Raw genomic sequence first — 72,089 nt, forward strand, 5'->3', positions numbered from 1 at the left:
TTTTCCTTTTAGAATTTGAGGATTCTAAAAATTTGCAAACAGGCCATAGGCCATTAAAATCGGATGCGGATTTTTGTGCTGAATATTTTGATATATTATACGTTTTTTTCTGACATACTATGCAAAAGTTATAGCCGTTTTACATTTTCCCTACACTTTGCAAAACATGTCCAAATTTAATTTTTTAAATTTTCCTAACTAGTAGATGTAGTAACATAACTACATCTCAAAGGATTTTAATTTATGAAGTTTTTATCATTTTCTTTTGCCTTTTACAAAACTGAAAAGGCGATGGGGGGGGGTAGAGTTTGAAAATGGGACCTTTAGTACCGGTTCGTGCCACGAACCGGTACTAATGCCTCAAACCCCATTAGTACCGGTTCGTGCCACGAACCGGTACTAATGGGCATCGCACCCGTTAGTACCGGTTCGTGGCACCAACCGGGACTAAAGGTCCCATTTGAACCGGGACTAATGCCTTTGCCGCATGAACCGGGACCAAAGCTCACATTAGTCCCGGTTCATGACTGAACCGGGACTAGTGGACTTATCTGTCCCGAATGAAAGCCTTGTTTTCTACTAGTGCTTTCTTCTCCGGCGGAAAAAAGGAAGGGGGGGGGGCACTTGGGGAAACCCCAAGTAGGATTCTGATCCTACTTGGGGCACCCCCTGGCTGCTTCTCCTCCCCTCCCACCTATATATACTAGTCAACAACCCGCGCATCTGTGCGGGCTAGCTACGTTGACGATCAGATTTGAGCTTTCATTATAAAAGTATGCATAATATTTTTACAAATTGCAAAGTGAAAATTTTATGGATAAACATACCAAATATTTGTATGTGGAACATGTAAGAGTTGGCACTATTATGAGCGGGAGAAAACGCTATGTACATATCTTCGATTAATTAAGTTGATTTTATCAACGTCATTAGATAGCATGTACGCGATCTAGGGGTATGAATTATGTAGTGATTTGCACCAAGACAAATATTCTTGTCTTTATTATCGTACAAACTACAAATATCCTAACAGATGTAGCTACAAATCATAGGTTTTGAAGTAGACTGAATATGCTTATTTAATCTAATTACTGAATATCATTCAAAAATATTTACTGGTTCACTGGTTCTAGTCCATATTATGATAAATAAATGTACACCACTGATTCCTAGTATTGGGTAAATATATTTATGACATCTTTACGACCATATATATGAAATGGGCATCTAAAATAAAATCAATATAGGTACTATGCAAGGATCAGTCTTACTATCCGATCAGAAAATAGAAACACGTTACTAAAGCTTGTAGAAATTAATTTTGTAACATGAATCCACAAATAAAAAATATGCAAGGCATGTTATTATTTGTATGTATCGGTTTTCATCGTTTTCCAAAACAGAGCAGGCACCTAATATTTTGGAACTTGGACGTATATGATGATGGCACGTTTTTTAAAAACACGATGGCTCTTTTCTATAACATGAGGGTTATTTATTATTGACTTCATATTTTTATTTTACATTATAAGGCAGTGTCTCTTTTTTTTGAAATTCAGTGTCTCTCTTTCTGTACGTGTTGGTTCTGGATTTCTGTAATCTTTTTCCTTTTATTTCAAGAAAGGGGGAGCACACATGTTTTTTTTGAACTTGCACACATGGATGTGTGTGATGGTGGAATTTTTTAAATCATGATAGCTCTTTTCTTGTAGCGACATGACACTTTTTTTACTTGATGATTTCTTTTATATTATAAGGCAGGTTTTCCTTTTCCTGTACGTGATATTTGGGAGCTTGGACGTGTTTGATGATGGACTTTTTGAGAACCACGATGGCCCTTTCCTTGTAGTATGAGGACTCTTCTTTTACGTGATCTTCTATTTTTTAGGATTGTGATCTTCATTTTTATTATAAAGCTATGGTGTCTCTCTTTTTTGTACGTGCTGGTTCAATTCTTTACGTACACTTTTTTTTATATTAAGTCGGGACTTCTAATAGATCTTGACCATTAAATTTTAAATCTAATGGTTGAATTAATCTTGATGATGTGGATTAACGTAAAGGCTCAAAAGGTGCCTCCAATTAGTAAATATACTAGTCAACTCGTGCGTCCGCACGGCCTAGCTAATTTATATGTATTACATATTGAAATAAGGGAAAGGTCTAAAATAAACCTTGAACCTATAGACGAAAGCTAAATCAAACTCTGAACTTTGAATCCCGAAAATCAGCACACCGAATTATTTGATCCCGGTCTATTTTAAACCTTGAGTGTGTTCTAAGGGGATTGTCCACGTGGCAGGCAAGGCTGCGGCCGGACGCGACCGGGCCGGCCCACCAGACGCGAAGCACGTTTTTCTTTAGTGTAACGCACATCTAAAAATACCCCCAAAAAAAAATAGACACACGTGCAACCGAACTTGAGATCTGATGGTTTTCATCTCAGGCCGCTAGCCACTCTAACCAACAGCTCTTGGTGATTATAGATAAGCGCAAAACTTTCTAACAACTTACCACCATGTCGAGATTTGAAGTTTATTTTGATTTTTTTTTGAAGCATTACCCTGAAAGTTGTCAACAATTTTAACATACACATATTCTTACAGGCAAAAAGTAAAATAAAAGTCCAAACATTTTTTTTGCAAAAAATTGAACAATTATTGTAATTACTCAATAAGTGTTTGCACATAAAAAAAATCTTTGGAGATATAAAAGATGGTTCACGTTTCCAAATTTTGGTTGTGTTTTTCAAAAAGGTTCATAATTCCAAAATATCCATAAAATGTTCGGAGTTCAAAATTGATGATAATTTTCAAGAAAATGTTTCGAAAAGAACAGAAAATTTTCAAATCTGGATGTTGCTTTACGTGGTTATAAATAATTCCGCGCTTCTAGCTCAACAGCAGGAGCCACCTATTAGAGTGGTTATCAAGACTAGTTAATCAACGCCATGTAACAAGTACGATTCCCAGCCATCTCTCTATTTTTTGTATTTTTATTTTTATTAAGTTGTGTGTCACATGCGTGGTGGGCCGGCCCAGTAGCGTCTAGCGCAACCAACTATCCCGGGTTCGATCAATCCTTGTTTGGCAGCAGGCTTAAGGTTTAAAATAGACCGGGATCAGAGAATTCGGTGTGCTAATTTCAGGGATTCAAAGTTCAGGGTTTGATTTAGCTTTCGTCTACAAGTTCAAGGTTTATTTTAGACTTTTTCCTTGAAATAAATATGTGACGACCTATGTTATGTGTGTAATGATAGACTATTTTAAGTTTATGACCGAGGACATGTAATAGCTTGTAGTGTTAAAATGAAAAGGAATAACATTTCTCCAAAGAGTTTACAAAAATACAATTCACATGTCTTTATGTTTTTCATGATCTTAAAGGAGGATGTGCTTCATAAGTAAACTCAGCACATGAAAAAACCCGCAAACGAAATGTGAAATATTGCCTATGAAATAGTGAGATACTTACATTTTATGACAGAAGTGGGAGCTGGCTTGAACTTTGATGGGACACCAAAGGTGGCGCCGATGGCCTGGAAAATAGACGGTGTGGCAAGGCGGATGATTGGAAAGAGCGGCGGTAGGGACTCTAGATGATGCGCCATTCGGGCGGGCCGTGAACTGAAGAAGGATTTTTGCAGCAGCATGCAGATGTGTTTTCCTTTCTTTGAATTTCAAATCAATCAAGAGTTTTTTTTTTAAATGGAATCAATCGATACTGTTGATAAGACATAAGTGTGGCTTTTTTTTTTGCGGGGACATAAGTGTGGCTTTCAAGAAAGGAAATCTTCTTGTGGGAGAACATAATAGGATGCTGTACATCTTTTTTTTAAGGGGACGCTGCAGTTTCTTTAATTTTTTGACTCGACGCTGTTTATCTTTTCTTTCTGATTAATTGGATTGAGTCACGCGTCTGTTACCTTTTTCAAAAAATAGAAAGGAAACGTGCTCTGGTATGGGAGAACATAATAGGACGCTGTATATCTTTTTTTTAACCGGACACTGCAGTTTTTTAATATTTTGACCGGACGTTGTTCATCTATTCCTTTCTGATAGATTGGATTGAGTCACGTATGTGTTACCTTTTTCAAAAAAATAAAAAGTAAACGCCCTCTGGTAGGACTTGTTTTTTTAAAATTGCTCCGGTAGGACGTTGTACATCTTTATTTTTGACGGGACGCTCAACATATGTTTTCACGGGGCGACGGGTTGTGCTTTTTTTTTTGAACATCAGTACAGTCGTCGTCGACGGGAACGTCTCCTCCCACTGAATGCGCATCGCCGAAAATCCTAAAATAAATCCTGGAATAAATGCGAGCACCAGGATTTGAACCCTGGTGGGCTGGAGATACCACAGTCTCTCTAACCATCCAACAACAGGTTGGTTCGCGGTTGTGCTTTTTTTTATGGGACGATCAGGTGTGTTGCTTTCCCGATGGTAACCACGAACAGATTGTGCTTCACGATTCACGATTGTGCTTTTTTTTCACCAGAGCAACGTAAATTATAGGTGTCGTGGGTTGTCCCCATTTTTTCCCACAAAACAACGTAAATCATAGGGTTAAGATAGATGGTTATATAGATTGAATGGTTAAGATATTTTTAATGATGTGGATTAACATGAAGACTCGTATGGTGCCTTCAGTTAGTAAATATAAGATATAAGATGTGGGGAGGGGGCGCCTAGAACACACAACATCAATTGTTAGCCGTGTGCGGCGCCCTCCTCCACAGTTTACACCCCCGGTCATATTCTCACGGTGCTTAGGCGAAGCCCTGCAAGGATCACTTCACCATCAACGTCATCATGCCGTCGTGCTGACGGAACTCATCTACTACCTCGAGACCTTGCTGGATCAATAAAGACGAGGGACGTCACCGAGCTGAACGTATGCAGAATTTGGAGGCAAACGGAAAAGAGAGAGGAGATTGGGAAAGAGAGGGCGAATAAAACGGCAAAGGCGAAGTGGGGGGGAGAGGAAAAAGGGAGGCACATAATGTAAATGCGAGGGAGATGGGTTTGTGATGGGTACTTGGTATGCCTTGACTTGAGCGAAGACCTCCCAGCAACGGCGCCAAAAATCCTTCTTGCTACGTCTTGAGCTAGCGTTGGTTTTCCCCGAAGAGGAGAGGGTGATGCAGCAAAGTGTAGCGTAAGTATTTCCCCCAGTTTTGAGAACCAAGGTATCAATCCAGTAGGAGGCTCCTCAAAAGTCACACGCACCTACACAAACAAACTGAGAACTCGCAACCAACACAATAAAGGGGTTGTCAATCCCTTCACGGTCACTTACGAAAGTGAGATCGGATAGAGATAGTATGATAAGATAAATATATTTTTGGTATTTTGTGATATAGATGCAGAAAAGTAAAGATGCAAATAAAAGTAGATTGAAAGCAAATATGATAATAGATAGATCCGGGGGCCATAGGTTTCACTAGAGGCTTCTCTCGAGAGCATAAGTATTACGATGGGTGAACAAATTACTGTCGAGCAATTGATAGAAAAGCGAATAATTATGACGTTATCTAGGCATGATCATGTATATAGGTGTCACGTCCATAACAAGTAGACCGACTCCTACCTGCATCTACTACTATTACTCCACACATCGACCGACTCCTGCCGGCATCTAGAGTATTAAGTTCATAAGAACAGAGTAACGCCTTAAGCAAGATGACATGATGTAGAGGGATAAACACATGCAATATGATATAAACCCCATCTTGTTATCCTCGATGGCAATAATACAATACGTGTCTTGCAACCCTTTCTGTCACTGGGTAAGATCACCGCAAGATTGAACCCAAAGCTAAACACTTCTCCCATGGCAAGAAAGATCAATCTAGTAGGCCAAACCAAACTGATAATTCGAAGAGACTTGTAAAGATAACTCAATCATACATAAAAGAATTCAGGGAAGATTTCAACATTATTTATAAATAAACTTGATCATAAACCCACAATTCATCGGATCTCCACAAACACACCGCAAAAAGAGATTACATCGAATAGATCTCCACAAGAGAGGGGGAGAACATTGCATTGAGATCCAAAAAGAGAGAAGAAGCCATCTAGCTAATAACTATGGACCCGTAGGTCTATGGTAAACTACTCACAACTCATCGGAGAGGCTATGGTGTTGATGTAGAAGCCCTCCATGGTCGATTCCCCATCCGGCAGAGTGCCGGCGAAGGCTCCAAGATGGGATCTCGCGGATACAGAAGGTTACGTCGGTGGAAATTCTGTTTCGTGGTGCTCCTGGATGTTTTCGGGGTCCATGGACATATATAGGAGGAAGAAGTACATCGGTGGATGCCCGAGGGGGCCACGAGACAGGGGGCGCGCCCCTAGGGGGGCGCGCCCTCCTATCTCGTGGGGCCTCAGAGCTTTCTTGACTTGCCCTCTAGGCTCTCCGGATCAGACTTGTTCCAAAAATAACGCTCCCGAAGGTTTCATTCCCTTTGGACTCCGCTTTGATATTCCTTTTCTTCGAAATACTGAAATAGGCAAAAAAACAGCAATATGGGCTGGGCCTCCGGTTAGTAGGTTAGTCCCAAAAATGATATAAATGTGTAGAATAAAGACCATAAACATCCAAAAGGGGTAATATAATAGCATGGAACAATCAAAAATTGTAGATACGTTGGAGACGTATCAGAGCACCACCGGCACCCAAGGCGGCACCCGTGATGATCGCTACTCCCCCTGCTGCGCCCATAGAGGCGGCCCCCGTGGTGCCCATCGTGGCAGCCTTGGCGGTCTCTACCGACGCCCACATCGCCATGGAGCTTGACCACATGGTCGCCTCGGTGGCGGCGCCGCCACTAGACATTGATACTGCCTCCAAGATGATTTCTAAGGAGGATCAGCTCACTAGTATGGAGATTGCGGCTGAAGTGAATGGCTTCTTCACCGAGTCCACTTAGGATACCTCTTTGGTTATCATGATTCCGTGATTTGATATTATACAATTGAATAAATTCGATTTGGTTGTAAGCTCTATGAGAGCATAAACTTATTCTTTACTTTGGCGATTGGATGACATTTATTCGTTTATTCCATTATTTATACATGATAGCATGTTATGTTCTGAGATGTCTGCATTTATTTTTAATGTATTTTCTTCCTCATTACATTAATTAGATGTCATATTTTAGAACGTGTGTGGCGCCCGAATGGAGGAAACGTGCCTTGCCGATAGCGCCACCACTCATACCATTTTACGAGAAACTAAGTATTTTGAGTCCATTAAAAAATCTCCGGGAAGTATTATGACAATCACCGGCTGCGGTTCTCACATAGTTGGCTCCGGACGAGCCACTATTATACTCCCTATGGGAACAACTTTGATCATTAATGATGCGTTGTTGTACCCGGAGTCGACTCGTACTCTTTTGAGCTTTAGAGACATCCGCTCTAATGGTTTCCATGCTGAGACCGATGATGAAAACGGCAAGGAGTGCCTACTCATCACAAAGCAGGATGCAGGTGGTAAACATGTTATCGAAAGGCTTCCTTCGTTTGACACAGGGCTATACTACACTAAGATAGTAGCACCGCCCGTGTACACTACCCTCAAGACCGTCTTTAGAAGCTCTGAACTCTTATGCCTCTGGCACGATAGGTTAGGCCACCCCGGACTTAGGATGATGAGAAATATAATTAACAACTCGCATGGCCATAATGTTAACGTGAAAAACTTCCCGAAACCCGATGATATCGTGTGCTCCGCATGCACTAAGGGGAAGTTAGTCATTAGGCCATCGCCCCTCAAGGTGAGGGATGAAATCTCCGCATTCTTGGAACGTATCCAAGGGGACATATGTGGTCCAATTCAGCCCCTCACGGGGCCATTTAGGTACTTCATGGTGCTCATTGATGCTTCCTCTAAATGGTCCAATGTTTGCCTGCTGTCAACACGGAACCATGCCTTTGAAAAATTGATCTCACAGATCATATAAATGAGGAATAATTTCCCGTGTTATCGTGTAAAGTCTATTCAAAGGGACAACGCTAGAGAATTTACTTCAAAGGCGTTCGATGATTGTTGCATGGCAATGGGAATCAAAGTTGAGCACTCGGTACCACATGTTCATACACAAAATGGACTTGCCGAGGCATTGATTAAAAGAATTAAATTCATTGCCCGAACGCTCCTTCAGGGTTGTAATTTACCAACTACATGTTGGGGCCACGCGGTGTTACACGCGGCTAATCTCATCAACTTTCGACCATCGACCTACAACATCCACTCTCCTGTTCAACTTGCGCAAGGGTCGGCACCGAAAATTTCCCACATTCGTAGGTTCGGTTGCCAGGTATATGTACCAATACCACCCCCTCACCGTTTGGCGATGGGCCCACTCCGTAATTTGGGGATATACGTTAGTTATGAGACTGTGTCCATAATCAGGTATCTGGATCCCATGACAGGTGACTGTCACACGGCTCGTTTTGCTGATTGCATTTTTGACGATGATCTTTTCCCGACTTTAGGGGGAGAGAATCAACCGCTTGATGCTAAAAGTCGAGAAATCACGTGGCAAGCCACGGGGATCGAACTGTTGAGACTGAGAGAGAAGTCCAAAGGATAATAGATTTGTGATACGTCTCCGTCGTATATATAATTTTTGATTGTTCCATACCAATATTCTTCAACTTTCATATACTTTTGGCAACTTTTTATATTATTTTTGGGACTAATATATTGATCCACTGCCCAGTGCCAGTTCCTGTCTGTTGCATGTTTTATGTTTCGCAGAAAACCAATATCAAACAGAAGTAAAACGGGATAAAAACGGACGGAGAATTATTTTGGAATATTTGTGATTTTTGGGAGGTGGAATCAACGCGAAACAGTGTCCGAGGTAGCCACGAGACAGGCCTCCCCCCCGGGGCGTGCCCTGGGCTCTCGTGGGCCACCCATAAGGCGGTTGACGCCCTTCTTTTTCCGCAAGAAAGCTAATTTTACAAGAAAAATCTGGGCGAAAGATTCACCCCAATCGGAGTTACGGATCTCCAGATATAAAGGAAACGGTGAAGGGGTAGAATCTGAGAACGCAGAAACGGAGAGAAACAGAGATAGATCCAATCTCGGAGGGGCTCTCGCCCCTCCCACGCCATGGGAGCCACGGAACAGAGGGGAAACCCTTCTCCCATCTAGGGAGGAGGTCAAGGAAGAAGAAGAAGAAGGGGGGCCCTCTCCCCCTTGCTTCCGGTGGCGCCGGAGCGCTGCCGGGGGCCATCATCATCACCGCGATCTTCACCAACACCGCCACCATGTTCACCAACATCTCCACCAACTCTTCCTCCCTCTATGCAGCTGTGTAACCTCTCTCTTACCCGCTGTAATCTCTACTTAAACATGGTGCTCAACGCTATATATTATTCCCAATGATGTATGGCTATCCTATGATGTTTGAGTAGATCCGTTTTGTCCTATGGGTTAATTGATGATCGTGATTGGTTTGAGTTGCATGTTTTATTATTGGTGCTGTCCTATTGTGCCCTCCGTGTCGCGCAAGCGTGAGGGATTCCCGCTGTAGGGTTTGCAATATGTTTATGATTTGCTTATGGTGGGTTGCGTGAGTGACTGAAACACAAACCTGAGTAAGTAGGTTGTTTGCGTATGGAATAAAAGGGGACTTGATACTTTAATGCTATGGTTGGGTTTTACCTTAATGAATCTTTAGTAGTTGCGGACGCTTGCTAGAGTTCCAATCATAAGTGCATAGAATTCCAAGTAAGGGATGATATGTTAGCCTATGCCTCTCCCTCAAATAGAATTGCAACAATGATTACCGATCTAGTTATCGATTGCCTTGGACAAATAACTTTCTCGTAACAAAAAGCTCTCTACTAATATTTACTTTACTGCATCTTTATCTAAACAGCCCCTAGTTTATATTTACATGCTCTTTATTGTCTTGCAAACCTAGCCTTTCACAGTTACAAAGTATTTCTAGTTTCATACTTGTTCTAGGTAGAGCGAACGTCAAGCGTGCATAGAGTTGTATCGGTGGTCGATAGAACTTGAGGGAATCTTTATTCTACCTTTAGCTCCTCGTTGGGTTCGACACTCTTACTTATCGGAAACTGTTGCGATCCCGTATACTTGCGGGTCATCAAGACCTTTTTCTGGCGCCGTTGCCGGGGAGTCATACCGTGGGGTGAATATTCTCGTGTGTGCTTGTTTGCTTTATCACTAAGTAATTTTTATTTGCTGTTCTAAGTTGTTCTCTATCTTTAGTAATGGATATGGAACGCAAAATACCAAAAAAATTAGCTGTACTTGCTACTCATGAAGATGGGGTAACTCCTAAAACCCTCGATTCTCATTATGCGAAAGATATTATGTACTACTTTGATAATCCTGAGAAAGCCCCATTCAACTTTATAATGGGAGACACGTTGGATCAACGTGAATACTTTAGGGATTATCGCTCGACACAAAAAGGGAAACTATTATGGGATCAATTTATTATGTTGCGTTGGTATGCCTGGAATCTATGCTTGAGATATGATATTACTTGTTGCTCTAGGATGGAGGCTCCACACCTCCCCTTTTCATGCAAATTTAACGACAATGAAACCTTATCTTCCTATGCTAATGGTATATATGATTATTATGATGTGGAACAAATAGAAGAATTTGTTGCTTTTAAGGATGCCTATGATAATGAAGCTTTGTTTGAAAAGTATGAAGCTTTTCATGATGATGGTTATAGGCCGGAAAATCTTGCTATACTTGGATATTGCTATGAAAATTATGAATACAATTACTATATTAATGCTTTTATGAAGAAAGTCAACACTGTCCAAGAAGAGACTAATATTTTGCAGGAAGCTGTGGAAGAAGAAATTGATGAAACAATGAGCTCATTGGATGAAAAAGATGATGAGGAGAGCGAAGAACAAAAGGAGGAAGAGTGTATTAGCTACCCGTGCCCACCTTCTAATGAGAGTAACCCTCCAACTCTTACATTATTTAATTCCCCTTCGTGCTTACCGAAGGATGATTGCAATGATCCCTTGAATTTGTTTGAAATATCCCTTTTTGATGATGCTTGCTATGCTTGTGGCCAAGATGCCAATATGAATTATGCTTATGGATATGAACTTGCTATAGTTCCTTATGTTAAACATGAAATTGTTGCTATTGCACCCACGCATGATAGTCCTATTATCTTTTTGAATTCTCCCTACTACACTTTAACGGAGAAGTTTGTGCTTATTGACGATTATATTGATGGGTTGCCTTTTACCATTGCACATGATGATTTTGATGAATGTAATATGCATGTGCTTGCTGCTCCTACTTGCAATTATTATGAGAGAGGAACTATATCTCCACCTCTCTATGTTTCCAATACGATAGAATTGCAAGAAACTGTTTATACTATGCATTGGCCTTTACTTTGTGTGCATGAATTGTTCTTTTATGACATGTCGATGCATAGGAAGAGAGTTAGACTTCGTTGTTGCATGACATATGTTACTTTGTGCTCTCTACTAAATTACAAATCATTGTTATGGCTTTGATATACCTTGGGATCCGGGTGGATTCATTACTTGAGCACTATATGCCTAGCTTAATGGCTTTAAAGAAAGCGCTGCCAGGGAGACAACCCAGAATTTTTAGAGAGTCATTTATTTCTGTTGAGTGCTTTCATATAGTTTAAAAACAAACAAATAATAAAGAGGGTAACACAAAAACTTTTCAAAAAGGAAAGTGAAAGTGAGAGAGACAAGCATTGTTGAAGTGGGGGAGCTCCTTGAACTTTGTTCATGCTCACGGAAACTTTGTGAATCTTAATTACAGAAACTTTTCATCAAAAATAATTATCCCCTTGTACAATTCCATTGTATTATAAAAATAATGTGCCAAGGTTTGCCTTTAGGATGTTTACAATGCTTGTTGGTTTGTACGGTGCAGGACAGAAACTTTGGCTGTAGTGCTCGATTTTACATTTTTAACTGGAATGTAAAACGGATCTGATTCCTTTTGCACTGTCTTGCTATACAACTTTTTTATGTTTCCAAATTTTGGTAGAATTTTTGCGGTACCAGAAGTATGGTGGATGTTCAGATTGCTACAGACTGTTCTGTTTTTGACAGATTCTGTTTTTGATGCATAGTTTGCTTGTTTTGATGAATCTATCAATTTATATCAGTGGATTAAGCCATGGAAAAGTTATATTACAGTAGACACATTGCAAAAACAAAATATGAATTAGTTTACTACAGTACCTAGAGTGGTAATTTGCTTTATTATACTAACGGATCTTACCGAGTTTTCTGTTGAAGTTTTGTGTGGATGAAGTGGTTAAACGAGGATGTCTCGATATGAGGAAAAGGCAAGAGCTCAAGCTTGGGGATGCCCGAGGCACCCCAAGTAAATATTCAAGGAGACTCAAGCGTCTAAGCTTGGGGATGCCCCGGAAGGCATCCCCTCTTTCTTCAACAAGTATCTGTATGTTTTCGTATTCGTTTCGTTTATGCATTATGTGCAAGTCTTGGAGCGTCTTTTGCATTTAGTTTTCATTTTTCTTTTATGCACCATGCTGGTATGAGATAGTCCTTGGTTGATTTATAGAATGCTCATTGCACTTCACTGAAATCTTTTGAGTATGGCTTTATAGAATGCTTCATGTGCTTCACTTATATCATTTGAAGTTTGGATTGCCTGTTTCTCTTCATATAGACAACCGCCATTTGTAGAATGCTCTTTGCTTCACTTATATTTGTTAGAGCGTGGGAATATCTTTTGTAGAAAGAATTAAACTCTCTTGCTTCACTTATATCTGTTTAGGGAGATGACAGGAATTGGTCAATCACATGGTTAGTCATAAAATCCTACATAAACTTGTAGATCACTGAATATGATATGTTTGATTCCTTGCAATAGTTTTGCGATATAAAGGTGGTGATATTAGAGTCATGCTAGTGGGTGGTTGTGGATTGTAGAGACACTTGTGTTGAGGTTTGTGATTCCCGTAGCATGCACGTATGGTGAACCGCTTTGTGATGAAGTTGGAGCACAATTTTATTTATTGATTGTCTTCCTTATGAGTGGCGGTCGGGGACGAGCGATGGTCTTTTCCTACCAATCTATCCCCCTAGGAGCATGCGCGTAGTACTTTGTTTTCAATGGCTTGTAGACTTTTGCAATAAGTATATGAGTTCTTTATGACTAATGTTGAGTCCATGGATTATACGCACTCTCACCCTTCCATCATTGCTAGCCTCTTCGGTACCGTGCATTTCCCTTTCTCACCTTGAGAGTTGGTGCAAACTTCGCCGGTGCATCCAAACCCCGTGATACGATACGCTCTATCACACATAAGCCTCATTATATCTTCCTCAAAATAGCCACCATACCTACCTATCATGGCATTTCCATTCCGAGATATATTGCCATGCAACTTCCATCATCATCATATACATGACTTGAGCATTCATTGTCATATTGCTTTGCATGATCGTAAGATAGCTAGCATGATGTTTTCATGGCTTGTCCGTTTTTTGATGTCATTGCTATGCTAGATCATTGCACATCCCGGTACACCGCCGGAAGCATTCATATAGAGTCATATCTTTGTTCTAGATATTGAGTTGTAAGTAAATAAAAGTGTGATGATCATCATTATTAGAGCATTGCCCCAGTGAGGAAAGGATGATGGAGACTATGATTCCCCCACAAGTCGGGATGAGACTCCGGACTTTATGAAAAATAAAAGAGGCCAAAGAAGCCCAAATAAAAAAAGAGGCCAAAGAAGCCCACCAAAAAAAAAGAAAAAAAAGAAAAAAAAATGAGAGAAAAAGAGAGAAGGGGCAATGTTACTATCCTTTTACCACACTTGTGCTTCAGAGTAGCACCATGTTCTTCATATAGAGAGTCTCTTGAGTTATCACATTCATATACTAGTGGGAATTTTCATTATAGAACTTCGCTTGTATATTCCGATGATGGGCTTCCTCAAATGCCCGAGGTCTTCATGAGCAAGCAAGTTGGATGCACACCCACTTAGTTTTCAGTTTGAGCTTTCATACACTTATAGCTCTAGTGCATCCGTTGCATGGCAATCCCTACTCACTCACATTGATATCTATTGATGGGCATCTCCATAGCCCGTTGATACGCCTAGTCGATGTGATACTTTCTCCCTTTTTGTCTTCTCCACATAACCTCCACCATCATATTCTATTCCACCTATAGTGCTATGTCCATGGCTCACGCTCATGTATTGCGTGAAAGTTGAAAAAGTTTGAGATTATTAAAGTATGAAACAATTGCTTGGCTTGTCATCGGGGTTGTGCATGATTAAATACTTTGTGTGATGAAGATAGAGCAACAGCCAGACTATATGATTTTGTAGGGATAACTTTCTTTGGCCATGTTGTTTTGAAAAGACATGATTGCTTTATTGGTACGGTCGAAGTATTATTGTTTTTATGTCAAATGATAGACTATTGCTTTGAATCACTCGTGTCTTAATATTCATGCCATGATTAGACATATGATCAAGATTATGCTAGGTAGCATTCCACATCAAAAATTATCTTTTTTATCATTTACCTACTCGAGGACGAGCAGGAATTAAGCTTGGGGATGCTGATACGTCTCCGTCGTATCTATAATTTTTGATTGTTCCATGCCAATATTCTTCAACTTTCATATACTATTGGAAACTTTTTATATTATTTTTGGGACTAACATATTGATCCAGTGCCCAGTGCGAGTTCCTGTCTGTTGCATGTTTTATGTTTCGTAGAAAACCAATATCAAACGGAATCCAAACGGGATAAAAACGGACAAATAATTATTTTGAAATATTTGTGATTTTTGGGAGGTGGAATCAACGCGAAACAGTGTCCGAGGTGGCCACGAGACAGGCGGGCGCTCCCCCTGGGTGCCCCCTGGGCTCTTGTGGGCCACCCATAAGGCGGTTGAGACCCTTCTTTTGCCGCAAGAAAGCTAATTTTACAAGAAAAATCTGGGCGAAAGATTCACCCCAATCGGAGTTACGGATCTCCAGATATAAAGGAAACGGTGAAGGGGTAGAATCTGAGAACGCAGAAACGGAGAGAAACAGAGAGATAGATCCAATCTCGGAGGGGCTCTCGCCCCTCCCACGCCATGGGAGCCAAGGAACAGAGGGGAAACCCTTCTCCCATCTAGGGAGGAGGTCAAGGAAGAAGAAGAAGAAGGGGGGCCCTCTCCCCCTTGCTTCCGGTGGCGCCGGAGTGCTGCCGGGGGCCATCATCATCACCGCGATCTTCACCAACACCGTCGCCATCTTCACCAACATCTCCACCAACTCTTCCTCCCTCTATGCAGCGGTGTAACTTCTCTCTTACCCGCTGTAATCTCTACTTAAACATGGTGCTCAACGCTATATATTATTCCCCAATGATGTATGGCTATCTTATGATGTTTGAGTAGATCCGTTTTGTCCTATGGGTTAATTGATGATCGTGATTGGTTTGAGTTGCATGTTTTATTATTGGTGCTGTCCTATTGTGCCCTCCGTGTCGCGCAAGCGTGAGGGATTCCCGCTGTAGGGTTTGCAATATGTTTATGATTTGCTTATGGTGGGTTGCGTGAGTGACTGAAACACAAACCTGAGTAAGTAGGTTGTTTGTGTATGGGATAAAAGGGGACTTGATACTTTAATGCTATGGTTGGGTTTTACCTTAATGAATCTTTAGTAGTTGCGGACGCTTGCTAGAGTTCCAATCATAAGTGCATAGAATTCCAAGTAAGGGATGATATGTTAGCCTATGCCTCTCCCTCAAATAGAATTGCAACAATGATTACCGGTCTAGTTATCGATTGCCTTGGACAAATAACTTTCTCGTAACAAAAACCTCTCTACTTATATTTACTTTATTGCATCTTTATCTAAACAGCCCCTAGTTTATATTTACATGCTCTTTATTGTCTTGCAAAACTAGCCTTTCACACCTACAAAGTATTTCTAGTTTCATACTTGTTCTAGGTAAAGCGAACGTCAAGCGTGCGTAGAGTTGTGTCGGTGGTCGATAGAACTTGAGGGAATATTTATTCTACCTTTAGCTCCTCGTTGGATTCGACACTCTTACTTATCGAAAACTGTTGCGATCCCGTATACTTGCGGGTCATCAATTTGCAGTCTTTAGCAAATCAACTGCCCGACCACTTTAGTGACATAAGGACTGTGACAAAATCGCATGTGCACGTGCGCAATGCACCGGAAAGGGTTGAAATACCGAAGAAAAATGATGGTATACCTGCTCCCGTCCAAAGGCCTAAAAGGATGATAAATTCGGCTTCTCAAATGCCAAGTACTCGGGGACGCCTGACGAAAAAGGATAAGAGAGATTTATCACAGCCTGTCGCCAAAGTACCCCAAATTGAAACGGGGAGCCATTCGAGACCTGGCACAAGTACTAAAAATTCAGTGCACGAAATTCTGGACTTAAACTTTCCCATAGGGGAAACACCCAGCGGAGATGTGAGCGCACACATCGACCTTGCTCCCATAATGGGAAATTTAGTAGAGCAAGTGTTTGCGCCGGATGCGCTCCATGAGGAAATGGCCATAAATTATATTTATACGGGGGAGTCCCTGAACCGAGCAACGGTGATTGTCGACATCAACTTTGCTACGAAAATTGCCTCAATCATAGATCTTGACCCTGAGCCTAACACGCTCGCTGATTGCAAGAAAAGGTCAGATTGGAAAGATTGGCAGCAGGTAATTACTGCCGAATTATTATCTCTCAACAAAAGGAAGGTGTTCGGACCAGTTTGTCGAACTCCTCCCCACATTCGCCCTGTTGGCCATAGATGGGATTTTGTTCGAAAGAGAGATGAAAATAATAAGGTAGTACGGTACAAAGCAAGGCTCGTCGCTCAAACTCAACGACCAGGTGTCTGTTTTGAGGAGACTTATTCCTCGGTCATGGATGGAGTTACCTTTAGATACTTGATGTTGATGGCAGTAAACATGGGATTGAAAATGAAACTAATGGATGTTGTCACTGCTTACCTGTATGGTAACTTGGATTCAAACATATACATGAAGGTTCCAGAAGGTATCCCTGTTCCGAACCATGATAGAGCAAACAGGGGTCTATACAGTGTTCTACTTCAAAAGGCACTGTACGGACCCAGACAGTCTGGTAGAATGTGGTACAATCACTTAAGCGATTTACTTCATGAGAAGGGCTACACGAGCAATAAAGATTGCCCATGTGTTTTTATATGGCGATCCCAAGATGGATTCTGTATAATCTCGGTGTACGTGGACGATTTAAACATAATCGGTACACCTTAGGATATTGAGGAAGCGAGTTCCTACCTGATGTCGGAATTCGAGATGAAGGATTTGGGTAAAACCCAGTTCTGTCTAGGTCTGCAACTTGAACATTCCCCTGATGGGATTCTAGTACACCAGTCGGCCTACACCCAGAAGGTGTTGGAAAGATTTGGATTTGATAAGGCATATCCTTCTAAGACCCCGATGGTCGGGAGGTCTTTACAGCCAGACAAGGACCCGTTCAAGCCAAAGGAAGAGGGCGTGGAAACTCTGGGACCAGAGGTTCCTTACCTGAGTGCAGTTGGAGCACTCATGTATCTCGCAAACTGTACACGGCCAGACATTGCGTTCGCCGTCAGTTTGCTTGCGAGGTACAATTCTGAACCTACCAAAATACATTGGAAAGGTGTCAAGGATGTCTTCCGTTACCTGCAAGGGACCAAAGATCTTGGCCTGTTTTATAAAAGGAACCAAGACCTATCTATTGTAGGCTATGCCGATGCTGGGTACCTATCGGACCCGCATGATTGCAAATCGCGACTGGATATGTTTTCCTTTGTGGTGGGACCGCGTTTTCCTGGAAATCGTCTAAGCAAACACTTGTGTCGACTTCCATGAACCACTCGGAAATCATGGCACTATTCGAAGCGTCAAAAGAGTGTGTATCGCTTCAGCGGATGATCGGCCACATTCAGCAGACATGTGGGCTAAACACCGTACAAACCCCTGCCATTATCTATGAAGATAATGCTGCTTGTGTTGCACAAGTCCAGATGGGTTATTTGAAGAGTAACCTCACAAAGCATATTAGTCCCAAGTTCGTCTATGCAGATGAGCTGCAGGCTGGAGCAGTTCAACGAGGTATGATGAGACTTAGAGAGATGCAAGGTTCAAGGGGAGAAAATTCACAAACTTGTCGCTAAAATCTCAATCCTGATGATCGAGTACTCAACTTGATGGTTGAGTGGATTGTACTCTTTTTCCATTGAGTGAGTTTTCCTGATGTTTCTCACACGAGGTTTTTGACGAGGCAATTCGTGCAATACAACAACGTATACTTTGTGCTCTTTCTCCATATTTTTTCCCACTGGGTTTTTCGGAGTTTTGAGGCATGGATATACGGATAATTACCCAAGGGGGACTGTTGGGAAATCGGGTCACCTGGGAGGGTGGCGGCGGCCGCATGCAAAACACACGGGCTAGCCCCTCCTGTTTCCCCTTGTTACGTTAAGTGGGTACTTATCCCTTGACCCCCTACTCCCTATATAAAGCACCGAGGAGCCATCATTGTAATCCCTGATCATTGATTAATAAAGCTGGTATCCTCCACATCTCTCTGTGTCATTTACTTTCGCGTGTTCGACTACTTCATCTACAACGCTCGCTCTCGCTCCGCAACCTCAGACCGGACTCGTCGGCGGAGTTGCGGAACAGTCTCCAGTCGGAAAGTCCGATTACAGTCAGGCATTTACATTTTTTTCTGAATTGCGTTCAGGCGTCTACATTACCGGGCAAACATGCGGGCAGGCCAGGTCGGCTTTTCTTTTCAGCATTGGGCCAGGCGGCCTAAGTTGAAGGAAATTGTTGTTGGGCTGGCCTACCACTCCCCTAGGCCTGCACTGTGGTTGAGGATTGCTCCTGGACTGGAGGGGCCATTGCCTGCTTTTGCCCTGCATGAGAGCATTATCTCACTAATGGCGATATATAAGAAGTTCTCGCCTGAAGCGTTCGTAGTTATGACTTATGAGCCAGCCCATTTTCGTGTTTTAGCTCGCTCACTTGCTGTGTTCGTTCGGTCGTTGCTGTCGCATTGTTGTTGTTTTCTTTCTTCTAAAGATTTACACCTGTAGGCATCGATTACTTTTAATTCTAATAGTAACGATACGGAGATGAAAATCATACAACCAATAGAAAATAAGGAAGGTACAAGCGGTTATATTGCTCCATACCATCCTCGCATAAACTATCAAACACCCACGACGTTCACTATCGCCGGAGAAAGAGAGCACCAGAAATTGTTACATATCTTGACGTTGAAGAAATCCCTAGCCAGGAGGCATTAACGAACCGTGATACCCAGCAGGCCTGAAAGGCTGGGTCTAGTCTGATAAGGAACACCTCCGAGCCTCTTCAATGCTGGATCCAGGGCCAATGCCAACCCGCCCATCAGCAGGCACCCGGATCCTCCATCGTCTTTCGCATATCGGCAACATTCATCACTGCCCGCACTTGAAAAGCAGCCAATCCCCGCCCATCATCACGCCATGACACGCCGCTAGATTGAAGCCGCTGAAACAGCTTGGACTTCACAACCGCCTCGGCGGTGCCAACAACATCACTGACGAGCAGGAGCACAGGTTGGAAGACCATTATTCCTATGAGCACCATCACCATAAGCCCCGCCATGACACCGACAGAGAAAACTAGTAAAACCTAGAAGCCCTGGGACTACTACATGCCTGAGCGAGAAACCGGGGCTCCCTCCCCCTCGCAACGCCACGATGGCGATCGGGGGAGGAAGGGGAGCCATGGAATCACCGGCGGGCGCCCTAGATTTGGAACCATCACCGCCTCCTATTGGCTCGCGAGAGGAAACGGTCCGCGTGCGCGTCAAATCAAAAGTTGGGGAGCGCGCCTCTTGTTTCATTTTTCTTGTCGCCGTTGCTACGTTCGGTCGTTGACTAGCCGGGTTCCCCTTTTTTCAGGTATTTTCACCAGTTTCATCGTTTCTATCTGGGTTTTCATAGTTTTTTTTTCTTTGTTTCTTTTTCGTTTTCACTGGCTTTTTCTTTCCTTTTTTTCTTCAGTTTTCTTTGGTTTCTTTCTTTCTTTCTTGTTTTTCATTTGTTTTCTTTCTCTGTTTCTTGTTTTTCACCGTTTCAACTTTTTTCCATTTTTTTAGTTTTTGGGATTTCTTTGTTTCTTTTTGGTTTTCATTGTTTCTTTGGTTATCACTTTTCTCCACTCTTTCTGCATTGGTTTCTTTCTGTTTTTATTTTCCTTTTTTTCTTTGATTTCCTCGGGTTTTTCTTTTTTCTTTGTTTATATCCTTTGGTTTTCTTCGATTTTTGGTTGTTTTTCATTGGTTAATTTTTTATTCAACACATGACTACTTTTCTCAGCACAAAACATATATTTTTAGTGTACCTGTGAAAACAATTGTTGACAAATGTTGACTTTTTTCCCAATACATGATGTAAATTTTCCCTTCAATACAAGTTTTAAAGAATATTTTGAATACATGGTCAACTTTTTCCAAATACATGATGAACATTTTTTCAAAGGAAATAATTTTTTTACAGACAATATGCATTTTTCATATACATCAGAAACCTTTTATAAATACAGAATTAAGTTTTTACAATACATATGTTTTTTTATTTCTACTTTAAGTTAATATATATTCTGCATTTTTTCGTTCACATCAGGAACATTTTTCATACATGTTTAACATTTTTTAAACATGATCAACATTTTCATACACATTGTATTTTTTAGTATAAAATATTTATATACACGAGAAACATTGTTTCTGTACATATTGAATATTTTTCAAATTCTTGATTAGTTTTTTTAAAATCTTTGATTAACATATTCAAATATATGATCACCTTTTTTCATACACATCACACATTTTGTGTAAACATTATTTGTATGCATGAGGAACATTTTTTAGATGCTTGATTCAAAAAATTTAAATACTTGATTATTTTCAAATTCTAGATTAAAAAAATTGAAATGCATGGTGAACTTCTTTCACATACATTGTATATTTTATGTATACATGAGAAACATTCTTTCTATGTGCATTTAACATCTTTCAAATGCTTGATCATCATTTTTCAAATGCTTGATTAACATTTTTCAAATGTTGGATTAACAATTTTTGAAATACGTAGTCAACGTTTTTCATACACATTGTTTTTTCTCATATTTTTCGTAGACATGAGAAACATTTTTTATACACATTGAACATTGTTTAAATATTTTATGCGAGAGTTTTTTTAATATGTAAATTTAGAATATTTGGAAGTATAAACAAAAGAAAGAATAAGACAAAAAGAAAAAACACTTGAAAAAGAAAAGAAAAAATGAAGTTGTGACCTGCCTCCCGTGAGCCAATAGGAGCCCAACCCAGTACATCGATCACTTTATGCCAGGTTACCCTAGGCACTCCAACAACATAGGACGGCATAAAGGTAGCTCTGCCACTGTAAATAGGCACAATGATATAGAGTGCAGAATTAATAAAAGCTCTAAATAATATATTTTATAAATGATAACTTTTTAACATAAAATTTGTATTACATTAATTGAATTATCGGTACAAAGATATGAGTAGGAATTTTAAGACATAAAAAAAGGAAGAAATATCAAATTTTGATTTGTCATGAGGATAGGGGCATGGGGAGCCTTTGAAAGGATAGCCGTCAGATTCGATCCTCCGTGATCTCTTGTTCTCATCCTGGCCTTTCATTTTTGTATGTTTTTCTTTATCTGATTTGCTCGTATTGTTTTTCACCTATCATTTTTCAGTTGGGTCTGAGTTTTTTGATGACTCCTCTTGTTGAGTTTCTCGAGCGTTCTCTCGTTTGCGCCGGGGAGAGGCTCGGGGTGGATGGTCGCCTTGTCATCACCTCGATGCGGCGTTCATCATGGGTATAGAGCGTACCCCACCTGGTGGGTTAGCCGTTTGTGATGGGCTCACATGACACAATGACAACGTGGATAGAGGGGGTAGGTGGTGGCTCGCCTTGCCTCTTATCCCTGCATTGGCGTCTGATTCTTCTAAGCCTCTTTTCATTTCGTTCTCCACTACTCGTGCGTCTTCTTGAATCCCGTCGTTGTGTTGCTTGCTCGGCAAATCGTTGTTGGGGCTGGTTGCGTCCGGAATAGATGACTGCGATTTGAAATGGCCCGGCAGTGCCGTGAGTCGAGTTAAAGTAGTTTTCATTGGGCGCATCTAATTTATTTCCATTGCCTTTGTTCGTACCGAATTGATTTGGTATTTCGTTTGCCTTTAGCTTATTTATTATTACTAAACAACCTCCAATAAAACTCACAATCACCTACTTATATTAGATTTTTTTACTTCTTTACATGTCATTATAACAAAATTTAATTAATTTTACATTACATCTGATAGTTTCTACCACATACTGACACTGGTAATATTTAAAAACTTCAACATTACTAGCATACAACAGATATTTTATCATTATAAATGCAACATTGGTAGTATGTTATGCTTCAAAATTTTAGTTCATGGTATTTTGTTTAAATAAATCCAATTATCCAAATGTAAACAAAGCAAAAAAAACATGCATCTATCTATGGAGCAATTTGTTCCATTTATTTAGAGATAACAAAACCGAGCCATGCGAAAGATTTAGTTTGGGTAGCCTACAAATGCGACGTGTATGCCATTTATATGTATTATGTTGGATTCATATGTTTTTGTGCCTATTTTATTTATAAAAATCTTGATGGAGGATTCTACTCTGCATGAGGAAATTTATATTAATTACTTAGGTTATCTTTGAATAATCGCGAGTGGACAATGCGGCCACACGTGGCTGGAATCCACACCACATGTCCTCGTGTGATTTGTGCAACCTAAGTACGCGTGAGCCGTATAATAATTTCACCCCATGTGGATTATTCAGTATAGTCGCACATTTTTTCACCTGACATGCGCAGCAGATGACCTGACATGCACCTTAACTCGCTCTAATTAGCTCAGGAGCATTTAAAAGTTAGCTGGACTTTTATGAGAGTAAGACCCATGGAAAAAACAAACTCTTGCACGCAAACACACCAACATGGGTGGAGCGGGCAGCGTCTAAAACCATGACATATAAATCTTTTGAGCATTTCCTGTGTTGGCAGCAGCAGAGCTAGAGCTAGAGCTGGACAGGTGAAGGAGAAGAGCATTGTGTGGCTAGTGGCCAGACGGGTGTGAGTTGGAGGATGGCGACAGAGATGTACTACAATCGACAGGTGACACAGGAGTATGTGTTCTGCGAGCTTAATTAATCAACTGTTGTCGAGGCGTGACAAGGTTGATGATTAATCGGGCGGTGGCGTGGGTCGATCCATGATCGTGCATTCTCTTTGCGCTGTGTCGGGACGGGCAGGTGAGGAGCGCCTGTCGACTGGCCGGGCGGCTCTGCTCTCAGTTGCACCTGCCTGCGCATGCACGTACCTGACGAAATGCTCAACATCTTTCTGTTTTGAAGGTGAAATCTAAAAGATCAGTAGTAGAAAAAGGATCAAATGTTCAGCATATTAATACCGGTTTGCCAATGAACCGGCACTAATGGTCATATTATTGCCGGTTCAAACGGCTAGGCGGTCGTCGATTATTAGTACCGGTTCATGGAGAACCTTTAGTACCGGTTCATGCCACGAACCGGTACTAATGAGGCTGTGGCAGGCTTTTGTTATGCTGGGGCCCCACCCAGCATGATTAGTACCGGCTTGTGGCACAAACCGTTGCTAAAATTATTTAGTTGTAGCTGTTTTTTAGTCTCACCTCGCTCAGCTAAAAATATTTTTACCACCTTAAATATGTCACTTCTCAAACTATCACAACCACTTGGTCTTCAGTGAACTCTATGTGTAGGATCTGTGGCTGCAATAGGAGTCTTCGCCGGTTCTTAAACCGGGGTAGATTCCTATTGACGATTTTGATTCTACAAAAAAGGTCATTCATGATCAATGTATTTTTAATATATAATATTTTTACATGTTTACACGGACGAAAACTTACACTGGCAGCAAACTTTCAACCCTTTCTGACATCACGGCAAAACTGGATACACCTCGTGTACAAACTGAACAATCTCTTTTGAAGCATCAAGGTTTCGGACGAAAACTCATCTGTTACACACGCACTTTATTTTTTAAAACTTGTTACAACTCCAGACTTTTCTTTTGCATTCAGTATGCATCATTCAAAGCCACGTAATAAACTTTCAACCCTTTCTGACACCATTTGCTATTTTTCATGCATTTAAGATTTGTTTTGAGCTAAATGACCCTGAAATTGAAAAGCACTACAAATGAACTCTAAAATGTTGGAAATAAGCATGGTATCATCATTTCACCCACATAGCATGTGCAAAAAAGTAGAGAGGGTTACGGCAAAAACTGGATGCACCTCGTATACAAACTGGACAGTCTCTTTCGAAGTATCAGAGTTTCGGATGAAAACTCATCTGTTACACTGGCACTTTATTTTTTTAAACTTATTACAACTCCATGTATTTTTTGCGTTCTGTATGCACCATTCAAAGCCAGGTCATAAACTTTTAACCCTTTCTGACACCATTTGCTATTTTTCATGCATTTTAAGATTTGTTTTGAGTTAAATGACCTTGAAATTGAAAATCATTACAAATGAACTCTGAAAAGGTTGGAACTTGGCATGGTATAATCATTTCACTCACATAGCATGTGCGAAAAAGTAGAGAGGGTTACGGCAAAAACTGGATGCACCTCGTGTACAAACTGGACAATCTCTTTCAAAGTATCAGGGTTTCGGATCAAAACTCATCTGTTACACAGGCACTTTATTTTTTAAACTTATTACAACTCCAGACTTTTTTTTGCATTCAGTACGCACCATTCAAAACCACGTCATAAATTTTCAACCCTTTCTGACACCATTTGCTATTTTCATGCATTTAAAGATTTGTTTTGACCTAAATGACCCTGAAATTAAAAAGAACTACAAATGAACTCTAAAAGGTTGGAAATAAGCATGGTATCATCATTTCACCCACATAGCATGTGCAAAAAAGTAGAGAGGGTTACGGCAAAAACTGGATGCACCTCATATACAAACTGGACAATCTCTTTCGAAGTAATAGGGTTTCGGACGAAAACTCATCCGTTACACGGGCACTTCATTTTTTAAACTTACTACAACTCCAGACTTTTTTTTATGTTCAGTATGCACCATTCAAAGCCATGTCATAAACTTTCAACCCTTTCTGACACCATTTGCTATTTTTCATTCATTTAAAGATTTGTTTTGAGCTAAATGACCCTGAAATTGAAAAGCAGTACAAATGAACTCTGAAAAGGTTGGAACTTGACATGATATCATCATTTTACCCGTATAGCATGTGCGAAAAAGTAGAGAGGTTACGGCAAAACCTGGATGCACCTCGTGTATAAACTGGACAATCTGTTTCGAAGTATCAGGGTTTCGGACAAAAATTATCTGTTACATCGGCACTTTATTTTTTTTAACTTATTACAACTCCAGACTTTTTTTTGTGTTCAGTATGCACCATTCAAAGCCACGTCATAAAATTTAAACCCTTTCTGACACCATTTGCTATTTTTTCATGCATTTAAAGATTTATTTTGACCTAAATGACCCTGAAATTAAAAAGTAGAGAGGGCTATGGCAAAAACTGGATGCACCTCGTGTACGAACTGGACAATCTCTTTCAAAGTATCAGGGTTTCGGACGAAAACTCATCTGTTACACCAGCACTTCATTTTTTTAAACTTATTACAACTCCAGATTTTTTTTGCGTTTAGTATGCACCATTCAAAGCCATGTCATAAACTTTCAATCCTTTATGACACCATTTGCTATTTTTCATGCATTTAAGGATTTGTTTTGAGCTAAATGACCCTGAAATTAAGAAGCACTACAAATGAACTCTTAAAAGGTTGGAACTTGACATGGTATCATCATTTCACCCACATAGCATCTGCAAAAAAGTAGAGAGGGTTACGGCAAAAACTAGATGCACTTCGCGTACAGACTGGATAATCTCTTTCGAAGTATAAGGGTTTTGGACGAAAACTCATCTGTTACACTGGTACTTCATTTTTTTAAACTTATTACAACTCCAGACTTTTTTTTACGTTCAGTATGCACCATTCAAAGCCACGTCATAAACTTTCAACCATTTCTGACATCATTTGCTATTTTTCTTGCATTTAAAGATTTGTTTTGAGATAAATGACCCTGAAATTGAAAAGCATTACAAATGAATTCTGAAAAGGTTGGAAATAAAAGAAAATAAATAAAACAACTTAGTAATAAATAAAGTAGAAATGAAAAAACAACATCAACAATAACTCTGCACACTGCCCAGTGAACCTGCCTTGCCTTGGGCCTAAAAGCAGACCCATAAGGCGGAGCAGGCCCACAGGGCAGTGCGGCAAAGTTCGGCCCGAAAGCCTGCTAAAGCGAGGAGCTCGAGAGAGCTACCACACTGGGGCTTATAAACCAGTGCGGAAGCCTCTCGGCTAGCAAGGTGGGACTAAACTTGCTGCACCGGACCAAAGCCTTTAGTACAGGTTGGACCCACGAACATGTACTAAAGGGTGGCCTTTAGTACCGGTTGGAGCCAAGAACCGGTACTAAAGGTTGTCGCTTCCCGGTCGTGACTCAAACTGCTACTAAAAGCCTCTCCTATATATATAGCACTTACGAAATTTCAGGTATTTTTCATCCATCTACTTCTTCTCATTGTCGTCGCCACCGCGCCCGTCGCAGCCCCCGCCGCGCCCGTCCCTGTAGCCCCTTCGCCCCGTCCGCCCCTCCCCGCCGTGGCCGGCCGTCCCCGTCGTCGCCGCCCCCGCCGCACCCCATCGCCCCTTCGCCCCCTCCCCCCGTGCGCCTGTCGCCCCCACCCCCCTCCCCCCCGCCGCACGCCCATTGTCGTACGTCCCCGCTCTGTTGATCGTCCCCGGCCGTCGCCGCCGTAGTACATCATATACAACTCTTATATATTGTTTTTTCTGTTTTTTATTTTTTTATACTTTTAGTTTATATAAATAAATGTTAGATTAATGCATTTTAGAAATGTTGCATATTAATGTCATAGATGAATTAAATAGAAAATAATGTAGATATATTAATGTCAAATGTTAGATGAATTAGATGAATTAGCTAGATATATAAATTTAGGTATATATATATATGAGATTTGATGATCTAATAATTAATTAAAAGTTTACTATAGAACTAGTTGATCTAATAATTAATTAAAAGATTTAAAAGTTTACTATCTATGAGATTTTAGTAAGAAGCTTAATTAGAACTAGTTTATTTTTAATAAGTGCTTAGTAGTTGAAATAATAGAGCTAGTTGAATTAATAGAACTAGCTATTTGAATTAATAGAACTGCTAGTAAGTATTTGTATCAATTAATGTTTCAACTATATATGAACATAGGAAATGTCTGGCGGCGCGAATGATTTCGTTATGTGCGAATACTTCGAAGACAAGCGCGGCACATATGACAGAAATTTCCTAGTTGATGGTAGGCGCTTCAGCATCAAGCTGGATGAGACCTTCAAAGTGAATGCAGTAAGTCACAATGACAAGTCTTTTTTCGTATTTAAGCATATGCTTCATTTGCTTCAACTTATAATTTTAATTTTTTACTATTCTACTATAGCGTATCCCTTGCCATGCAAGAATTTTTGTATTGGATAAGATAGGTTTTAGTATTATGAAAACTATGGAGGTAAAGAGAGTTTACTTGAAGACTGAGAACGGTTATACTTTCCACGCAAAATTATATAATGCAGACACCTACACCTATTTTGAATGCAAAACTTGGCAAGCACTTTGCAAGGCTTATGCATTTGAGTCTGATATGGTTATCACGTTTGATATTCGTCCAGTAGATGATATTGAAGGTAATACGGACTTCTGGGTCGATATGCAGACGCCTCCAGCTCTACCATTTTTCTGGACTTAGAAATCTTAGTACTCAAAACGTGTGACTAATAGTGTTCGTATTGAACTACGGTCACATGTATTTAGGAAAGATGGTAAGATTTTTACTATTTGTCCTCAGTGCATCTTTTGCATATATTATTTTTTAAGCTAAACTTCATTGCTAAGTATGTTACTATACGATGTTCTTCAACAGGGACTCCCGATGATAGTTGTGCCTCAATGGATCTCGATTAACGGTCGCATACCAATTCTTAGCTTATGGCCAAGACATCCTATATTGCACACGAGTGCATTCCGGATTTCTAGAACCGAGGAATGCTTAATAATGAAAGACTGGAGCAAAATTGTGAATGATCGCGGAGAAGTACTTGGGGGCAACAATCAGAAGCGAAACCCATGATTAGGAGACAGGTTCATCTGCATACTTCAATATGATGAATCAGGAGAGCTACACGTGTTCTATGTCATTTTACCTGAGAGAGAGCAGCATGAGTGATTAACTAGTTCCTGCTATTAGTACTTGTCGTCTCATGTCCGTGTTTCGTCCTAAACTTAATTATTAGTGATTTGCTTTTGTGATCTTAGTTATGAACGCTTATAAATAATCTTAGCACGAGTGTTATTGTTGGTTATGATATGAGATGCAAGAATTTTTATATTAATAATATGATGATGATTAGTTATTATATAATTTATGAAAGGGAAAATAATTAGAAAATAATCTATAAATTAAATAGAAAACACAAAATTAAAGGGAAAATAAATAATAAAACCAACCCCCCCAAACCTTTTAGTATCCGTTGGTGTTACCAACCGGTACTAAAGGGCTCTCTGCCCCTGGCGCTGGTACGTGCCACGTGGTGGCCCTTTAACGGCGGTTCATGCAGAACCGGTACTAAATAGGGGGACCATTAGTCCCAACCCTTTAGTGCCGGTTACAGAACAGGCACTAAAGGGCCTTACGAACCGGTGCTATAGCCAGGTTCTGCACTAGTGAATTAGCATCGCCCATGCTATGCATGGCAGGCCTAAACCATTCATGGCATGGTCTGACTTATAGGAGAGCAACTAATTGAGGAGCGCTCATTTGCAAGCCTCCTCAAGGGTCATTTGGGGCCACCATGTATCGCGCTTTGGGGTCTTTCTTCAAAAAAAATACGCACAAGTTTTTGGCTTTTTAAATTATTTTTGTGTGGGATTTTTTGGTTTTTGGATTTTCACCGGTCAATTTAGCTTGTCGACAAAAAAATATGAATTTTTTTTCACAGAAGGCACGGCCGTGCCTCTTGGAAACGAAAAAAAAAATGTTTTTCTCTTCCGTGAGAGCATGGTTTTTCTTTCACGAGAGAGGTTTTTGTTTGAGTGAGAGGCATGGTCGTGCCTCTTGGAATAGGAAAAAAAACGTGTTTTCTCTTTTTTTTGTTCCATCTATGAGAGGCACGGTTTTGCTTTCACGAGAGGTAAGGATTTGCTTCCGCGAGAGGCAGAGCCCTGCCTCTCGAAAACGAAAAACAAAAACATGTTTTTCTTTTTTTCTTTCTTTCCTTCCGCTAGATGCACGGCCGTGCCTCCCAAAAACGAAAAAAATAATGTGTTTTCTTTTTTTTCCTTTCACGAGAGGCACGGTTTTGCTTCCATAGGGGGCACAAATTTGTTTCTGCGAGAGGCACGGCCATGCCTATCGGAAACGACTTTCGAAAAGGAAAAAGGTGCTCCCAGTGTGTTTTTTGCCAGTTTTTTTATCCAGTTTTTCCGTGTGTTTTTTTGTCAAAACCTATTGACATGGGACCTAATTTTAAAGATCACATCGCGAGGAATACTCCTCGATTCTTTTGGACGCGGTGTTTAAGAGATAAAACATTTTTAATAAATTGATCTAGAAAAAAATAGAAAATTTTCATGTTGCGACATGTGGCGCACATGCAGCGCGTTACTTGTCGCAACCTGGTGAGTTGTAAGAGATCTTTGAATGGAGTACTCCTCAATTAGTGATTCCACAGTTATAAGAAGGTCGTTCAGGCATCAATAATACCGGCCGAACGGGAAGTGGGCCAGTGGCGGAGCTTGCAATAAAATTGTTGTGCGGGCCAGGTGGGCTAAGCTGAAGGAAACTGTTGTTGGCCCGGCCTTCCACTAGGCCTGCATTCCGGCGGACTGGTGGCTGGTGCTTGCTTTTGCCCTGCGATGGAGAATTAATAAAAAGTTTAGATCATACACTTTCTAAAGGATAGCTTTTGTAACATACAACTTGTATCAGATTATCGGTACAAAGATACAAGTAGGATTTTTTAATTAGAGAAAAAATAAAGACATGGAAATTCTTAATTCGTGTGGGGAAGGGGGGGGGCATGCGGCGCCTGTGCAATGTTAGTCGTATGATTTGATCCTCCATGCCGACTTTCCTTATCCTGGTTTTACGTGCTTGCATGTTTTCTCTCCCTGCTTATCTCGTCTCTTTAACTCCAACTAGATGACCCGTTGCGCCCATGGCGCAAAGGCCGAACGCAAGCCAGGTATTGAAGAAGTGTGCATTAAAATATGTAGATACAGATTGAAACATATATATAAGAGCCTTTTCAGTTGGCATACATCTGGACTTACTTGATCAAATATTCTTAATAAGGCATCTTTACACTAAGAATTTTCAAAAGTAGAGTTTGCATAGTTGCAATGAGTAGAGAACATGCAATAGACAAAGGATGACAAAGTAGTGCATACAAGGAAACGGTTCGTCTAGTTGGTATGTACATAGGAGATCTACGATACGTAGTAATATAGTAGATACCAGGCACATAATTGGGAAGGTCTTGTTTTCTTCTTGGACCTAAGGAGTCAATCTTCCAATTGGGTTTGTCTTGGCAATGTAATATAGAGATGAAGCTAGTTCTTCTGCTCGTGTTGTTGGTGGTCTGATTCTAGTGTAAACAATGTTTGTCTTTGGTGGTTCTTATTATGCTTTGAAAAGAATCCATCCAAGTCTTTCCTCCCAGGTGGTGTTGAGAAATGACATACAATCTCTCTTTGATGCATCCAATCTTTTGCTACATGTCTAAACTTATTTCTGACCAACATCAATGGGAAAGAAGTTTGTGGATGCACGTCCTGGCTCTTGACGTCGGCAAGATATCTTGAAACTGGAGGCAAATTTTCTTGATGATCCTTGTTTGTCTTGATTTGTCTCGCTGAAGGGCTTACTTTTCGTTGTTTCTATATTTCTATCTCTTCTTCCTTGGTCTTGCTCTATTCTTGCGCGGTCGAGCAACTCTTGTATACTGTCTTCAGAGCATTGTAATTACGGTAGTACACGGTGGCAGCGGCATGCCCGGCCTTAATGGTTCATTTCAGATATGTTTTTATTGGGTTTTTGAGAATTTTTGCAATTGTGCATGTGAGTATCTTTGTAGTGAGCGAGAGAATAGTTGTGCAATAGTAGTTTCTTGAAAGAGTCTTTATATTGCGGTAGCATGAGTTGGTCTCGGTGGCGCAGCTCTAGAGTGGAGGGTAGTTCCTCCCTTCGGTCTTTCGCGGACTTGATTCATGTTCAAATGATTAAGGTATTAGCAGTTAACGTACTGCCAGACACATGTACATGCTCTCTAACTTGTGACGGAGTGGGAGAAGGTTAGCAAACTGCAGGCATGTCTTCGTTAGGATCCTTGTATTTTTGGAGGGTGAGAGTGGTCCATCTTATAGACTACCACTCCTAGGATAAGAAACAAGTGCGGGTCATCGATCTGAATGCATCATGATTGACATTGAAGTGACCCCCTAGAATTTCAGCCGTTTTGGTAGAGTGAGATATACCTCATCAAGTTGACCACTCTTTAAAGCTACCAAAATTTATTATAAGATGTATTACATTGAATTTTACAATTGTGATATGTTCCTCTTTGTCAAGTTGAGACTTTCCACGGTGTGGTACAACAGCATATTTCTTCATATTATTTCTTGGTTTCCTCGTCGGAGGGCTTATCATTCTGTTTACTTGCTAGGCATCTCATTAGCCTGCAAGAAAATCAACAATGTTAAATATGATATAGCTAATGCAGGGAACACAATTTGGATTTTACTAAGAAAGAATGCCCGCTGTGACAAATTGATGCATCCATGCAAAGTTATTGTTCACAAGCGCACAGGTAAAATAGACCTGAAATTTCCCCTAAAAAAATGAGCTGAGATACTATGCATTCAAGGACCTATTACAATTTAATTCATTTTTTTATAAAACTCATGTCAAAATTTTGTAAAGACTTCGCTGAGAAATATATATATACCACGCACCACAATAGTAGTAGTGTTCTCCCATGAAAACTATAGCAGAGCTAAAATCATGCCATGCTAAACCACTAAACAAGGATGCCAAACACACATACTTGTCTATTTCAGAAAATTAAAAAACCATAGTTCCAGTTACAATTTATCAGACCAATAAAAAATATCCATTTCTTTTAACTACGTGCTCACAATCAATTATATTATTATTTTGCAGCTGGAGCACCAACTTAGAGATCTCTAAGAGTAAGATGAAATACTCTTGTCTTTTCGGTATACTCTTCTTTTTTGAAGAGTAGGAAGAAATACTCGGGGGCCGTTCGGCAATCCACCCGCTCCGCGGTATTTAAGAATCTGCCGAGTACATTTTCGCTTGCTCTGTACTTTTTAACTGGAACTCCGTCGACTCCGGCAGCGGCCCCGTGAAGCGGAGACACTAGTAGAAAATAGGGAATTTGTCCTGGTTGGTGAGGCCCTTTTGTCCCGGTTCATGAACCGGGACTAAAGGGTCGTTACTAATGCCTCCCCCCTTTAGTCCCGGTTCTAACATGAACTGGGACAGATGGGCCTCCACGTGGCCACTGCGAGCAGCCCAGGCAAAGGGTCCTTTGGTCCCGGTTGATGACATGAACCGGGACCAAAAGGCTTCCACGTGTCAGCAGCTGGCTGGAGCTGAGGTTTTTCTTTTTTTTTAAAAAAAAGTGGCTGGTTTAGGGGTTTTGGGGGTTAATTTTAGGTTGTTATTAGCTAGCTAATAGAGAGAAGTGTCCTCTCTTATATCTTCGTGCTTTGTTTACCAACGCTACTGCTATGTTCATTTCACCCGCTGATATATAATAACTCATGCATGCTCGCATCATACATCATCATATATAATAACAAGTCCTACTAATCATGCATTATCATATAACTTCTACTCGTTATTAATAACAAGTCATATGATCATCATGCTCATAGTCATCGAACCCAACCCTACATAATTGTTCTTAGCACATGATCATCAATATCGGGTAGGACCTAAACACCCTAAAGGTAAAATAGCATAAAACAATATAGACCCTGACTCTCCATTATGAAGAATGGAGATCATCATGTCTCCAATTCTTGCGCTTCGCCTCCTTTTGCTTGCAAGAAGCTCCTTACGACTGTCCATACATTTTTTCCATTCTTTGATTGTCATGTCTCCACTTCTTTTAGAAATCCGGTATGGACAGTTGAGATTCGTAGGACGACCTGGTTGTATGTTCAAAACATCAAGGCGACCGTGCGTATACATCAGATGAGGCACACAATCATTCGGGATTATCTGTTGAAAAACATAGTAATAACTTCATATTTAGCAATGATGTACTAGTTTTAGAAGATTTAAAAAGATGGAGGGATGTCATAATAGTAAAAAATCTTACCAGGGTATCTCCATGGTAGTTACCGTAGTTCAACACGTGCACTAGTGGCACGTATTGACCATAATGTTGAGGAGTTCGATTATAGACATTGTAATTCTCAAGATCAGTACAAATTGCGATCAGATGATTTTTCACCTTATAAGTTAATTCGGAGCCATCGGTGTAGTGGATTTTGTCTACCATTTTCCGCACATTCTTTGAAGAATGAAAATAAGCTGTCAATGGAAACAAGCTGTCAACTATTTTGAAATAAACAATATAAATTACTTAATAACTATGTTAAGCTCACATAGGGGAAGAATTGGAGGTGTATCCACAAGGACCCAAATTCCCATATTGTCTTGCTGGATTGTAGGATCACCAAGATTCACGGTGACAAGCATACCCTCATCAAAACCATACATCTTGCAAAGTGCTTCCCAATTTTTGCAACCAAAATGGGTTACACTCTCAGCATTGTACAGCTTTACTTTAAAATCCACACCATGATGGGTCCTTAGGAGATTTTTTTTGGTTTCCATACTTTCATGGTCTTCAAAACCCATCCTCTCCAAGACATAGCGTCTTGCACTAGTAGAAAAACACCTAATAGTCCCGGTTCGTAAGGGCCTTGAGTCCCGGTTCATGAACCGGGACTAATGGGTCGTTACTAATACCTCCACCCATTAGTCCCGGTTCAAACACAAACCGGGACCAATGTGCCTCCACGTGGCCCTGTGCGCCGAGCCCAGTCAGGGGGCCTTTGGTCCCGGTTGGTGATACCAACCGGGACCAAAAGGCATCCACGAGTCAGCATTCCAGTGGCTGGGGTTTTTGTTTTTTTTGAAAGGAGGGGGGGGGGGTTGGGGGTTTTGGGGGGTTAATTTAGGTGTTTCATATATTGTGTTAGCTAGCTAATTAATAGAGAGAAGTGTCCTCTCTTATGTCCGTGCTTGGTCGACGCTACGTACTATATACATAAGTTATCGAGAGAACCATTGAGTACAGAAGTTCGTCATGCATACCAAGAGAAGTGATCGATCGACCTCTCCTTCTCCGAGAGATTGGTCGAACAACAAGTTTTCGTATCATGTATACGACGCTCCTGGCTACATACATGTACAATATGTATAAGATATCTTAATTACAATCCCCTAGCAATTGAAATCAACTTCCACATGGTATTCTCCGGCTTTATTGATGACGTGGTCAAGAAAGAATCCCGCCAATTCCTCTTGAATTGCTTTCATGCGATCTGGTTCTAGGAGTTTATTCCGCATCTGCCACGTCTAATTTGAAGAAGGGGGTAATTAATACATATATATGAATGAAACTCAACAGAAATGATGGTGTAATAAAGTGAAATTGTGAATATTATTGCTTACGCACTTCATATTGTCTTTTAGAGAAGCCCCGCTTGTTTTTCAAAGTCGCGTTGTGGATGAACTCGCACACGTAGTATCCACAGAAATCATTCCCTTGTTCCTGCCACAAGCACTTTATGAGAAATAGAGGTCAATCAAACTGATAATGAAGCATTATAAATGGCATTGATGAAAGTATAGCTATAGAATCAATAGGAGAGGCACGCAACTAGCTAGCCAGTAGTACTTACTTTCGGGTATATATATCGCAGCTCCTTCGGCAGTCTCGGAGCTTCTGCGGTGAACTGTTTCCAAACCCTGCAAGACAAAAAAAATAATTATTATTACTTGAAATATCAGGAAATGAACAAAAAGTTGCCGATATGGTGCGATAATGATCGATTGAACTTACTTGTTGAGCATTTTAGTCATGTCCACATAGGTTTGGGGATCTTTTCGTCTCGAGTCTAAGACGGTTACTAGTCCCTGCTCAAGCTTAATCTCCAGAAGAATATAGTGGTACCTGCACACGCATGCATAACTAATCAATTACATTACTATAACCTCGCTCGAGTAATAAGGGAAACTGAATTTGCACACGACAGTAACACTCACTTGCCGTTGTAAGGAAAGAGTATGGTATCTTTGTTTTGATTTTTGAGCAACGATCGTAGCAAGTTGTCCTCGGCCTCTTTGACGTCCTTTTTAACCAGAAATTCATCTATTATATTTGTGTTAATGAACCCAATATCATAAATTTCTTGTTTTTTGCACTCGACGATCTTCAATCTGCATAATATATTGAGGATAATTAATTATAAATACATGCAATGAAAGAGCCGAGCTATATATAGAGACTTAATGACAGAAATAGTACTTACAGACAGTAGCAAAAGACCATTAGTTTATCGAGGGCCTTTTGATTGAAGAACGCGAAGAACTCATCAAATGGAACAGTCAACAGATCACTTGCAACGAGGTCGTGCTCCTCCTTAATATTCAGATACAAAGCATTCGTCCCCCGAGACTCTCTGCAGGTTTTCATGTACCAATTATGGAATCTTCGCATCATTGTTGTCAGAGATTTTTCATCTTTGACGAGAGGCTTCCCGTACTCGTATCTGTGTTCGTCCACCTCCAAGAAATCAGGAAGTTGATCGTCAGGCAGGTAATATCCAAGATTGCCATAACCGGCCACCGTTCCCGGAGCATTAGACACATTGAGCGGGGGGCACAATTGTTGTGCTTGTTCGCCGAGCTGGGCAATTTTTTCCCCTCTGCTCGTTCTTTTAACCTTTTGTCACTGATAGTACTTCCCGACCGCTGGGCTTCGAGATATGTCTGTTCAGTAATGCGCTGATAGTTGGTTCTCGTCTGAGACTTTGGTGGTTTCCTCAGGGCATCGATAGTGCGCTTTGCTTTCACCGGATCTACCTTCTCCTCCGGAGGTGGATGTCTCTTTGCTTTCACCCCTTCGAAGAACTCCTTCACGTGGGTCCGCACAATCGTATCGTTTTCCTCCTCGGACCTCTCGTACGGTAACTTCTCTAGAGGCTTGAGAGATGGACCGTATCTATATTGCATCCCGCCTCTGGTTGTGCTGCTAGACGCCGGAGCAGACGGAGCGGCTGCGGCATCTGTCTTCTTTCGTGCTTGCTTACGAGGCGGAGGAGAAAGAGTACGACGCACCGGAGCAGCCGGGGCGGCGGCGGATCTCTTCCTCCCTTGCTGGCGAGGCGGAGAAGGAGGAGGCTGCTGGCTGCTCAGGCGCGCCGCCGCAGGCGAAGAAGGAGGCGGAGTGCCGCCACGCGCCGGAGAAGGAGGCGGAGTGCCGCCACGCGTGCCCTGATCGTCACTCGCCGGAGGAGGAGGCGGTGGAGGAGGCGGAGTGCCCTGACTCGCCGAAGGAGGAGGAGGAGGCAGAGGCGTCCAGTTCGGAAGGTTGATGAGCTCCTTCCGCCATAGGCATGGAGTCTTCAGAGCCGAATCCAGCCTAGTCTCCCCTTCACCGGTAGGGTGGTCAAGAAGGAGGTCCTCAAATCCCTCTGTTATTTCATCCACCATCACCTTAGCATATCCTTCTGGATTCGGCCGGCGGTGATAAGTTGCTCCGGATCCAGTAGGATAAACAGAGCCAACAACCGCCTTGACCTTTAAATTCATCCATCGCGCCATAATGTGGCAATGTTGAGACTCCGTGATAGCATCCACGGGATAGCTGGCAGGAGCCGTCAAGACATGCTCCGGCTGAAGCAGCTCGGTGGAAGCCATGCTGGTTCTCCGCTGAGATGGCGGGGTAGCTTCGGGGGAAGCTTCGGCAGGTCGTTTGCTGCAATCTGCTGCTTCTCGTTCCTCTTCTCGTTCCTCTAGCCCCATTACCCTTTCGTGCAGCGCCTGCAGTTGGCCCTGCTCCAGTTTCTTCCTCCTCTCGTGGGTTTTTTAACCCCCTGTGTCCGGAAAACCAACATTCCACGAAATGGAGCCTGGCGTGCCTCGTGTCCGTCCAGGGTGCTCAGGATTCCCGAGGGCCATTGTGAGCTCGTCCTTCTCCCTGTCTGGTACGAACGTCCCTTTCTGCGCTGCATTGATATAGTGTCGAAGGTTCTTGACTGGTATTTCCAGTTGCTCGTCCGTCCAACGGCACATCCCTGATACAGGGTCCAAGGTTCCGCCAGCCCCGAAGAACCAAGTCCGGCAACGGTCTGGCCATCTCATTGTCTCTGGTTCGATCCCTTTTTCAAGCAGATCATTCTCAGCCTTGGACCACTTAGGCCGGGCTTTGAGGTAGCCACCTGACCCCGTGCGATGGTGAAGCTTCTTCTTCACATCATTTTGCTTGTTCGTCGCTGACATCTTCTTACTCTTTTTCGATGTCTTGTGGGCCACAAATGTGGGCCAGTGATCTTTGATCTTCTCATATTTGCCGATGAATTCTGGTGTCTTTTTTTTCGACAAAATGGTTCAACTCTTTCCTCCACCTACTGAATAGGCTTGCCATCTTCTTGAGAGCACAAGACTTGATTAATTGCTCTTTAACTGGCTTCTCCGGATCCTCCTCTGGCGGTAGGGTGAAATTTGCCTTCAGCTGAGTCCAAAGATCTTCTTTCTGCATATCATTGACATAAGACACCTCAGGGTCGTCCTTAGGCTTATACCATTGCTAGATGCTGATCGGGATCTTGTCCCTAACAAGAACCCCGCACTGAGCAGAAAATGCGTTCTTTGTCCGGATGGGTTCAATCGGTTCGCTGCCGGGCGCAATTTCTATGATCTCAAACCTTTCATCCGAGCTCAACTTTTTCTTCGGGCCTCGTCTCCTTACCGAAGTTGTGCTCGATCCGGTGGGCTAGAAATTAAAAGGAAGAAAGACGAGAGTAATTAATATGTGTACATATACCAAAACAATGAATGCATCAATTAACTAGTCAGCACAGGCTCAACTAATATATATATACCTGGCCGGACTCGGTTCGGTCACCGGAGCAGTCAGCACGGTCTCCTTCTTGTACCTCCATTGGGTCATCACCGGAGCCATCATGAACATAGCCCTCTTCTTGTACCGGCATTAATGGGCCGGGGCCATCATGAACATAGCCCTCTTCTTCACCCAGTCCTTCCTCACCAACGACGTCGATGAAAAATGACGCAACAACATCAGTTCCTTCTACGATCATCTCCCCCAACATCACTTCTGTTGCTTCGTCTCGGTAGTGCTCCATAGTTTCTGCAAATATTTACAACATGTCAATTATTATTCAAACATGGGACAGATGGATATATATTAGTGGCAAACGTAGAACTAGCTAGCTAATCACAATAAGGAATCATGTTACACTACTATGGAAAAGCCTATACACAGAATCTTACCAGCAGCGCTCCACAAAATACCACGCTGCTGCTACTTAGCAGCAGTGCGTGTTAGAGAAACGCGTTGCTGACAGGAAAATAGCAGTAGCGCGTCCACCACAAACAGCGCTACTGCTATAATTGCCATGACCTCGCCCCCCCCCCCCCCCGCTAGTTATAGCAGTAGCGCACTATACTGAACCGCGCTACTACTATAGAAGTTAGCAGCAGCGCGCTTATAGAAAAACCGCTACTGCTAAGATCAGCCCACAAGTTTAGTCCCACCTCGCTCCGTGAACAGGGTGTTTACCACCTTAAATATGTTATTTCTGAAACTACCACAACCAGTTGGTCTTCACTGAACTCTATGTGGAAAATTTGTGGCCGCAATATGAGTCCTCTCCGGTTCCTACCGGATAGGACTCATATTGACAATTCATATTGTACACAAAAAGATCATTGACGGCCAATGTATTTTTTTATTGACGTATTTGTTGTATAGTTACACTTAGCAGTAGCGGTTTATGTGCAAGGCGCTACTGCTATTCAGATTAGCTGTAGCGCGTTTTGGCAAATGTGCTACAACTATCCCTACCTTATCCCCACGCGCACGACCGGCCCTCACTCACACTCTCACTCTCGCCCCCCGTGCCGATAACTGTCGTCGTGCATCGCCGCCGGCGCCGCCGCCTCCTTCGTCCGTCCGCCGCCGAGGTACTCCCCTCCTTCTGTTGGACAACGTTGCAGAAAATTAAAATTTTTCCTACGGTTTCACCAAGATCCATCTATGAGTTCATCTAGCAATGAGTCATGGGAGAGTGATTGCATCTACATACCACTAGTAGATCGCGTGCGGAAGCGTTCAATGGAACGGGGTTGATGGAGTCGTACTCGCCGTGATTCAGATCACCGATGACCTAGTGCCGAATGGACAGCACCTCCGCATTCAACACACGTACGGAGCGGATGACGTCTCCTCCTTCTTGATCCAGCAAGGGGGAAGGAGAGGTTGATGAAGATCCAGCAGCACGACGGCGTGGTGGTGGATGCAGCAGAACTCCGGTAGGGCTTCGCTAAGCAACTACGGGAGGAGGAGGAGGTGTTGCAGGGAGGAGGGAGGCGCCAGGGCTTATGGGTGCGGCCACCCCTCCCTCCCCTCCCTTTATATAGGCGCATGAGAGGGGGGAGGGCACAGCCTTGCCCCTTCCTCCAAGGAAGGGGTGCGGCCAAGAGGGGGGGAGGAGTCCATCCTCCCCAAGGCACCTCAGAGGTGCCTTCCCCTCTTTGGACTCTCCCCTCTCCAAGTCTTCTTGGCGCATGGGACTCTTGGGGCTGGAGCCCTTGGCCCATATAGGCCAAGGCGCACCCTCTACATCCCATGTGGCCCCCCGGGGTAGGTGGACCCCCCCGGTGGACCCCTGGACCCCTTTCGGCACTCCCGGTACAATACCGATAAAGTGTGAAACTTTTCCGGCGACCAAAATAAGACTTCCTATATATAAATCTTTACATCCGGACCATTCCGGAACTCCTCGTGATGTTCGGATCTCATCCGGGACTCCGAACAACATTCGGTATGCTGCATACTCATATTCATACAACCCTAGCGTCACCGAACCTTAAGTTTGTAGACCCTACGGGTTCGGGAGACACGTAGACATGACCGAGACGGCTCTCGGGCAATAACCAACAGCAGGATCTGGATACCCATGTTGGCTCCCACATGCTCCTCGATGATGTCATCGGATGAACCACGATGTCGAGGATTCGAACAACCCCGTATACAATTCCTTTTGTCATTCGGTATGTTACATTCCCGAGACTCGATCGTCGGTATCCCAATACCTCGTTTAGTCTCGTTACCGGCAAGTCACTTTACTCGTACCGTAATGCATGATCCCGTGACCAAACACTTGGTCACTTTGAGCTCATTGTGATGATGCATTACCGAGTGGGCCCAGAGATACCTCTCCGTCATACGGAGTGACAAATCCCAGTCTCGATCCGTGTGAACCCAATAGACACTTTCGGAGATACCTGTAGTGCACCTTTATAGTCACCCAGTTTCGTTGTGACGTTTGGTACACCCAAAGTACTCTTACGGTATCCGGGAGTTACACAATCTCATGGTGTAAGGAAGAGATACTTGACATTGGAAAAGCTCTAGCAAAACGAACTACACGATCTTGTGCTATGCTTAGGATTGGGTCTCGTCCATCACATCATTCTCCTAATGATGTGATCCCGTTGTCAATGACATCTAATGTCCATAGTCAGGAAACCATGACTATCTGTCGACCAACGAGCTAGTCAACTAGAGGCTCACTAGGGACATGTTATGGTCTATGTATTCACACGTGTATTACGATTTCCGGATAATACAGTTATAGCATGAATAAAAGACAATTATCATGAACAAGGAAATATAATAATAATCCTTTTATTATTGCCTCTAGGGAATATTTCCAACAGTCTCCCACCTGCACTAGAGTCAATAATCTAGTTACATTGTGATGAATCGAACACCCATAGAGTTCTGGTGTTGATCATGTTTTGCTCGCGAGAGAGGTTTAGTCAACGGATCTGCGACATTCAGATCCGTATGTACTTTGCAAATATCTATGTCTCCATCTTGAACATTTTCGTGGATGGAGTTGAAACGACGCTTGATGTGCCTAGTCTTCTTGTGAAACCTGGGCTCCTTGGCAAGGGCAATAGCTCCAGTGTTGTCACAGAAGAGTTTGATCGGCCTCGACGCATTGGGTATGACTCCTAGGTCGGTGACTCCTTCACCCAAATAGCTTCATGCGCTGCCTCCGTGGCTGCCATGTACTCCGCTTCACATGTAGATCCCGCCACGACGCTCTGCTTGCAGCTGCACCAGCTTACTGCTCCACCATTCAGCATATACACGTATCCGGTTTGTGACTTAGAGTCATCCAGATCTGTGTCGAAGCTAGCGTCGACGTAACCCTTTACGATGAGCTCTTCGTCACCTCCATAAACGAGAAACATGTCCTTTGTCCTTTTCAGGTACTTCAGGACATTCTTGACCGCTGTCCAGTGTTCCTTGCCGGGATTACTTTGGTACCTTCCTACCAAACTTACAGCAAGGTTTACATCAGGTCTGGTACACAGCATGGCATACATAATAGATCCTATGGCTGAGGCATAGGGGATGACGCTCATCTCTTCTTTATCTTTTGCCGTGGTCGGGCATTGAGCCGAGCTCAATCTCACACCTTGCAATATAGGCAAGAACCCTTTCTTGGACTGATCCATTTTGAACTTCTTCAAAATCTTATCAAGGTATGTGCTTTGTGAAAGACCTATGAGGCGTCTCAATCTATCCCTATAGATCTTGATGCCTAATATGTAAGCAGCTTCTCCAAGGTCCTTCATTTAAAAACACTTATTCAAGTAGGCCTTAATGTTGTCCAAGAATTCTATATCATTTCCCATCAAAAGTATGTCATCTACATATAATATGAGAAATGCTACAGAGCTCCCACTCACTTTCTTGTAAACGCAGGCTTCTCCATAAGTCTGCATAAACCCAAACGCTTTGATCATCTCATCAAAGCGAATGTTCCAACTCCGAGATGCTTGCAGCAGCCCATAAATGGATCGCTGGAGCTTGCATACTTTGTCAGCGTTCTTAGGATCGACAAAACCTTCTGGCTGCATCATATACAGCTCTTCCTTAAGATAACCGTTAAGGAATGCTGTTTTGACGTCCATCTGCCATATCTCATAATCATAGTATGCGGCAATTGCTAACATGATTCGGACGGACTTAAGCTTCCCTACAGGAGAGAAAGTCTCATCGTAGTCAATCCCTTGAACTTGCCGATAACCCTTAGCGACAAGTCGAGCTTTATAGATGGTAATATTACCATCCGCGTCCGTCTTCTTCTTAAAGATCCATTTGTTTTCTATCGCTCGCCGATCATCGGGCAAGTCAGTCAAAGTCCATACTTTGTTCTCATACATGGATTCTATCTCGGATTTCATGGCTTCTAGCCATTTGTTGGAATCTGGGCCCGCCATTGCTTCTTCATAGTTCGAAGGTTCACTGTTGTCTAACAACATGATTTCCAGGACAGGGTTGCCATACCATTCTGGTGCGGAACGTGTCCTTGTGGACCTACGAAGTTCAGTAGCAACTTGATCCGAAGTACCTTGATCATCATCATTAATTTCCTCTTCAGTTGGTGTAGGCATCACAGGAACATTTTCCTGAGCTGCACTGCTTTCCTGTTCAAGAGGTAGTACTTCATCGAGTTCTACTTTCCTCCCACTTAGTTCTTTCGAGAGAAACTCCTTTTCCAGAAAGGATCCGTTTTTGGCAACAAAGATCTTTCCCTCGGATCTTAAGTAGAAGGTATACCCAATGGTTTCTTTAGGGTATCCTATGAAGACGCATTTTTCCGACTTGGGTTCGAGCTTTTCAGGTTGAAGTTTCTTGACATAAGCGTCGCATCCCCAAACTTTTAGAAACGACAGCTTAGGTTTCTTCCCAAACCATAATTCATACGATGTCGTCTCAACGGATTTAGACGGTGCCCTATTTAAAGTGAATGTAGCTGTCTCTAGAGCGTATCCCCAAAATGATAGTGGTAAATCGGTAAGAGACATCATAGACCGCACCATATCCAATAGAGTGCGATTACGATGTTCGGACACACCGTCACGCTGAGGTGTTCCAGGCGGCATGAGTTGTGAAACGATTCCACATTTTCTTAAGTGTGTACCAAATGCGTGACTTAAATATTCTCCTCCATGATCCGATCGTAAGAATTTTATCTTTCGGTCACGTTGATTCTCTACCTCATTCTGAAATTCCTTGAACTTTTCAAAGGTCTCAGACTTGTGTTTCATCAAGTAGACATACCCATATCTACTCAAGTCATCAGTGAGAGTGAGAACATAACGATGTCCTCCACGAGCCTCATCGCTCATTGGACCGCACACATCGGTATGTATGATTTCCAACAAGTTGGTTGCTCGCTCCATTGTTCCGGAGAACGGAGTCTTGGTCATCTTGCCCATGAGGCATGGTTCGCATGTGTCAAATGATTCATAATCGAGAGACTCCAAAAGTCCATCAGCATGGAGCTTCTTCATGCGCTTGACACCAATGTGACCATGGCGGCAGTGCCACAAGTATGTGGGACTATCGTTATCAACTTTACATCTTTTGGTATTCACTCTATGAATATGTGTAACATTACGCTCGAGATTCATTAAGAATAAACCATTGACCATAGGGGCATGACCATAAAACATATCTCTCATATAAATAGAACAACCATTATTCTCGGATTTAAATGAGTAGCCATCTCGTATCAAACGAGATCCAGATACAATGTTCATGCTCAAACTTGGCACCAAATAACAATTATTAAGGTTTATAACTAATCCCGTAGGTAAATGTAGAGGTAGCGTGCCGACGGCGATCACATCGACCTTGGAACCATTCCCGACGCGCATCGTCACCTCGTCCTTCGCCAGTCTCCGCTTATTCCGCAGCTCCTGCTGTGAGTTACAAATATGAGCAACGGCACCGGTATCAAATACCCAGGAGTTACTACGAGTACTGGTTAGGTACACATCAATTACATGTATATCAAATATACCTTTAGTGTTGCCGGCCTTCTTATCCGCTAAGTATTTGGGGCAGTTCTGCTTCCAGTGACCCTTCCCCTTGCAATAAAAGCACTCAGTCTCAGGCTTGGGTCCATTCTATGACTTCTTCCCGGCAACTGGCTTACCGGGCGTGGCAACATCTTTGCCGTCCTTCTTGAAGTTCTTCTTACCCTTGCCCTTCTTGAACTTAGTGGTCTTATTGACCATCAACACTTGATGTTCTTTGTTGATTTCAACCTCTGCCGACTTCAGCATTGAAAATACTTCAGGAATGGTCTTCACCATCCCCTGCATATTATAGTTCATCACAAAGCTCTTGTAGCTTGGTGGGAGCGACTGAAGGATTCTGTCAATGACCGCCTCATCTGGGAGGTTAATGTCCAGCTGGGACAGGCGGCTGTGCAACCCAGACATTTTGAGTATATGCTCACTGACAGAACTGTTTTCCTCCATCTTACAACTATAGAACTTGTCGGAGACTTCATATCTCTCGACCCGGGCATGAGCTTGGAAAACTAGTTTCAGCTCCTCGAACATCTCATATGCTCCGTGTTGCTCAAAACGCTTTTGGAGCCCCGGTTCTAAGCTGTAAAGCATGCCGCACTGAACGAGGGAGTAATCATCAGCACGTGTCTGCCAAACGTTCAAATCGTCTTGCAGTGCTGGGAGAGCAGGTGGGTCACCTAACGGTGCTTCAAGGACATATGCTTTCTTGGCAGCTATGAGGATGATCCTAAGGTTCCGGACCCAGTCCGTATAGTTGCTGCCATCATCTTTCAGCTTGGTTTTCTCTAGGAACGCGTTGAAGTTCATGTTGACATGAGCGTTGGCCATTTGATCTACAAGACATATTTTGCAAAGATTTTAGACTAAGTTCATGATAATTAAGTTCATCCAATCAAATTATTTAATGAACTCCCACTCAAATTAGACATCCCTCTAGTCATCTAAGTGTTACACGATCCGAGTCGACTAGGCCGTGTCCGATCATCACGTGAGACGGACTAGTCATCATCGGTGAACATTCTCATGTTGATCGTATCTTCCATACGACTCGTGTTCGACCTTTCGGTCTCCGTGTTCTGAGGCCATGTCTGTACATGCTAGGCTCGTCAAGTTAACCCTAAGTGTTTGGCATGTGTAAAACTGTCTTACACCCGTTGTATGTGAACGTAAGGATCTATCACACCCGATCATCACGTGGTGCTTCGAAACAACGAACTTTAGCAACGGTGCACAGTTAGGGGGGAACACTTCTTGAAATTGTTCTAAGGGATCATCTTATTTACTACCGTCGTTCTAAGTAAACAAGATGCATAAAACATAATAAACATCACATGCAATTATATAAAGTAGTGACATGATATGGCCAATATCATATAGCTCCTTTGATCTTCATCTTCGGGGCTCCATGATCATCTTGTCACCGGCATGACACCATGATCTCCATCATCATGATCTCCATCATCGTGTCTTCATGAAGTTGTCACGCCAACGACTACTTCTACTTCTATGACTAACGCGTTTAGTAATAAAGTAAAGTAGTTTACATGGCGTTCTTCAATGACACGCATGTCATACAAAAATAAAGACAACTCCTATGGCTCCTGCCGGTTGACATACTCATCGACATGCAAGTCGTGATTCCTATTACAAGAACATGATCTCATACATCACAATATATCATTCATCATTCATCACAACTTCTGGCCATATCACATCACATGACAATTGCTGCAAAAACAAGTTAGACGTCCTCTAATTGTTGTTGCATCTTTTACGTGGCTGCAATTGGGTTCTAGCAAGAACGTTTTCTTACCTACGAATAACCACAACGTGATTTTATCAACTTCTATTTACCCTTCATAAGGACCCTTTTCATCGAATCCGCTCCAACTAAAGTGGGAGAGACAGACACCCGCCAGCCACCTTATGCAACTAGTGCATGTTAGTCGGTGGAACCGGTCTCACGTAAGAGTACATGTAAGGTTGGTCCGGGCCGCTTCATCCCACAATACCGCTGAAGCAAGATAAGACTAGTAGCGGCAAGCAAGTTGACAAGATCTACGCCCACAACAAAATTGTGTTCTACTCGTGCAATAGAGAACTACGCATAGACCTAGCTCATGATGCCACTGTTGGAGAACGTTGCAGAAAATTAAAATTTTTCCTACGGTTTCACCAAGATCCATCTATGAGTTCATCTAGCAACGAGTCATGGGAGAGTGATTGCATCTACATACCACTTGTGGATCGCGTGCGGAAGCGTTCAATGGAACGGGGTTGATGGAGTCGTACTCGCCGTGATTCAGATCACCGATGACCTAGTGCCGAACGGACAGCACCTCCGCGTTCAACACACGTACGGAGAGGATGACGTCTCCTCCTTCTTGATCCATCTATGGGGGAGGAGAGGTTGATGAAGATCCAGCAGCACGACGGCGTGGTGGTGGATCCAGCAGAACTCCGGCAGGGCTTCGCTAAGCAACTACGGGAGGAGGAGGTGGTGTTGCAGGGAGGAGGGAGGCGCCAGGGCTTATGGGTGCGGCCACCCCTCCCCCCCTCCCTTTATATAGGTGCATGAGAGGGGGGAGGGCACAGCCTTTCCCCTTCCTCCAAGGAAGGGGTGCGGCCAAGAGGGGGGGAGGAGTCCATCCTCCCCAAGGCACCTCGGAGGTGCCTTCCCCTCTTTGGACTCTCCCCTCTCCAAGTCTTCTTGGCGCATGGGCCTCTTGGGGCTGGAGCCCTTGGCCCATATAGGCCAAGGCGCACCCCCTACAGCCCATGTGCCCCCCCGGGGCAGGTGGACCCACCGGGTGGACCCCCGGACCCCTTTCGGCACTCCCGTACAATACCGATAAAGTGCGAAACTTTTCCGGCGACCAAAATAAGACTTCCTATATATAAATCTTTACCTCCGGACCATTCCGGAACTCCTCGTGATGTCCGGGATCTCATCCGGGACACCGAACAACATTTGGTATGCTGCATACTCATATTCATACAACCCTAGCGTCACCGAACCTTAAGTGTGTAGACCCTACGGGTTCGGGAGACATGTAGACATGACCGAGACGGCTCTCTGGCAATAACCAACAGCGGGCTCTGGACACCCATGTTGGCTCCCACATGCTCCTCGATGATGTCATCGGATGAACCACGATGTCGAGGATTCGAACAACCCCGAGACTCAATCGTCGGTATCCCAATACCTCGTTCAGTCTCGTTACAGGCAAGTCACTTTACTCGTACCGTAATGCATGATCCCGTGACCAAACACTTGGCCACTTTGAGCTCATTGTGATGATGCATTACCGAGTGGGCCCAGAGATACCTCTCCGTCATGCGGAGTGACAAATCCCAGTCTCGATCCGTGTCAACCCAACAGACACTTTCGGAGATACCTGTAGTGCACCTTTATAGTCACCCAGGTACGTTGTGACGTTTGGTACACCCAAAGTACTCTTACGGCATCTGGGAGTTACACGATCTCATGGTCTAAGGAAGAGATACTTGACATTGGAAAAGCTCTAGGAAAACGAACTACACGATGTTGTGCTATGCTTAGGATTGGGTCTCGTCCATCACATCATTCTCCTAATGATGTGATCCCGTTGTCAATGACATCTAATGTCCATAGTCAGGAAACCATGACTATCTGTCGACCAACGAACTTGTCAACTAGAGGCTCACTAGGGACATGTTATGGTCTATGTATTCACACGTGTATTACGATTTCTGGATAATACAGTTATAGCATGAATAAAAGACAATTATCATGAACAAGGAAATATAATAATAATCCTTTTATTATTGCCTCTAGGGCATATTTCCAACACCTTCCGTCCCTCCTCCCTCCTCCTCGCACATCCTCCCTCCGCCTGCGGCCGCCCCTCCCTCCTCCGCCGCCGCCCTCCTCCCTCCGCCTGCGGCCGCCACTCCTCCCTCCTCCGCCGGCAGCCCTCCTCCCACCGCCCTCGACGTCGCCACCCCTAGCTACCTCTCCGTCGCCCCCACCCCCTGCCACTAGTTAGTACTAGATTTAGTAGTTGTAGATGTTAATTTAGGGTTCATAGCTAGTACTAGATGTTGCTTATTTAGTACTAGATTTTTAGTAGTAGTAGATGTTAATTACTAGTAGTGATGGTACTAGTTAACTAGATGTTGCTTAGTTAGTACTAGATTTTTAGTTGTAGTTGAACTAGTTTACTAAGTAAATTAATATAACTAGTTGAACTACTTTATTTATAGAAAGAACTAGTTTTTTTCTATTTATAGTAAGTTTATATATAGTGAGAACTAGTTGAATTAATAAAACTAGTTGAACATGTCATATTTGTTGTTATTTTTTAGTTTACGCAATTATTCGGGATGTATTAGTGATAACTTATATGGTTTCTCAGGTGACCACCGTCGTCCCCGTCACCGACCCCCTCCGACATCCCCGCCGTCGTCCCCGTCACCGACCCCCTCCGACATCCCCGCCGTTGTCCCAGTCACCGACCCCCTCCGACATCGAGGTGAGACCAGCCAAATATCCTTGTATATCTTGTGTTGTTGCTCAAATAGGATATGTGGTTGCCCAAGTGGCCGTTCATGTTCAGTTTACATCTCCGAGTGGCCTATGTTTTGCCGGAGTGTTGATTAATTTCCATTATGGCAAATTTCAGGCGCTCGATATTTCCTTTTTTAGCAAAGGTCATGCCGGATTTTTTCGTGAATTCTGGCATGACTTGTGCTAGAATATGTACAAGTTTAATCTTTGAATTATGAGCGTAGGAAATGTCGTACTCGGACGACGACAGTCTCTCGGGGGAGTGTAGCTGGTGCCACAACGATCGAGGTATGTGCGACAGGTTCGTTCAGCTGGACGAAGATCGGCGCTTCAGCATTAAGCTCGAGGAGACCTTCTATTGTGAAACGGTACGCAACAACGACAAGTGTTCTTTTCGTAATTAAGCATGACTTCAACTATTTCAACGTCTAATTTTCATATTTTACAATTCGACTAGCTTATCCCATGCCATGCAAGATGCTATGTCTTGGAGAGGATGGGTTTTGAAGACCATGAAAATTTTGAAACAAAGAAAATACACCTAAGGACCCATCATGATATGGATTCTGAAGTAAATCTGTGCAATGCTCAGAGCGTAACCCATTTTCGTTGCAAAAATTGGGAAGCACTTTGCAAAATGTATGGTTTTTTTGAGGGTATGATTGTCACCATGGATCTTGGTGATCCTGACATCGAGCAAGACAATATGGACATTTGGGTCCTTGTTGATACGCTTCCGATTGTACCGCTATGTGAGTTTCTCAAACATAGTTATTAACTAATTTATATTGTTTATTTCAAAATTGTTGATAGCTTATTTCCATTGACAGCTTATTTTGATTCTTCAAAGACTGTGCGGAAGATGGTAGATAAAACCCACTACACCGATGGCACCGAATTAACGTATAAGGAGAAAAATCATCTGATCGGATTTTGTACTCTTCTTGAGAATTACAATAACTATTATCGAACTCATCCAAATTATGGTGAATACGTGCCAAATTATGGTAACTTCTCTGGAGATACCCTGGTAAGATTTTTTACTATTACGACATCCGTGCACCTTTTGCATACTTCTAAAATTAGTACATCATTGCTAACTACGAAGTTATTATTATGTTTTTCAACAGAAACTCCCGATGGATTGTGTGCCTCATCTGATGTCTCTGAATGGTCGCCTCTCAGTTCTGAACATACTGCCAGGTAAATCTAGGGAGCTCACCTGTGCATATCGGATTTCTAAAAACGGTGAACACACGATCATCAAAGAATGGAAGAAATGTATGGACATTCGCAAGGAGGTTCTTGGAAGTAACATTCAGTGAAAGGCAAGAATTGGAGACAGGCTAATCTCCATTCTCCATAATGGAGAGTCAGGGGCTATCTTGTTTATTGCTATTTTACCTTAGAAAATGTAGTAGGTCTTAATCGAATGTAGTAGGTCCTATGAGGTACAATATGTTTATTATGTGGCAATGTGTTAGAGTTGATAATGAGGAGTACTTGTCATTACGACTAGTGACCAATTTGCTATGTGATGTCATTGATGAAAACGATGATCTTGAGGAGGTGTTATATGACAATGATGTATTATGATGATAAGTTGTTAATGATATGATGATGATGATGATATTATTATATCATTGGGTGAAAGAACCGCGGATTAGTTTCAAGTGGCTGGACATCCACTTGAAACTAATCCGCGCTTCTTTCCCCCCGTGATGTAATAACTCATTATGATGTAAAAACAATCTCTAAATTCCTGTTGTATGAAAACTTGTGTAAAGGTGTATGAATACAACATGAAATAAAAAAGAAACAAAATACTAAATAATAGTATTAGCGCGGGAAAGGAGAAGCACTACTACTAATTACCAGTAGCGCGGTTCTGAAGAAGCGCTACTACTAAGTCAATTTATCAGTAGCGTGGGTCCAGGCGCGCTATTGCTAAGCATTAGCTGTAGCGCCTTATCAGTATCGCTCCTGCCCGCGCTACTGATAGGCCTAAAACCCACGCTGCTGCTAGGCTTTTCCCTAGTAGTGTTAGTGGCCTCGACGCTGCTTCTCTAGGGTTTGGGATCGCCACGACACAACGCTTCATGGGTTTGGGGTGGCCTCGACGACAACGCTCTTTTAACTTGGTAAATTTGGGTGACCTCGAGAGTTTTGGTCGAGCGAGAGGGCCGAGGGGGGTGCTACCGTTGTATAGGTTATCATGGTCGAGAGGGGGTATATATATCGACCGCCCCTCATGTCGAAGTTATCTCGAGGGGGCGGCGAGGGCGAAGGCGAGCAGCCTGACGTTGACAGACCCGATAAAACATAAAAAAACGAAGAAGAGATAAAAAGACGAGAAGAAGAAAGGAATAGAGGAGAAGATCGAAGAAAAAAAACAAGAAAAAAAAGAGGAGAAGAAGAAAGGAATAGAGGAGAAGAAGAAAAAAATAGAATTTTTCTATTTTTCTTCTTCTCCTCTATTCCTTCCTTCTTCTCTTCCTTTTCTTCTTTGTTCTTCTTATTTATTTCTCCTCTATTCCTTTCTTTCTTCTTCTCCTCTTCTTTTTTTCTTCTCCCTCGAGAAAGGAAAATAATTAAGGAAAAGGAAGAAAAGAGGAAGAAGGAAGAGAAGGAAGAAGAAGAAGAAGAAAGGAATAGAGGACAAGAAGAAAAAATAGATTTTTTTTTCTATTTTTTCTTCTTCTCCTCTTCTTTTTCTTCTTTTTTCTTCTTCTTATTTATATCTCCTCTTCCTTTCCTCTCCTCTTCTTCTCTTTTCTTCCTCTTCTTATTTTCCTTTTTCCTCTCATTCTTTTTCTTCTTCTTCTTCCTTCTTCCTTCTTCCTCTTTTCTTCCTTTTCCTTATTTTACTTTTTCCTCTACACTAACCTAATTAAAATGCACTAACCTAAAATCAATATCTACTAACAACCTAAATAAAAAATTAATACATATATGAAAAAACATATATAAACAAAAAAATGCTATGAACATCATATTCAAACATACATATAGCCACATCTATTCATCATATAGCTACCACATACATATATACATTAATTATATATATATGAAAAAAATGCAATGAACAAAAAATACACATGTATGTATGAAAAAAAAGCACTGAACACAGAGCCTCGACGGTGGCGGCTCACAACGGGGGCGGCCGGCAAGGGCGAGGGCGTCGGCGGCGAGGGCGTCGGCGACGACCATGGCGGGCCGGGGCAGGGGCGTGGCCGGCGATGACGGCGACGGTGATGGCGACGACGGGCGCGGGCGACGACGATGGCATCGGCGGGGGCGGCCGACGGGCGGCGTCGGGGCAGCGCCTTGCGGCGACGGGGCAGGGGCGACGACGGGGGCACGCGGACGGCGTCGGGGCGGCGCGCGGACAGCGTCTAGGCGGCGGGCGGCGTCGGGGGCGCGCGGACGGCGTCGGGGCGGCGCGCGGACGGCGACGGGGCGGCGCACGGACGGCGTCTGGGCGGCGGGCGGCGTTGGGGCAGCGGACGGCGTCGATCTGGGCAGCCTGGCGGCGTCGATGGCAACTGGCGATGTGTTCGTCAAGTTTTCCTAAGTGCTGTATATATAGCAAGGGCATTGGTCCCGGTTCGTGACTCCAACCGGGACTAATGCCCCCTTTAGTCCTGGTTGGTACCACCAACTGGGACCAAAGGCCTCTTTTCAGCAGCCCAAAGGGCAGGAAGCGGCGACCTTTGGTCCCGGTTGGAGGCACCAACCGGTACTAAAGGTTGGGCATTGGTACCGGTTGGTGCCACAAACCGGTACCAAAGGACCCTGTGCTACCAGCGTCGGGGCCAAAGTTTAGTCCCACCTCGCTAGTTGAGAGGGGCGCGCAGTGGTTTATAAGCCCCACTGTCGCACCCCTCTCGAGCTCCTCTCCACCGTAGGCTTGCGAACATATTTGCTACTGCTTTGCCTGATGGGCCTGCTGGGCCTACTGTGGGCCTGAATCCTGGCCCATGGTAGGGTTTCTAGTCGTATTCAGGCCGTGGGGGCCCAGTAGGAGGCAATTTTTTTGTTTTCTTTCTTGCTTTATTTATTTTATTTTGTTTCTACTTACAACAAAATACTTATTGTTGCTATTTTTAATTATTTTCCAGTTTTTTGTTTTGTTTTCTGCATTATTTATTTTCTTTTGTTTTTTGCTTTATTTTTTAATTCTTTTTGCTTTTAGTTTTGGAAAATTTATAAACTTTCTGTTAGTGCCATTAGTTTTCAAATTTGAAAACACTTTTTTTGTTTTTTTGTTTTCTTTCTTACTTTATTTATTTTATTGTGTTTGTACTTACAACAAAATACTTATTGTTGCTATTTTTAATTGTTTTTTTATTTTGTTTTCTGCATTATTTATTTTCTTTTGTTTTTTGCTGTATTTTTTAATTCTTTTTGCTTTTAGTTTTGGAAAAATTATAAACTTTCTATTAGTGCCATTAGTTTTCAAATTTGAAAACACTTTTTTTGTTTTTTTGTTTTCTTTCTTACTTTATTTATTTTATTTTGTTTGTACTTACAACAAAATACTTATTGTTGCTATTTTTAATTGTTTTTTGTTTTGTTTTCTGCATTATTTATTTTCTTTTGTTTTTTGCTATATTTTTTAATTCTTTTTGCTTTTAGTTTTAGAAAAATTATAAACTTTCTGTTAGTGCCATTAGTTTTCAAATTTGAAAACACTTTTTTTGTTTTTTTGTTTTCTTTCTTGCTTTATTTATTTTATTTTGTTTCTACTTACAACAAAATGCTTATTGTTGCTATTTTTAATTATTACGAGGGCCGAACCATAAGACATTAAAGCATTTCAAATGAACTATGAAAAAGTTGAAAGTTGGCATGGTATCATAAATTCACCCACATAGCATGTGCATGTACAAAACGGATAATGGTATCATACTCGTGTGTGACAAAGTTGGCATGGTATCATCATAATAGTTGTGGGAGAAAGTCTTCACTTTTTCTTCGCTTGTGTCATTTGCTTATTGCGCCGTAACCATGGATAATCTTCATCGCTTATCAGGATGCTGGGGTCAGCCTTGACTTTGAAGGGAGGAATTTCATGAAACTTTTCATAATCTTCAGAGATGTCTGTGTTGCCCTCCACTCCCATGATGTCCCTTTTTCCTGAAAGAACTATGTGACGCTTTGGCTAATCGTATGATTTATTCGCTTCCTTATCTTTTCTTTTTCTCGGTCTAGTAGACATGTCCTTCACATAGATAACCTGTGCCACATCATTGGCTAGGACGAACGGTTCTTCAGTGTACCCAAGATTTTTCAGATCCACTGTTGTCATTCCGTACTGTGGGTCTACCTGTACCCCACCTCCTGACAGATTGACCCATTTGCACTTAAACAAAGGGACCTTAAAATCATGTCCGTAGTCAAGTTCTCATATGTCCACTATGTAACCGTAATATGTGTCCTTTCCCCTCTCGGTTGTTGCATCAAAGCGGACACCGCTGTTTTGGTTGGTGCTCTTTTGATCTTGGTCAATCGTGTAAAATGTATTCCCGTTTATCTCGTAACCTTTCCAAATCGTAACAGTCGAAGATGGTCCCCTGGACAACAAGTACAGCTCATCACAAACAGTGTTGTCACCTCTGAGACGTGCTTCCAACCAACTGCTGAAAGTCCTGATGCGTTCACATGTAATCCAGTCCTCGCACTGCTCCGGGTGTTTGGAGCGCAGACTGTTCTTGTGTTCATCGACATACGGGGTCACCAAGTAGAGTTCTGTAGAACTGTGTAGCGTGCTTGAGACCAAGAATATCCGTCCCTGCATATTATTGAGTCCCTTCCAAGCGTTCCTTTTCCAGACAGTCTCCCCTCAAACCGCGATTGAGGGAGACCTATCTTCTTAAGGCCAGGAATGAAGTCAACACAAACCCCGATGACATCCTCTGTTTGATGGCCCATGCAGATGCTTCCTTCTGGCCTAGCGCGGTTACGGACATATTTCCTTAGGACTCCCATGAACCTCTCAAAGGGGTACATATTGTGTAGAAATACGGGGCCCAGAATGACAATCTCGTCAACTAGATGAACCAGGACGTGCGTCATAATATTGAAGAAGGATGGTGGGAACACCAGCTCGAAACTGACAAGACATTGCACCACATCACTCCTTAGCCTTGGTATGATTTCTGGATCGATCACCTTTTGAGAGATTGCATTGAGGAATGCACATAGCTTCACAATGGCTAATCGGACGTTTTCCGGTAGAAGCCCCCTCAATGCAACCGGAAGTAGTTGCGTCATAATCACGTGGCAGTCATGAGACTTTAGGTTCTGCAACTTTTTCTCTGACATATTTATTATTCCTTTTATATTCGACGAGAAGCCAGTCGGGACCTTCATACTAAGCAGGCATTCAAAGAAGATTTCCTTCTCTTCTTTGGTAAGAGCATAGCTGGCAGGACCTTCATACTTCTTTGGAGGCATGCCGTCTTTTTCGTGCGAACGTTGCAGGTCCTCCCGTACCTTAGCTGTATCTTTTGTCTTCCCATACACGCCCAAGAAGCCTAGCAGGTTCACGCAAAGGTTCTTCATCACGTGCATCACGTCGATCGAAGAGTGGACCTCTAGGTCTTTCCAATAGGGTAGGTCCCAAAATATAGATTTCTTCTTCCACATGGGTGCGTGTCCCCCAGCGTCACTCGGAACAGCTAGTCCGCCGGGACCCTTTCCAAAGATTACGTGTAAATCATTGACCATAGCAAGTACGTGATCACCGGCACGCATCGCGGGCTTCCTCCGGTGATGTGCCTCGCCTTTGAAATGCTTGCCTTTCTTTCGACAATGATGGTTGGTCGGAAGAAATCGACAATGGCCCATGTATACATTCTTCCTGCAGCTTCCCAGGTATATACTATCGGTGTCAAGTAAACAGTGCGTGCATGCGTGGTATCCCTTGTTTGTCTGTCCTGAAAGGTTACTGAGAGCGGGCCAATCATTGATGGTCACGAACAGCAACGTCTTTAGGTGAAATTCCTCCTGTTTGTGCTCATCCCATGTACGTACACCGTTTCCATTCCACAGCTGTAAAAGTTCTTCAACTAATGGCCTTAGGTACACATCAATGTCGTTGCCGGGTTGCTTAGGGCCTTGGATGAGAACTGGCATCATAATGAACTTCCGCTTCATGCACATCCAAGGAGGAAGGTAGTACATACATAGAGTCACGGGCCAGGTGCTGTGATTGCTGCTCTGCTCCCCGAAAGGATTAATGCCATCCGCACTTAAAGCAAACCGTACGTTCCTTGGGTCACTTGAAAACTCATCCTAGTACTTTCTCTCGATTTTTCTCCATTGTGACCCGTCAGCGGGTGCTCTCAACTTCCCGTCTTTCTTACGGTCCTCACTGTGCCATCGCATCAACTTGGCATGCTCTCCGTTTCTGAACAGACGTTTCAACCGTGGTATTATAGGAGCATACCACATCACCTTCGCAGGAACCCTCTTCCTGGGGGGCTCGCCGTCAACATCACCAGGGTCATCTCGTCTGATCTTATACCGTAATGCACCGCATACCGGGCATGCGTTCAGATCCTTGTACGCATCGCGGTAGAGGATGCAGTCATTAGGGCATGCATGTATCTTCTGCACCTCCAATCCTAGAGGGCGTACGACCTTCTTTGTTGCGTACGTACTATCGGACAATTCGTTATCCTTTGGAAGCTTCTTCTTCAATATTTTCAGTAGCTTCTCAAATCCTTTGTCAGGCACAACATTCTCTGCCTTCCACTGCAGCAATCCCAGTACAGTACCGAGCTTTGTGTTGCCATTTTCGCAATTGGGGTACAACCCTTTTTTGTTGTCCTCTAACATGCGATCGAACTTCAGCTTCTCCTTTTGACTTTCGCATTGCGTCCTTGCATCGACAATGACCCGGCGGAGATCATCATCATCGGGCACATCGTCTGGTTCCTCTTGATCTTCAGCAGCTTCGCCTGTTGCAGCATCATCGTGCACATCGTCTGGTTCCTCTTGATCTTCAGTAGCATCACCGTATTCAGGGGGCACATTGTTGTCATCGTACTTTTCTTCTTTGATGTCTTCCATCATAACCTCTATTTCTCCGTGCCTCGTCAAAACATTATAGTGTGGCATGAAACCCTTGTAAAGCAGGTGGGTGTGAAGGATTTTTCGGTCAGAGTAAGACTTCGTATTCCCACATATAGGGCATGGACAACACATAAAACCATTCTGCTTGTTTTCCTCGGCCACTTCGAGAAATTCATGCACGCCCTTAATGTACTCGGAGGTGTGTCTTGAACCGTACATCCATTGCCGGTTCATCTGCATGCATTATATATAATTAAGTGTGTCCAAAATCATTACAGAACATCATGAATAGATAATTAAGTGACCAAATTAATAGAAGTTCATCATCACATTAAAACTAAAGTACATACATAGTTCTCATCTAACAACATAAAGCTCTGCAGAGCATCTAAATTAATTAAACCATACATTGAAACTGTGTAAAACATTTCAATGCGAAAACAAATGCGATCATAATCGCAACCAATGTAACAACTGATCCAACGGCATAATCATACCAAGCCTCGGTATGAATGGCATATTTTCTAATCTTTCTAATCTTCAAGCGCATTGCATCCATCTTGATCTTGTGATCATCGACGACATCCGCAACATGCAACTCCAATATCATCTTCACCTCCTGAATTTTTCTAATTTTTTCCTTCAAGAAATTGTTTTCTTCTTCAACAAATTTAACCTCTCGACAATAGGGTCGGTTGGAATTTCCGGTTCCATAATTTAGTGCATATAGATTGTTCGAAAAGTCAAACTATACAAACAATGACCAAGTTTATAGAGAAAACAAATTATATCCACAATACCAAATATGCACAATATGAAAATACGTCTTGTGATGTATTTAAGGATATGTACTTGGTATTCTAGATGTAACGGGACAGAAAATAACACATGCTTTTAACCTGATAATCATCACACAAGACCCTAATTGATCCACGTCCTTCATTTTCACATGACATAACATTTGGAGGATCATCGAGAAGCTGTTACTATCTTTCTTTCAATTGTACACACTGTCCAAATGTCAAAATTTCTGAACGGAATGCAATACCCTAAATGATTCTCTGAAATCCACCCCATCAAATGTCCCTATGCAGCAGCTTTCTTTGAAGCCCAAATGAAGCGAAATGCTCTGTTGATCTTAAATGAAAAGCGTTGCCCAAAAATTCAGAAACCAAACTAAGACATAAAAGGGCAAAGGTAAAAAACACATCTCAGATAAAGCTTTCCAACTTGATGCTGGGCTCAAAGTTGGCCATGGCTATCGTACCCCCTGCGCAACAATTAATAAAAATGAACTGATTTCAGATAAGCTAATTTAGAGGATGTACTGTCGACAACTCAATTTAGATAAACTGATTTCATATACTTGTATCAGCACACCGAATGTTTCCCCTCGAAACTGTAAGCATAAAACCTGATCCAAGTGCACCACGAAATTTGCTCGTTTTCTCAACATCAAGCTTAAATTTCAGAATCAAATCGCCAAAATATATTTCAGAATTCAAAACACCCGGAGTACAATCGGATATAGATATATGTCCACGGTCCAACACTAATGATCCAACTCAATTTAAGGTGTATTTAAATTAGTGAGCGCTGCTTGTGGATGCAACTCAAACTAAGGCACAATATATATTTGGAACTTACACCAAGCTGAGCTTGACCTTGTACCATGAACTGTCCTGAAACCCACTCGCGCGCACACTGCGCCAGGAAGTTCTCCATCGTCCCCCGCTTGCGTTCTGCGTTAGGAAGTTCTCCATCGTCCATGGCCCCTGGGCGGTTGCAGAACAACTCCGCCATCACAACACGCAACTGGTTGCAATCAGAAGAACGACGAGGGTCTCCTCATCGTTGATCTCTCTGTATCCACCATCCGCACAAACAGGTGAGCGGGCACATGATACCCTGCTCTCAGATTAGTTTAAGCCAGAGAAACCAAAGCTGGGTTAGTAAGTTCGGAGTAAAAATATAAATGTCAGACAAGAACATGAGAGAAGAACAAATAAGTGCACCCGCAAAAAAAAAAAGAAGAACAAATAAGTGATGCAGTGGACAGCTAATTTTCTGACATAGTAACATCACAGCAAAAACTGTGGTTATTACCTAGAACAAATTTCAATACCAGAAGGAAACATCTCACATAGACCAATAAAATTTGGATAACAATGTGCACTCAGTTGCACATTAAGTGGCTCATGACATAAATGTCTGGAAAATAAACTTCCCGCCTCAGAGAGAAATGCAAATACATAGAAATACTTCGGGTTTCATCATTCCATAAAAAGAAGATTATTGAATCACAGGTACTGAGGTATGGTTACCATAGAAATGTATTAGCTTTCACATCAGGAAGGACTCTGCTACTAACAGTTCATTAATCCCTAAAACAGTGTTGTATATAGCTTCAGTTTCAAAATGTGACTCGTTCCCAGCAACGGACTCATGCACGCATCCATCCAGTTCAATGAAAGAGCTACCAAGCTGCTTGGTCTTTCTACTACTGTATATTCCTGTCCTCACTTTATTTGCATCAACACACCTTGATGTGGTAGCATAGACAGTTGTTTGGCTCCAATACTTGGATCCTTTCTGCTACATATACTCTGCAAGTCCCACCTATCCACAGGCTATGCAGGCAAACAGCAACGACCGCCACATTACCACATCAGGAGCGATGGGCATAGGCCGACAGGCTCGACATCATCACCCAAATAGCAGAAAGATGCAACCTTGTACCGCAGGATGGCCTTCATGGAGAACTGACCCCAAGATGATGTTGTAGATCTTGTGAATGGGCGCCCACCACAAGTCCAGTGCTTCACCATCTGCAGCCGCCGCGAGCCCGCCAGCACTGGCCACACGCCCTATGGTAAAACGCTGCACACTACTGCCTGTAACGCTTCTAGACCCATAGCCTGCAGGCCACCATCATAGTCGCCACTAACTCGGGTCTTGACTTTGACCCTGCCCTTTTAATCAAGTTCATAGTTCCCAGATCTTTGGGTTTGAATGTGATGGCAATCTACTTCTTCCCTTTCTTTTTAGTTTGCATATAAGGTTTGATCAAAGTCAAGCTTTGTTAACTATGACTAAGTTTATAGAAAAATATATTGAGATTCCTAATGAAATCAATATTGTTAGATGCATCATGAAATTAATTTTCATACCATATAGCTTTAGTATTGTAGATGTTGATATTTTCCCCTATAAAGTTTGTCAAACTTTACAAAGTTTGACTTTGACCAAATTTTATATGCAGACTAAAAAGGAACGGAGGGAGTACATCTTGGTGAACATAATGACTTTGACCCTGCCCTGCTTATTGCTTTTAGTGAACTCGGTGCGCTTAGCATTGGTGATGTAAATACCGTCGAGCCACGTCTCATACTGGAAACATAATGAGCCCCACATTCATTTTTATCTCGAAATAGATATATAATCACTCCGTCCCATAATGTAAGACGTTTTTTGATACTACGCCCTACTTTTAAAAGATTTTAATCTAGATTGACCAAAATCAATACCATTGCAAAGCTTGTGACAAAGACTGCAATATTCAAGTTGGGGACATGAATAAATTATGAAACAATTAGTCCCAGATCTCAATGTAAACTGCTGCCTTTATTTCCAAAATACGAACTGCATCTATTGCGTGCGATTTCTTCCAATCTATACATCAAATTACCATCTTAGGTATAATCTAGATGTTACCTTTAAAACGTAGCTGCTCAATTTGACTTCAACTTGAGAACTCCGATGAGTATTTTTCTCAGTGGATGCCTGCTTCTTTGTTTGGCGATGCACACACACATCAGCCTGAACCAGCACCGCTAGGAGCCAGCTCCAGCTCAACCCGCACCACACTAATGCAATCCCAGCAAAGGCCTCCCTCCTCGGATGCGGAGTAATTGAGCGCGAGCTCACCTGAGCTCGTTATCTAGGTGGTCGCGTGGTGCTTCTGGATCTGTGCCAAATGTCTCTACGCGTGCATGCGGTGCGCCAGAAAATGGAGAACTGTAGGGAAATACGCACTGGACAGCGCTCGCTGGTGGGCCATTGCGACAGCGCAGAGGACGGATTTGATGACAGCTGTGGATGGCCGTCGCCCTCCGGTGAGGTGAGCCGTGGATCAGAATCGGCTTCCTCCGTCTGATCCGTGGAACGGAAAGCTCGCTTTCTGTTTAATGCCGGCAGAAGCGAATTCAAGGTACGATCCAGAGTCTTCTTGGCTACGGCGTTGGTCATTTGGAAGCCGAGGACTGCGGGAAAGAGGTAACGAGCGACGGCGGCGAGACACCATGGAGCGACGGCGGCGGAAAGAGGTACGTGGATCGATGGGTTTCCGCCGATGCCGCCTCCACTTTTAGCCCTCTGGTTTAGCTGATCCAGAGGGTGGCTTTCTCCCAACTTTCAGATCCAGTCAATGTCTCCGTTCTGGAGGCAGCGCAGCAGCGAACGGTGGACAGCAGCGAAGCACAAATCTTGTTGGTGAAGGATGCGGCGGCGAACAGAAGGAAGAGCTCGCCGCCGACATCGGAGCTGTCAACGGGGAAGATGAATCCCCAAGCACTGGGGTGGAAGTGGAACAAGAGGTTAGTTTAGGGCGAGTTTGCCTTACTTAAGATATTCAGTGATGTAGGAACAGAGAAGTAGAAAATGGCTGATTAAATCATGCAGATAGAAGCGAGTGCTGATTGCCCTCTGTAGTTAGAAAAGGCGTGTTGTATGTGCCTGTGTCTGCAGTCTGATTTGTCCTCTGCATTCAGAAAGTTCAGGCTATAGGCGGCTATGTTTGCAGCTGATTTGTTCTCCGCATTCATGCGGGTGTGTTTGCAGGCTGATTGCTCTCTGCAGTCAGAAAAATCCCTGATTTATATACTGGTGTTTGTAGGTTGTTTGGTCCATGCACTTAGAAAATTCATTCTATGTGTGCCGGTGTTTGTAGGCTGATTGCTCTCTGCAATTAGATAATCCATGCTACACGTGCATGTGTTTGAAGGGTAATTGCTCTCTGTTATTAGGAAATTCGTGCTATCTATGCCTCTGTTTGCAGGGTAAGGATTGGTGCTCCCGCCCCCAGCAGAACACTGCCCAATTCGTATAAGTGCGTTCTAGAAGGCAGTCAGGTGTTTCCCGGAGAACCCAACTGAAAATGTGATCACACCTACTTTCGGCTGTGGCCGAGGCGTACGACTTCTATAACTTGTATTCATGGGAGAAGAAGGGCTTTGGCATCCAGGATGGCAAGAGCGGGCAAAATGTCGAGAGGACAAAGTGCATGCAGGAGATAGTTTGCTGGTGCTCGGTTAGTGATTAATTTTGGTGTTGATGCTTTGATCTCGGTAATTCAGTTCGGTTTGGGAGTACTCGCATTGTTGGTAATTGATGAAAGTTTGTGAACATTTTTGCAGGGTAAAGGTGGGGTTGAGAACACAAGGTCTTGTCGGTGCGAGTGCCCTCCTCTGATAACCGAGCCGTGGCCCATATCGTGAGTGGTCATCTGTGCGTAGCGCTGGCCGTTGCATTTATGAACCGACAAAGGTAGGCCAGATGACAGGCTTTACAAGAAATACAGATTGCTATACAACGTTATATACAAAGAGCGGTTCAAATCTAGATGTGAGCGAACGATGGGGATAAAGAGCACATATGTGCTCGGGCCTCAGATAGGCACTTCCCATGCGACAACTATATCATCAGAGTTTAAATGGAGTAGTGAAAGCCGAGGCCATCGTTGGTGCCGGCGCCTGCGAGGCGCGGAGGCGGAGCAACCGGGAGGAGAGGTGGCGGAGGTGATCGAGCAGGAGGACGATTGAGCAGCAGCCTCGGCACCTCCGCCCGCGTACACCGACGCAGGGAACCTCATTAACTAGGGCCGGAGAAGAAGAAGAATCCTTTTGCAATCTTTCAGACAAGAACGAAAGGTGGAGAGCTAGAGAGAGATGATGAAGATGAGAAGGAGGAGGAGCAGAAAAAGCTAGCTCTACCATTTATAAGGAGAAGCAGCAGAGCCAGGGAGCTAGGGTGTTAGAGTTGTGTCGAATATAGCGTACAAGGTAGGTAACAGTTGGACTTGTAGTTGTATCGTGTTTACATAGGATATGGAGTCGGGTCCTAGTAGGACACTTGTATCCTAGGCCTCTCTTATATAGCGGGGTTAGACACACGATGTAACCTATGCCAACATAATAGCACAGGCGCGCAAGGGGGAGCCGGCGGCATGTGCCGGCGCCCGGGTGGCCGGTGTGCGGTATTGTGATGGTGTCACGAGGAGGAGCGCCCATAGTCAAGCCCCGGGGATGTAGCCACATCGGTGAACCTCGTTAACAAATCTCGGTGTCGTGCTCGGTTGATTGCTTGGTCCTCGGATGATCAACGATATGCCTCGGATTTATTCTATCAAGTGGTATCATGAGCAAGGTAACAAAGAGGTTCCTGGTTTGTTGATCTGGAGGAAGTGGTCGGAGACGCGTGTGCGTGTGGACGATCGGATCGATAGGCAGACGGCGAAAGCATCAGGCGAGACGCGGCGATTGATCAGGTGCATCAATCGGGCGAGCATACATAAATCCCGGCGAGGTCGGATGGAGCTGGCGACGTATCGAGGTATCGATCGACTCGGTCTCCACGAGATCGATGCGGTGAAGGAACGTGGACAAGTCGGCCCAGTCCGATGCGCGTACGGGTGGCAGACTGGCAGCGGCTACGGTCCACGAGCTCTGCGAAGGGCTTTTGCGGGCAGAGGCCCATAGGTTGACGCTTGCTGGCCGATGGCTGGGCATAATGGCCGGCTCGGGAGCTGCTAGCGCGTGATGCATGAGCCATGATGCTGCGCGTACATCGGTACATGCTGATGCAAATACGGGAGATTTATTTGGTGAAAAAAAAAGATTGGCACAAGGGCTTAGTCAGATCGTGATGATGTCATGGAAAAAGAAAAGAAAAGAAAAGGTTAGTTACAGACGTGTGATGAATCAGGTGCTTGAGCTAGTTAGCTTTATTGATCTGATTTGGTATGTTCACACGGGAATGCTATGTGGATTTTGCTTTGGTTTTCTTTGCTGGTACACATTTGTGTATGGATGGCAATTGTCACGATGACGGCTTGAGGAGTCTGGAGTGTGTCATGTAGTCGGATATGTTCGGCTGGGTTGGATTAGGTAGTCTGACAGATCGACGAGAGTCGGTTGGTACAGAAGGCGGTGGTGGGATCGGCGACAACGACATAGGAGCGTGATGCTGATGGTGACCGACTTCTGGGCGTGGAAACACGTGGCGCAGGCCCCGAGGGTTTGTGTGGCTTCGACAAGACTATGGCGCGGGATTGATTCAAAGTGATGTATACACGGAGCTTGAAGTCGATGAGGCGCAGGGATGGACTGATCATCTACCATGGAGTCATGTTGAAGGTGAAGCTGGAGTCTGACGGAAGACTTCACTCGGTGCTGATTGAGGGGCTACGGCGTAAGACGTCAGAGAGTCGAAGCCTATTTCAGCGAGAAAAGCGAGTGACACGCAGTTTAGACTGGAGCCTAGTGGTCTGATGGAAGCGTGAAACTCGTCATCGATCGGTGATGATCGGTGGTACTCTGCAGTAGGGGTTGAGTGGTGTGGTTTCTCGACCCTTGAGACTCGACCGGGACAGCGGAGGCTCGACGCGGTAATAGCGGCGAGGCGTGCTGTATGCACGGGACATGGAGACGGGCCAGGGCTCTGGTGGTCATACATGTGGTGAGACAACTGCGAATTTGACTCGGGATGACTACAAGCAATGGTGAAATTCCTTCAAGTTTCAGACAGATGGTCAAGAAAGGAGCGGTGATGTTGAGTTCAGATACTCTAGAAGTTGGAGCACAAACTAGAGTAACAAAGAACTTAATTTTGCTCGAATGTTGGCTCTGGTCAAGAAAAGAAGGGACTACAAGTTGCAGGTGGAGTCACATGGAGTCTTTGGAGTAGCAGCGGTGCTCATGGGATAAACTCAAGTCCAATGTACATGGAAGTTTGACGCATGGACGAACTCAAGGTGGTGGAGAATATTCGCCAAGGTGGAGTTTGTTAGAGTTGTGTCGAATATAGTGTACAAGGTAGGTAACAGTTGGACTTGTAGTTGTATCGTGTTTACATAGGATGTGGAGTCGTATCCTAGTAGGACACTTGTATCCTAGGCCTCTCTTATATAGCGGGGGTAGACACACGATGTAACCTATGCCAACATAATAGCACAGGCGCGCAAGGGGGATCCGGCGGCATGTGCCGGCGCCCGGGTGGCCGGTGTGCGGTATTGTGACGGTGTCACGGGGAGGAGCGCCCATAGTCAAGCCCCGGGGATGTAGCCACATCGGTGAACCTCGTTAACAAATCTCGGTGTCGTGCTCGGTTGATTGCTTAGTCCTTGGATGATCAACGGTATGCCTCGGATTTATTCTAACATAGGGGAGCTGGACGTGGGGAGGAGAAGAGCATTGTGTGGCCACAGGGGTGTGGGTTGCAGGATGGCGACACGACATAGATGTACTACAGTCGACAGGTGACACAGGAGTACGTGTACTGCAAGCTTAATTAATCAACTGTTGTTGAGGCGTGACAAGGTTGTGTGTCAGACGACCGACATTTCTGGTTGATGATCACCATAGTTGAGGGTCGATCGATCGTGCATTCTCTTTGCGCTGTGTCGGCACGGGCAGGTGAGGAGCGCCTGTCGACTGGCCGGGCGGCTCTGCTCTCAGCTGCACCTGCCTGCACATGCGCGTACGTGACGAAATGCTCGACATCTTTTTGTTTTGAAGGTGAAATCTCAACAATTAGCATCGCCCATGCTGGCCCTAAACCGTTCATGGCATGGTCTGAGTTATAGGAGAGCAACTATTTGAGAAGCTCATTTGCAAGCCTCCTCAAGTGTCATTTGAGGCAACTACATATCATGCTCTGGGCTCTTTCTTAGGAAAAAAAAATTCGCACGCGTTTTTGAAAAATTGTGTAATACCCATGTAGTGTTGACAACTCTGCCTACTAATAGACAACAAAAAGATCTGTCCACTAAAAGGTGCCTTTTCATTAGCCTGTTCTGGACATTTTTTTGCTTGAAATCTTGAATTGATAGCAAAATATGCTAGCTGCTCTAGATTTCTGGTATCGAATATTTATAAACGAATATAGTCACATTTCTTTGATATGCATATTCATACAAGCATTGCACATTTAGATAATAGTTATTTTACTTGGAGCAATGCCCGCGGGGAATCAGGTCCCTAATTTTTTTTTCTTCTTCATGAATTTAGATTTTAAAGTTCGTACTCAGCTGTAGTTTTCTTATTATGAACTAATTGGTGTTTTCTTTCTAACTATACACTTTTTATAGAACTATGATCCGAACTCCCTTTGTTTGGTGTAGGTTTTCATCCTTCCCCTATGATGTTACACATTATACTATTCGATTATTGCTAAAGCCTTCGGTTGCGCTGGTTCAGTTTTCATGGTCCAGCCTTAAAGCCATGTAACAAATGACTTTCAGCTCCAATTGAAACTCAACTATGAAAACATTGTAGATGCAAATTGCATTGGCTTTTCGATCGATCTACCCATTAGGGTCACTAGCTGAGTTGAACTATTTGTCATGCACTCATGCCTCTCATTGTACCTTCATTTATATGAACACATGAAACTGCCTTGAAATAAGTAAATTGAGACTAAAATGATTAATTTTCCATGGGAAACCAAATATTAACAATCAAGTTGTAGACTGATCTCTCCGCAGCAAAGAGCGGGGAATCATCTAGTGTATTTACAAACTTCACCATTAGTAGCATACAACAAGAATTACTATCATTATAAATGCAACACTAGTAATGTGTCATGCTTTAAATTTTTGCTCAGAGTATTATTTTTGAATTAAATCCAATGATATCATTCTAAAGAAAGCAAAAAAAAAGAAGAAGAGCATCTATCTATGGAGCAATTTGTTCTATTTATCTGGAGATAACAAAGCAAACCACACATTGGATCTAGTTTGGATGGCCTACAAATGCGACGTGTTTGTCATTTATATGTATTGTGTCGCGATTATATGCTTTTGTGCCTATTATATCTATAAATATCTTGATAGAGGATTCCACGTTGCATCAGTCTACGAAATTTAAGTATTAATTAGCCTTTTAATTAGCTAGGTTATCTTCACTTATATACTATTGATCCGAGATGGTAAGTTGCATTCAACTTTACTTTATACTAGGAAATTTAAGTATTAATTAGCTTTTTAATAAGGTAAGTTGTAATTTTTTCCAGTCAACTTGATCCGCGGAAGCCATTATTGTGTCATGTGCTCAGAGCATCTGCAATGACATTGGCTTTGCTTGGAGTGTACTCAATTCTTGAATTATACTCTTGGATCATTTCCACCCAACGAATCCGACGAAGGTTAAGGTTGTGCTGAGTGAAAATATACTTGGAGCTTTTACAATCGGTATAGACTTCAACCTTCTTCCCAATATGAGATGTTTGTAAGTAATCAAAGCATGAACTACCAAGGACAAGTCAAGATCATGACAAGGATAGTTCTTCTCATTTGTCCTCAATTGACGAGAAGTGTAAGCCACAACTTGCTTGTCTTGCATTAGCACGCCACCAAGACATAACAATGAGGCATCATAGAAAACATGGAAAAGGTTTGCATTCATGAGGAAGAGCAAGAGCTGGAGATGAAATGAGCTTCTTTTTTAGTGTTTTGAATGTAACATCACACTCTGTAGTCTAACAATACTTTACATTCTTCTAGAGGAGATTTGACAATAACTTCTCAATCTTGGAGAAATTCTACACGAACCTTCTGCAATAACTTGCTAGACTCAACTTCGGAGTTGCTTGACAGTTTGAAGAGCTTGCCACTTCACAATAGCGTCAATCTTCTCAGGATTCATCGAGATGCACTTCCCAACATAATTTATATATTTATATACTTATGGTAATCGAATTTATTTATACTAAATATTTTCACTTCTTTACTTCTCATTATCCAAAAATTTAACTAGTATTTTCGTTATATCGAACAATATTTAACTCATAACGGCATTAATAATATTTAAACACAAACATTACTTGCATTCGACACAATCTTATATAATTATAAATGCAACAAGGAAAGTACAAAACCATTTTATCATGGAAATTATGTTACTATAAAAAAGTGGGTATTTGTTGAAATAAGTTCCAATGATCTACGTACAAACAAAGCACAAAAATTCAAAATATCAAATTAATGAATCTGTGGAGTAATTTATTCCACTTATTTATAGATAATAAAACCGAGCCATATGTGAGGTCCACTTTGGATGGTTTGCACATGCATCATGCCTGATATTTAAAGCTCAACATTTATTTTATTATTTTTTGAAGCTCAACAACAATTGAGCATCGCCCATGCTGTGAATGTCGTGGTTCTAAGTCTGATAGTAGAGTAGGGGAGTACTACGGAAAGGCAAGATCCTAGCTATGGAGTAGTTGTGCACATAAGTGTTTTACGAGTTCAGGCCCTTCTCGGAAGAAGCAACAGCCCTACGTCTCGGAGCCCGGAGGCGGTCGACTGGATTATATGTGTGAGAGTTACAGGGGTGCGAACCCTTCTGCCGGTGGAGGGGGGTGGCTTATATAGAGGATGCCAAGACCCTAGCCAGCCCACGTAGCGGAGGGTTAAAGTACATTAAGGTGTGGCGTTACTGGTAACGCTTTACATAAAGTGTGATCATGGTTATAAAGACTACTTAATTACAGACTGTTTGTATTCAGAGTAGATCTTGAACTCCTGGCGGTCGAGTGAGTCTTCATGGTCGAGTGTCTTCAGGTTCGTCGAGTGTCTTCTAGTCCGTCGAGTGGAGTCCCTCTTGGTCGACTGGAAGACGGCTTCTTATAAAAAGATGTCCTCGGGGAGGGTACCTTGGACAGGTCCATGACCCTACCCTAGGTACATGACTTCATCATTACCCCCGAATGGATCGAGGTTTGAGTGAGGAAGGAGTTGGCAATCTTTCCGACCTGCTTTCTTGGTGCTGTAAAGGTGTTTTGCTTTGGATCAATGACTTTCAAGTGAGGATGTCAACTTTCTTTCAGTCGCCTTGATCCATTCCTTATATCTGTCGAGTGAACTTTATGAACTTGGAGATTTCCGAGCAACGGATCACAGGAGATCTTCCGTCTGACAAGTTGTCCTGCGGTTAGCGGATTTAGTGGGATCTGAATTTTGGGAAGCGCGCGAAGCGGAGAAGACCGCGGTACTCGGATGGGATAAGGCAGGGACGCCTCGATTCCCGCGCCGCCTTTTTCGCCACGTATCGCCTGCGCGACTGTTTCGGGATTTGGCAGGATTGCCCAGGTCCACAAGTCAGTCACTCGGAAGCGACTCCATATAAGGGACCGAGCGGAGGTTTTTGAACAGTGCTACCTCATTATCCCCTCCCTCGTCTCCAGATTCATCCCCTGTGCTCACCAACTGCTCAACACCGCTGCTCCGTTCCAGCCTCGTCGGCGACAATGGTGAAGGAGAGGACGGCGGCCTTGGAGCGGGCGAAGAAGGCGACGACGAAGGTGAAGGGGAGAGCGACCAGTCGAGGCGGATCCTCGTCGCGGTCTCGCCTGCCGCAAGGTTGGATCCAGGGTGATTGGATCTGCTCGACCATCACTCAGAAGGATCTCGACGACCTGGCCAACGAAGGCCTGATTGCGCACGGGGCGGCGAGGCTCCCGGGGACGGAGTGGCAGCCGCAACCTCAGGAGGGTGAGTGTGCCCTCTTAGCGACTCATGTAGATCGTGGGTTCTCTCTGCCGCCGCATCTCTTCTTTCAATGGTTTTTGAACTTCTTCGGGGCTCAGCTCCACCACTTCACACCCAATTCCATTGCCTATCTCACCGCTTTCGTATCTTTGTGCGGAAACTTCTTGGGTTGTCGGCCACACTAGGGCCTCTTCAAACACATATTCACTTGTTGCTCTCAGACGGTGAAAAAGGCCAACCCAAACGACGAGAGAACTCAGGTAATCCAGATGTATGGGGGTCTTGGGGTCCAGATGAGGAGTAAGAGTGCTTTCCCAGCTATGACCCTTCCCGAGTCAGTTAGAGGGTGGCAGTCGACCTGGCTCTACTGCCAAGACCAGTCGACGCCAGGGCAGTCGACTTGGCTCCCTCCCTTTTCCATGAGTCGAGTGAACAAGCCATCTTATCTGAAAGTAATTCCGGAGGAGAAGTCTTAGGTTAAAATGTTGATTGAGCGGGTAGTCCAGCTTATCCGCGATGGTGTGACTTGCATGGATCTTCTGGAGGTTTTCCTTCGGCGGCGCATCCAACCACTCCAATACCGGGGCCACCCGATGTGGTTGTACTCTGGTACTGAAGACACCACTCGGGTCCACCCAGAGGAGGTCGACGATGCCACATTGGAGAGGTGGATGACTGCCATCACAGGGAACAAAGACAACCCTCATGGGGCCAGGAGGATCCTGCCACTCGACCAGTCTTATGAACCAGACAAGGTATGATCACTTATCTCCGACTGCAACCACGCTTCGTCCATTCTGTTTTGCTGTAGATCAGTCGATCGACTTTTGTCTTGTTTGTTGCCTTTCAGGCCACCACTGAGTTGTATTCGATGCCCAACTGGGCGCAAGCATAGATCGAGGAGGAGGAAGGAAGTGGAGGTGAACGTCAAGAGCAGTGGGAGTCGGACCGTGACGAGGATGATGAAGATGCAGGCTCCGATGAGGAGGAGGAGGAAGAAGAGGAGGAGGAAGTTGCACCTCCTCGTTCTGAAAGAAGGTCCAAGCTCGCCCACGATCCTGCGGTCGAGCGCGGCAAGGGAGTCGTGCCTGCTGGGCAGTCGACAAAACGCCCCCGGACGACTTCTCCGGCGCCGACTGAGAAGGCCTCGAAGCAACCCCGAGAGGCGCCAACAAAACCGGCGAAGGCCTTACCGAAGATGAGGATGGAGATTCTAACTATTTCTGCGTAATTGCATAACTCATGGTTTTTCTTTTAACATGGATATATCCTTGGTCGACTCAATCGCTGACCGACTGATTCCTGAAATCGCAGTGCTGCTACTTCTGAGACTTCAACCAGGCATGAGGTTCAATAAATGGAGGATGCTGCTACTTCTCATCCTGGTATGGTCTATGCGGTTTTACTTTCAGTCGATTGGATCTTCATTTTTGACTTTGAACTTCTTCTGCGGCTCCACCTAGCGTTATCATCGATCTCCCTGACGATGACGATGAAGTGCCGCTGAGGCCGAGGAGGAGCAGGAAGGCGGTTGTTGGCAAGGCTGCTCAGGTTGTGTCAGCACCTGAACCACTGATTCCGAAGGGGGGCAATATTGCTCGGGCTACCGTGTCCTTTGCGGAGCCGTTGACGGTTGCCCGCCCTTCTTCGTCGAGTGCTGATCCACCTTCTCTCTTCTCCACCTACCACGTCTCGGAGGACCAAGCAGGCGCTGCCAAGGAAGCCATACGCCAAGCGGGGATCATGATGGAGCAGGTGAAGGCGATCCGAGCCGCCAGCCAAGCCGCTTATGACGCGAGTTCAGCTCTTCAGAGCAATGTCCAGGTTAGTTGGACACCGACTGAAAATCTTTGTGTTTGTCATGCACCCACTGGGTGTGTCGATTGGAATGTCTGTATTAGTGGGGGCACGCTGAGTGCACCCACTGGGTGTAGTCCCCAAGACTACGGTGGACTACTGGCAGTCGATTGTAGTCTTTATGTTTTTAACTTCTGTTTTTTTGTGTCTAACTGCTGACAGTTAGCTGCTTCAGGTCGACTGATCGACTCTGAGTCTAGTGGGGGCACGCTGAGTGCACCCACTGGGTGTAGTCCCCGAGACTACAGTTGAATGTTTAGATTCAGCTGTAGTCTTAGAAA

Source organism: Triticum aestivum, chromosome 4A, assembly GCF_018294505.1.
Source record: "Triticum aestivum cultivar Chinese Spring chromosome 4A, IWGSC CS RefSeq v2.1, whole genome shotgun sequence".
Taxonomy (NCBI): domain Eukaryota; kingdom Viridiplantae; phylum Streptophyta; class Magnoliopsida; order Poales; family Poaceae; genus Triticum; species Triticum aestivum.